This window comes from Bos grunniens, chromosome 3 (assembly GCF_055505025.1).
Source record: "Bos grunniens cultivar Pamir isolate PY7600 chromosome 3, Bosgru_T2T1.0, whole genome shotgun sequence".
Classification (NCBI taxonomy): domain Eukaryota; kingdom Metazoa; phylum Chordata; class Mammalia; order Artiodactyla; family Bovidae; genus Bos; species Bos grunniens.
In genome coordinates, this window is record NC_141167.1 from 56045193 (window position 1) to 56117281 (window position 72089).

Below are 72089 nucleotides of genomic sequence, written 5' to 3' on the forward strand. Positions count from 1 at the left end.
AAATGTGAGAAAATTTAGTGGTTATGTTACAACAGTAATTTTGGGGGAAATGTGTATTTATGAGGAAAGAAAAAGAAAGGTGTAGGTTCTAATCACTATTTGAAGAGAAGTGCTTCTTTTATGTACCTCACACTGAATATTGACTCAGGGTAGTGCTTTTATACCACATCCAGCATCATTTGTCCAACTCTTTGTGAACCCATGGACTGTATAGTCTATGGAATTCTCCAGGCCAGAATACTGGAGTTGGTAGCCTTTCCCTTCTCCAGGGTGTATTCCCAACCCAGGGATCAAACCCAGGTCTCCCACATTGCAGGCGAATTCTTTACCATCTGAGCCACAAGAGAAGCCCAAGAATATTGGAGTGGGTAGCCTATCCATTCTCCAGGGGATCTTCCTGAACTAGGAATTGAACCTGGGTCTCCTGCATTGAAGGCAGATTATTTACCAACTGAGCTATAAGGCTGTATATTGTCACCCTGCTTATTTAACTTATATGCAGAGTACATCATGAGAAACGCTGGGCTGGATGAAGCACAAGCTGGAATCAAGATGGAGGGGGGAAATATCAATAATCTCAGATATGCAGATGACACCACTCTTATGGTCAAAAGCAAAGAAGAACTAAAGAGCCTCTTGATGAAAGTGAAAGAAGAAAGTGAAAATGTTGGCTTAAAATTCAACATTCAGAAAACTAAGATCATGGCATCTGGTCCCATCACATCATGGCAAATAGATGGGGAAACAGTGGAAACAGTGACAGACTTTATTTTTTTTGGTCGGGGGGGTGGAGGGGCTCCAAAATCACTGCGGGTGGTGACTGCAGCCATGAAGTTAAAAGACACTTGCTCCTTGGAAGAAAAGTTATGACAAACCTATGCAGCATATTAAAAAGCAGAGTCATTACTTTGCCAACAAAGGTCCATCTAGTCAAAGCTATGGTTTTTCCAGTAGTCATGTATGGATGCGAGAGTTGGACCATAAAGAAAGCTGAGCAATGAAGAATTGATGTTTTTGAACCATGGTGTTGGAGAAGACTCTTGAGAGTCCCTTGGATTGCAAAGAGATCCAACCAGTCCATCCTAAGGGAAATCAGTCTTGAATATTCACTGGAAGGACTGATGCTGAAGTTGAAATTCCAATTGCTGTGGCCACCTGATGCGAGGAACTGACTCATTTGAAAGGACCTTGGTGCTGGGAAAGATCGAAGGCATGAGGAGAAGGGGATGACAGAGGATGAGATGGTTGGATGGCATCACTGACTCAAGACATGAGCTTGAGTAAACTCCAGGAGCTGGTGATGGACAGGGAGGCCTGGTGTGCTGCAGTCCATGGGGTCACAAAGAGTCAGACACAACTGAGTGACTGAACTGAACTGAACTGCATCATTTGTTTCAGTTCTTTAATCCAGAAAGTTTGCTCCTTGTGGTATCTCTGCTCTTTGTTTCTCTTACATGGGCTGCTCTTTTTCTCAGTGACTCCACAGAAAATGCTTCTTCAGGAATAGAATGATGGGTGTCAAATAGAACAAATGATATGAAGGAAAAGTGAAAGTGTTAGTCACTCAGTTGTGTCCAGCTCTTTGTGACCCCATGGACTACATGTAGCCTGACAGGCTCCTCTGACCATGGAATTCTCCAGGCAAGAGTACTGGAGTGGGTAGGCATTCCCTTCTCCAGGAGATCTTCTCAACCCAGGGATCCAACCCGGGTCCCCTGTATTGCAGGCAGATCCTTTACTGTCTAAGCCACCAGGGAAGCCCTTATATGAAGGAATTTCTAGCAAAATAAAGGGAGCAAGAGTTTCATTACTGGGGAAGCAGATTTTCCTTTAGAACTTACATCGTATGAAATTGGAGAAAGTGTGCTGGCATTGGGGTTTCATGGAGCCTCACCCCCAGATGGCCCTGACTTACCCTGAACAGAAGAGTTGCTGAGAGTGTGCCTGTTCATTTTCCACTTGACTGGAATCTGAAAACACAGAAATCTCACAAGAAACTTGGGTCTCACAAAGTTTCAAACCAAATTTTGCAGATTCAGGAGTGAAGTCAACTGAGCTTGATAAAATGGTATGCTTTGTTTTTTTCCCGCACCTCTAAAATGAACCATCTAAACTCTTCTATCAAGCACAGGGAGAGAATCATGTCTTATTCAACCATTCCCAGGTCCCTAGTTAGCAATAACCGTAAGGAAAACCATTTAATTGCATCCTGTGAGGGTGGGAAGTGACAGTTGCTTCCTTTCCTATTCATTCTTACCTGCCTCTTGACCTCATGGAGACTGATTACTCTTTGATAAGAAAGCCCCTACTCACTGCTCCCCTAGACTATAGTAAACTGACATGGAACTTTGTCAGTATGTTGCCTCAGGAAAAGGTGCCATGTATTGGTTTAAATTGGCCTGTTACATACCATTTGATAGAGTCTGAAGCTTACTCAGAGAACAGTGAGCATTGCACAAAATGTGTGCTAGGGAGAGTTGCTCTGTTCTGTGAGCAGGTCATCTACAATTACTCCTTTGTCTCTTTTTAAGCCCCATTAGATTCCTTTCTCTCAATTTCTTAACTATCTGACTAAATATTTAAAATGTGAATTTATCTTGATATTATTCATGCATTTTGACTCAGCTCAAATACTAGTTATTTGGAGTTTGACACACTAAATAGTGAGACATTTCTTTTCTCCTTTTCCAATTGGAATGTGTTATCATCTATTCCTTGTGTTTTGTCCATAAAAGTGTTTAGTTATATTTAACATATTACAGGTTTTTCCTAATCATCTCTTCATATTTTTCATCATCTATAGTACATATAGCAGCACTATTTGTGCTGTGCTTAGTCTCTTACTCATGTCCAACTCTTTGCAACCCCATGGACTGTAGCCCACTAGGCTCCTCTGTCCATGAAGATTCTCTAGGGAAGAACACTGGAGTGGGTTTCCATGTCCTCCTCTAGGGATAGTTCTCTTTAAGTGCTGCTAAATAAGCACAGTGGTTGCCATGTGACAGCCATTGTTTTAAGACCTTATGAATGAAAGCATCTGAAAGTGTTAGTCGCTCAGTCACGTCTGATTCTTTGAGACTCCAAGGACTGCAGTTTGCCAGGCTTCTCTGCCCATGGAATTCTCCAGGCAAGAATATAGGAGTGGGCTACCATTTCCTTCTCCAGAGGATCTTCCTGACCCAGGGATCGGACCCAGGTCTCTCCTGCATTGCAGGTGGATTCTTTACTGTCTGAATCACCATGGTTAAGACCTTAACATGTTATTAATTCATGTAATCCTAACAATCCAAAAAACTAGTAATATTGTTATCCTCCCTATGTAAGTTAAATAGTTTGACCAAGGACAGAAGCTAGTGAAAAGAATTCCATTCAAGCAGTTCAGCTGTGGAATCTATGCCCTTAACCACTCTACTACGCTGCCTCATCAACCTAATGATTTTCTTCAGGGATAATATATTTTAGGCTGCTATAGAGGGTTCTGGGAGGTTTTATATAAGACTTGTTACAGGAGTATACCATCCTCCCTTGTTCTTTTAAATAGCTGACTGCACTGAAACTACTTCTCTGTCAGTTAAGGAAATGTCTTAAAATCATCAAATGTTAAAGCAAGATCTTGTCACAAACACAACCCATTAAAAAATATATGTACAAACCCCACTTATATGAACAGTGAAATATACCTTATTTTCTTCAGATCATTTTAGAAAAGTCTCAACCAGCAAGACAGGAGCTAAAATGATTGACTCAAAAAAGGTTTGCATTGAAAAGAAAGTGGAAAGCAAATCTGTACTCTATTATTTCAGTTCAGTTCAGTTCAGTTGCTCAGTCATGTCCAACTCTTTGCAACCCCATGAATTGCAGTACACCAGCCCTCCCTGTCCATCACCAACTCCTGGAGTTCATCCAAACTCACGTGCATTGAGTCGGTGATGCCATCGAGCCATCTCTCCTCTGTCATCCCCTTCTCCTCCTGCCCCCAATCCCTGCCAGCAACAGGGTCTTTTCCAGAGTCAACTCTTAGCATGAGGTGGCCAAAGTATTGGAGTTTCAGCCTCACTGTCAGTCCTTCCAATGAACACTCAGGACTGATCTCCTTTAGGACAGACTGGTTGGATCTCCTGGCAGTCCAAGGAACTCGCAAGAGTCTTCTCCAACACCACAGTTCAAAAGCATCAATTCTTCGGCACTCAGTCTTCTTCACAGTTCAACTCTCACATCCATACATGACCACTGGAAAAACCATAGACTTGACTAGACAGACCTTGGTTGGCAAAGTAATATCTCTGCTTTTTAACATGCTTTCTGGGTTGGTCATAACTTTCCTTCCAAGGAATAAACATCTTTCAATTTCATGGCTGCAGTCACCATCTGTAGTGATTTTGGACCCCAGAAAAATAAAGTCTGACACTGTTTCCACTGTTTTCCCATCTATTTGCCATGAAGTGATGGGACCAGATGCCATGATCTTCGTTTTCTGAATGTTGAGCTTTAAGCCAACTTTTTCACTCTCCACTTTCATTTTCATCAAGAGGTCCTTTAGTTCCTCTTCATTTTCTGCCATAAGGGTGGTGTCATCTGCATATCTGAGGTTATTGATATTTCTCCCGGCAATCTTGATTCCAGCTTGTGCTTCTTCCAGCCCAGCGTTTCTCATGATGTACTCTGCATATAAGTTAAATAAGCAGGGTGATAATATACAGCCTTGATGGATTCCTTTTCCTATTTGGAACCAGTCTGTTGTTCCATGTCCAGTTCAGTTCTAACTGGTTCTTCCTGACCTGTGTATAGGTTTCTCAAGAGGCAGGTCAGGTGGTCTGGTATTCCCATCTCTTTCAGAATTTTCCACAGTTTATTGTGATCCACACAGTCAAAGGCTTTGGCATAGTCAATAAAGCAGAAATAGATGTTTTTCTGGAACTCTCTTACTTTTTTGATGAATCAGTGGATGTTGACAATTTGATCTCTGGTTCCTCTGCCTTTCCTAAAACCAGCTTGAACATCTGGAAGTTCACCGTTCATGCATTGCTGAAGCCTGGCTTGGAGAATTTTGAGCATTACTTTACTAATGTGTGAGATGAGTGCAATTGTGCAGTAGTTTGAGCATTCTTTGGCATTGCCTTTCTTTGGGATTGGAATGAAAACTGACCTTTTCCAGTCCTGTGGCCACTGCTGGGTTTTCCAAATTTGCTGGCATATTGAGTGCAGCACTTTTACAGCATCATCTTTCAGGATTTGAAATAGCTCCACTGGAATTCCATCACCTCCACTAACTTTGTTCGTAGTGATGCTTTCTAAGGCCTACTTGACTTCACATTCCAGGATGTTTGGCTCTAGGTCAGTGATCACACCATCGTGATTATCTGGGTCATGAAGATCTTTTTTGTACAATTCTTCTGTATATTCTTGCCACCTCCTCTTAATATCTTCCGCTTCTGTTAGGTCCATACCATCTCTGTCCTTTATCAAGCCCATCTTTGCATGAAATGTTCCTCTGGTATCTCTAATTTTCTTGAAGAGATCTCTAGTCTTTCCCATTCTGTTGTTTTCCTCTATTTCTTTGCATTGATTGCTGAGGAATGCTTCCTTATCTCTTCTTGCTATTCTTTGGAACTCTGCATTCAAATGGGGATATCTTTCGTTTTCTCCTTTGTTTTTGGCTTCTCTTCTTTTCACAGCTATTTGTAAGGTCTCCTCAGACATCCATTTTGCTTTTTTGCATTTCTTTTCCATGGGGAAGGTCTTGATCCCTATCTCTTGTACAATGACATGAACCTCATTCCATAGTTCATCAGGTACTCTGTCTATCAGATCTAGTCCATTAAATCTATTTCTCACTTCCACTCGGATAATTTCTGAGGCCTTTATTGTTGCTATTGAAGCGATGTGGGAGAAGCAAGAATTTCACATTGGGAATATTAAAATCAAGGGTGAGTTCTGATTGCCTTGATAGCTCATCCTATGCTTTATACGAAAGATAAATTACTACTGCATAGGTTGTGACTTCAGGATGGTATTTGTCTTTGATCTGTTGGTTGAGTCCCCCATCTGGTGGCTGAATTTTTCTTGAATGTTGCTATAGAGGAGATTCTAGGTCTCACACAACCCACAGTAATGTTTTCTAGACCTCAAGGGCTTCAGAATAAATTCTCTTTTATTTGAGGTTTCTCTTTAGAAATATTAAATGTTTTTCTTTCATTATGGCCTTAAGGAGTGATTACTTCCTCAAGGATTGAAAGTTTTCACATCTTATATGATCCTGCTGGGCTCTTTCCTTGAATGTTTCTCAAGTTGTGATCTGGGACCCACTCATCAACTGAGTGACTTATAAAATGCAGACTCCTGAACCTCATCCTAGAAGCACTTACTCAAATCCTCTGAGATGAGACTCAAGAACCTGTATTTTAAATGAATATTTCATGTGGGTTTTGCATATTTAACACCAGGGAATCTTGGGAAAGGGCCTTAATGTGGCTGCTTTTTAATATATTACTAATGGGCTTCTCTGGTGGCTCAGAGGTAAAGAATCCATCTGTCAAGCAGGAAATGTGGGTTCAGTCCCTGGGTCAGGAAGATCCCCTGGAGAAGGAAACATCAATCCACTCCAGTACTCTTGTCTGGAAAATCCCATGGACAGAGGAGTCTGGAGGGGTACAGTTCATGGGGTCACAAAAAGAGTTGGACATGACTTAGTGACTAAACAATAATAACAATAGCATTACTTTGAGGTAGGGGGAAAGTTTCAAATGCTAAGTAAAGGGAAATTATTACAGAGGCATCAGTGAAGTAAAGAGGTTATCTCTTCTCCAAAGTGTTCTGCAGATAAGAGTATTTGTACTTGCTTGTAGACATAAAATCTGATATAATTCCTTTGGTAGCCTCTTCAGCATTTGTACTTGCCCATAGACAAGAATCTGATATAATTCCTTTGGTAGCCTCTTCAGCATTTGTGGAAGAAAGGTTTAAAGCACACACAAACATCTCTTTAATTTTTATATTAGTCATATTCCTCCATGCCCTTTTATGAAAAAAAAAAAATCTGCCAGGATATCCGTTTACCTGCAGCTTTGTGAAATAGAAAGTTTTTGTTCAAAGAACACTGTCCTTTTTCTTTCTTTCTTTCTTTCTTTTCTTCTTTTTTAATAAAAACAAATGTCATCAGGTAAGATAGAGGATGAAATGACAGAGGCTGATACTAACTTATTGAGTCCTGCACAAAACTAAGATTGTAAATAAAAACATTTGAGAGACTTCAAAAATATTTTCAGTGTATAAACAGATTGTCTTATTCTCATTGAACAAGGTATCTGAGCTTACTTGTTTCAGCTGAATGCCTTTCCTTGATTTTCTTGTATGATTCAGTTGTAAATAGAAGATACTTTCAGGTGATTAAAACACATTCACAACAATGTGAATATATTTTAAAAATGCTTTTCTATTTCAGTCCACCTGTCATAAAATAATGCAAAAGTAAACACAAAGATGCTTTATCTTTAACAACAATGGGCTTCTCCAGTGGCTCAGATGGTAAAGAATCCCCCTGCAATGCAGCAGAACTGTGTTCCATCCCTGGGTCAGGAAAATCCCCTAATGAAGGGATAGCTACCCACTCCAGTATTCTTGCTTGGCGAATTCCATGGATAGAGGAGCCTGGTGGGTTACAGTCTATGGATTCACAAAGAGTTGGTCATGACTGAGTGACTAACACTAACAACAATAACAAAATAATAGAAAACTATCTTCATAGAGTTATACATGCTGCCATTGCTTTCCAGGATAACAAGCACGTTCCTTTAAGGCTTTGGTGGATAATTTTGTAAGTCAATAATTTTCCTGGACAATGCCTTTTCCCTGGAGGTAGCTGATTCCATTTGGTCCCTGAACCACAGACATAATCACATCACTGTATTTCCCCTGTGATATTTACTTTTTTTTCTCACAGATAGGGTGGGATACAACTGACTTCAGGAACAAGGTATTTGAAATTAAACTTTACAAAAACATAAATATTTAGAGGTTATGTTATAGTCAAGGCACAGGAAATAAATAAACTATAGAACAATATTGTAACTGTTTATTTAAATTAAATTGTAATGTTAGATATTCTAAAAGGAAAAATAATATGCAAACATAAAACTAGGATTAATGAGGATTTTCTAGATTGTGAGTTCTTGAAAAGATGCTATTTATCTTTGTTTATCCAAGTAGCAAGAGCATAAAGTCTAGAACTTACATTATAGAAGCACACAAGATGAGTTTGTAAACTAGTTCTGCTATTCACTACTTACTACATATGTTTGACTAAATTACTTAAGTTTTGTCATGTACATAATGGGAATAATAATGGTACTTATCTCATTATAGTCTGTAAGTATTACATGATATAATGAACATGCAATTCTTGACATTTTTCTTGACATATTCTAAACTTCAATGTTAATTACTGCTATTTATCAGTACAGAATGAAAAAGAGCTTAACAGTTAAATGAAGGCTATTTTAATACTATTATATATACTCTAACCTTCTTGGGTCTAGATTTTCTCCAACTATACATATTATTTTTCTCACCTTAATCTCTCTGACTGAAATTCCCTTTAAAGCAATTTACTATACAGGAAATTCCTTACTTATTGTTGAAACATGGAGGACAAGCATAATAAAATGCTAAAAAAAAAATGTTCTCAGAGATTTTTAACTCTGAAAGCAACAAATACATAACGATAAAGCTATAAATGCTTTCTTAATAGTATAGCCCAATTGCCAAGGGAGCAGTATTTGACCCTAAATTACTGATTCCTCAAAGGGAGCATTTTTGCTACCAAAGAGTTTAGCAATGTCTGGAGACATTTTTGTTTCTTACAACTTGACAGAGAGTTGTTCTAATAGGTAGAAGCCAGACATGTTGATACACATTGTAAGCCACTTGGTAGTCCCCATAGCAAATAAACATCTAGCTTTAAATTTCAATAGTGCACATATTGAAAAACTTGGCTAATCTGATAAAATACAAATATATTTAAAGAAAGAGAAAAAGGCATCATTTAAATTCTTTTAAGTAACTTTTTTTTTAAATTTATACTCACTAAGAAATCTATCAATATGGCTTCTCTGTAGATTTTTTGGAAAAGCTGGCTCAAGATTCTGCCCTACATGAAGTCATTTGATGTAGGTAGACATTCTCAACATTTAGACAAGGATGAGATCTATTTTTAAAGTAAGTCAATCCTGAATATTCTTTAGAAGGACTGATGCTGAAGCTGAAACTCCAATACTTTGGCCACCTGATGGGAAGAACTGACTCACTGGAAAAAACCCTGATGCTGGGAAAGATTGAAGGCAGGAGGAGAAGGGGACGACAGAGGTTAAGTCAGTTGGATAGCATCATTGACTCGATGGACGTGAGTTTAAGCAAGCTCTGGGAGTTGATGATGGACAGGGAGGCCCGGCATGCTGCAGTCCATGGGGTCACAAAGAATCGGACACGACTGAGTGACTGAACTGAACTGAAGATCTATTTTTATTTATTTATAAACCTGAAGTTCAGACTCCTGGACAAAGTAAATATTAAATTTTAAACTGTATGGAAAGATGTTTAACTTCTGATTCAACTTTTATAAGAGCTATAGAGCTATTTAGCCTATCTTTTTCATCTCGAGTGAGTTTTGGTAGTTTGTGTCTTGCTAAGATTCAGTTCAGTTCAGTCACTCAGTCGTGTCCAACTTTTTGTAACCCCAGGTACTGCAGCATGCCAAGCCTCCCTGTCCATCACCAGCTCCCAGAGCTTGCTCAAACTCATGTCCATTGAGTCAGTGATGCCATCCAACCATCTCATCCTCTATTGTCCCTGCCTCCTCCTGCCTTCAATTTTTCCTAGCATCAGGGTCTTTTCCAATGAGTCAGTTCTTGACATCATGTGGCCAAAGTTTCAGCTTTAGCATCAGTCCTTCCAGTGAACATTCAGGACTGATTTCCTTTAGGATGGACTGGTTGGACCTCCTTGCAGTCCAAGGGATTCTCAAGAATCTTCTCCAACACCACAGTTCAAAAGCATCAATTCTTTGGTGCTCAGCCTTCTTTATAGTCCAACTCTCCACATCCATCAGAGAAGGCAACGGCGACCCACTCCAGTATTCTTGCCTGGAAAATAAACGGAGGAGCCTGGTAGGCTGCAGTCCATGCGGTTGCTAGGAGTGGGACACGACTGAATTTCTTCACTTTTCACTTTGATGCATTGGAGAAGGAAATGGCAACCCACTCCAGTGTTCTTGCCTGGAGAATCCCAGGGACAGGGGAGCCTGGTGGGCTGCTGTCTATGGGGTCGCACAGAGTCGGACACGACTGAAGCGATTTAGCAGCAGCAGCTCACATCCATACATGACTACTGGAAAAACCATAGTTTTAACTAGATGGACCTTTGTTGGCAAAATAATGTCTCTGCTTTTTAATGTGCTGTCTAGGTTGGTCATAGTTTTTCTTCCAAGGGAGCAAGTGTCTTTTAATTTCATGGCTGCAGTCACCATCTGCAGTGATTTTAAAGCCCCTCCAAAAATAAAGTTTCTCACTGTTTCCATTATTTCCCCATCTATTAGCCATGAAATGATAGGACTGGATGCCATGGTCTTAGTTTTCTGAATGTTGAGTTTTAAGCCAGTTTTTTCGCTATTCTCTTTCTCCTTCATCAAGAGGCTCTTTAGTTCCTCTTTGCTTTATGCCATAAGGGTGGTGTCATGTGTATATCTGAGGTTATTGATATTTCTCCTGTCAATCTTGATTCCAGCTTGTGCTTCATCCAGCCCGGCATTTCACGTAATGTACTCTGCATATAAGCTAACTAAGCAGGGTGACAATATACAACTTTGAAGTACTCCTTTCCCAATTTGGAACCAGTCTGTTGTTCCATGTCTTGCTAAGATTAGATTGCTTCAATAAGATACAATTAAATTTGTTCAAAATATTTTGTTATTATTCTCATAATATGTGAAGAATCTGAGTATCATTGCTTCTCACATTTCTTATGGTATAACATTTCTTGTTCTTTTTTTTTTTTTTCCTTAACCATGACCAACTTGGCTAGTTTATCAGTCTTATTGACCTTCTCAAAGACTCTGCTTTTGGTTCCAAATATTTTCTTTATTATTTCTCTGTTTTTTAAAAAATAACTATTTCATTATTTTACAATTATTTTGTTACCTTTCTCCTCCTTTGATGCTAATTTGATCTTCTTTTTCTAGTTTCTTAAGGTAAAAGCTAAGATCATTGAGTTTATGCTGTTCTTCTTTTCTAAGAATTTAGAGATATGATATTTCCTTTAAGTACCTCTTTAGTGGCATCCTACAAATTTTGATATTGTCTTTTCATTTTCATTCAGAGAAAAATAATTTTTCATATCCCTTTCATTCTTTCTTTGACCATGATTATTTACAATATGCTATTTATTTTGCAAATATTTTGATATTTATCACAAATCTTTCTATTTTGGATTTCTAAATTATTTATTTGTATACATAGGTATACTTTTAGTTACTTAATACTTTTTAATGTATTAAGGTTTCCTTTATGGCTAAGGATATGGGCTATCCTGGTAATGATTCTGTGTGATCTAGAAAAGTATTTATATTCCCTATTGTTTGTAGGGTTTTCTATAAGAGTTAATTAAGTAAGATAGTGGATAGTTTTGTTCACTTGTTACTGCAAATAGTGAACTTGTCAACATAAATGTTCAACTGTAGACTCCTGCCTAGGAAACTACTTGGGTTCTAAGGCAAGCTCTTCTTTCTCTTTAATGAAATTTTGGGGAATTTTGGCTCAGTTTTCCCTTAGGACTCAATCAAATGTTACCTACTTTAAGAAGCCCTCTTTGATTTATTATTTTAAAAACTTACAATATTGTTTACATTGACAGTATATTTAATTATCTATATTTATTTTCATGCTTTTTTGTACCTTGAGAAAAAAATCTAGTTCATATTTATCTGCATTTACCTAGCAGATGGTGGAGAAGGCAACGGCACCCCACTCCAGTACTCTTGCCTGGAAAATCCCATGGACGGAGGAGCCTGGTGGGCTGCAGTCCATGGGGTCGCTAAGAGTCTGGCATGACTGAGTAATTTCACTTTCACATTCATGCATTGGAGAAGGAAATGGCAACCCACTCCAGTATTCTTGCCTGGAGAATCCCAGGGACAGGGGAGCCTAGTAGGCTGCTATCTATGGTGTTGCACAGAGTCGGACACAACTGAAGTGACTTAGCAGCACATGGTAGAGATCTTACAATATGGCAGGTGTTCAAAAATGTTGTGTCTTTTAAAACCCTTGTGTTTATCATAATGTTGAGTAGCATTTGCGCAAACATTGATATTTGTGAGTAAATAGATTCCTTGTAGTATATTCTAAACCAGTGACCATCCAATATTACTTTGAATACTTCTAAACATATGCAGCTTGCCTTGTGGCTCAGATGGTAAAGAAACTGCCTGTATTGTAGGAGACTCATGTTAGATCCCTGGGTTGCGAAGATCCCCTAGAGAAGACAATGGCAACCCACTCCAGTCTTGCCTGGAGTATCCCATGGACAGAGGAGCCTGGTGGGCCACAGTCCATGGGGTTGCAAAGAGTCAGACATGACTGAGCACCTAACACTTTCACTCCAGAACTAACTTATTGCATGCTTGAATAGTTCTGTTAAATTTTTTTCTTATGTTATATTAAAATATGCCTTGTTGTTATTTGTATCCAGAAAAAAGAGATGCACCTTCTTGTCTTGTTTATTCTGTCTCACTTCTCTTAGCCATTTCTCTGTCATACTAAGAATTTCCAGAGTCTTTATTCTTTTTAATGGCTGAGAAATACTCCATTGTGTATATGTGCCACAGCTTTCTTATCCATTCATCTGCCGATGGACATCTAGGTTGCTTCCCTGTCCTGGCTATTATAAACAGTGCTGCGATGAACATTGGGGTACACGTGTCTCTTTCCCTTCTGGTTTCCTCTGTGTGTATGCCCAGCAGTGGGATTTCTGGGTCATAAGGCAGTTCTATTTCCGGTTTTTTAAGGAATCTCCACACTGTTCTCCATAGTGGCTGTACTAGTTTGCATTCCCACCAACAGTGTAAGAGGGTTCCCTTTTCTCTACACCCTCTCCAGCATTTATTGCTTGTAGACTTTTGGATCGCAGCCATTCTGACTGGTGTGAAATGGTACCTCATAGTGGTTTTGATTTGCATTTCTGTGATAATGAGTGACGTTGAGCATCTTTTCATGTGTTTGTTAACCATCTGTATGTCTTCTTTGGAGAAATGTCTATTTAGTTCTTTGGTCCATTTTTTGATTGGGTCATTTATTTTTCTGGAATTGAGCTGTAGGAGTTGCTTGTATATTTTTGAGTTTAGTTGTTTGTCAGTTGCTTCATTTGCTATTATTTTCTCCCATTCTGAAGGCTGTCTTTTCACCTTGCTTATAGTTTCCTTTGTTGTGCAGAAGCTTTTAAGTTTAATTAGGTCCCATTTGTTTAGTTTTGCTTTTATTTCCAATATTCTGGGAGGTGGGTCATAGAGGATCCTGCTGTTATGTATATTGGAGATTGTTTTGCCTATGTTCTCCTCTAGGAGTTTTATGGTTTCTGGTCTTACGTTTAGATCTTTAATCCATTTTGAGTTTATTTTTGTGTATGGTGTTAGAAAGTGTTCTAGTTTCATTCTTTTACAAGTGGTTGACCGGTTTTCCCAGCACCACTTGTTAAAGAGATTGTCTTTAATCCATTGTATATTCTTGTCTCCTTTGTCAAAGATAAGGTGTCCATAGGTGCGTGGATTTATCTCTGGGGTTTCTATTTTGTTCCATTGATCTATATTTCTGTCTTTGTGCCAGTACCATACTGTCTTGATGACTGTGGCTTTGTAGTAGAGCCTGAAGTCAGGCAGGTTGATTCCTCCAGTTCCATTCTTCTTTCTCAAGACTGCTTTGGCTATTTGAGGTTTTTTTGTATTTCCATACAAATTGTGAAATTATTTGTTCTAGCTCTGTGAAGAATACCGTTGGTAGCTTGATAAGGATTGCACTGAATCTATAAATTTCTTTGGGTAGTATACTCATTTTCACTATATTGATTCTTCCAATCCATGAACATGGTATATTTCTCCATCTATTAGTGTCCTCTTTGATTTCTTTCACCAGTGTTTTATAGTTTTCTATATATAGGTCTTTAGTTTCTTTAGGTAGATATATTCCTAAGTATTTTATTCTTTCCATTGCAATGGTGAATGGAATTGTTTCCTTAATTTTTCTTTCTATTTTCTCATTATTAGTGTATAGGAATGCAAGGGATTTCTGTGTGTTGATTTTATATCCTGCAACTTTACTATATTCATTGATCAGTTCTAGTAATTTTCTGGTGGAGTCTTTAGGGTTTTCTATGTAGAGGATCATGTCATCTGCAAACAGTGAGAGTTTTACTTCTTTTCCAATTTGGATTTCTTTTATTTCTTTTCTGCTCTGATTGCTGTGGCCAAAACTTCCAAAACTATGTTGAATAGTAATAGTGAAAGTGGGCACCCTTGTCTTGTTCCTGACTTTTGGGGGGATGCTTTCAAATTTTCACCATTGAGGATAATGTTTGCTGTGGGTTTGTCATATATAGCTTTTATTATGTTGAGGTATGTTCCTTCTATTCCTGCTTTCTGGAGAGTTTTTATCATGAATGGATGTTGAATTTTGTCAAAGGCTTTCTCTGCATCTATTGAGATAATCATATGGTTTTTATTTTTCAATTTGTTAATGTGGTGTATTACATGGATTGATTTGCAGATATTGAAGAATCCTTGCATCCCTGGGATAAAGCCCACTTGGTCATGGTGTATGATCTTTTTAATGTGTTGTTGGATTCTAATTGCTAGAATTTTGTTAAGGATTTTTGCATCTATGTTCATCAGTGATATTGGCCTGTAGTTTTCTTTTTTTGTGGCATCTTTGTCAGGTTTTGATATTAGGGTGATGGTGGCCTCATAGAATGAGTTTCGAAATTTACCTCCCTCTTCAATTTTCTGGAAGAGTTTGAGTAGGATAGCTGTTAGCTCTTCTCTAAATTTTTGGTAGAATTCAGCTGTGAAGCCGTCTGGACATGGGCTTTTGTTTGCTGGAAGATTTCTGATTACAGTTTCAATTTCCATGCTTGTGATGGGTCTGTTGCTGCCAAATCGCTTCAGTCGTGTCCAACTCTGTGTGACCCCATAGACGGTAGCCCACCAGGCTCCCCCGTCCCTGGGATTCTCCAGGCAAGAACACTGGAGTGGGTTGCCATTTCCTTCTCCAATGCATGAAAGTGAAGTTGCTCAGTCATGTCCGACTCTTCGCAACCCCATGGACTGCAGCCTACCAGGCTCCTCCGCCCATGGGATTCTCCAGGCAAGAGTACTGGAGTGGGGTGCCATTGCCTTCTCCGGATGGGTCTGTTAAGATTTTCTATTTCTTCCTGGTCCAGTTTTGGAAAGTTGTACTTTTCTAAGAATTTGTCCATTTCTTCCACGTTGTCCATTTTATTGGCATATAATTGCTGATAGTAGTCTCTTATGATCCTTTGTATTTCTGTGTTTTCTGTTGTGATCTCTCTATTTTCATTTCTAATTTTATTGATTTGATTTTTCTCCCTTTGTTTCTTGATGAGTCTGGCTAATGGTTTGTTAATTTTGTTTATCCTTTCAAAGAACCAGCTTTTGGCTTTGTTGATTTTTGCTATGGTCTCTTTTGTTTCTTTTGCATTTATTTCTGCCCTAATTTTTAAGATTTCTTTCCTTCTACTAAGCCTGGGGTAATAGCTCAGTAGGTAAAGAATCTGCCTGCAATGCAGGAGATGTGGGTTCAATCCCCAGGTAGGGAAGATGCCCTGGAGAAGGGAAAGGCTACCCACTCCAGTATTCTGGCATGGTCTGGAGAATTTCATGGGCCGTATAGACCATGGGGTCACAAAGAGTCAGACATGACTGGGTGTTCTTTGGAAGGACTGATGCTAAAGCTGAAACCCCAATACTTTGGCCACCTCATGTGAAGAGTTGACTCATTGTAAAAGACCCTGATGCTGGGAGGAACTAAGGGCAGGAGGAGAAGGGGACAACAGAGGATGAGGTGGCTGGATGGCATCACCGACTCGATGGACATGAGTTTGGGTGAACTCCAGGAGTTGGTAATGGACAGGGAGGCCTGGTATGCTGCAATTCATGGGGTCGCAAAGAGTCAGACATGACTGACCGACTGAACTGAACTGAACTGAACTGATAGCCAATCAACAAACAATGTTGTGATAGTTTAAGGTGAACAGCAAAAGGATTCAGCTATACATATACATGTATTCATTCTCCCCCAAACTCCCCTCCCATCCAACCTGGCACATAACATTGAGCATAACATTTCCATGTGCTATACAGAAGGAGAGAAGGGATAATTAGTGAGTTTGGGATGTACATGTACACACTGTTATATTGAAAATGGAGCTATATTGAAAACAAGGACCTACTGTATAGCTCATAGGACTCTCCTCAAAGTTATGTCCATTCCTTTTGTATGGCATTGCTTGGTGACCATCACCATTATATTTATTTTACTCATGTAGAGATGCATGCTCTAAATTCTCAGTGTATGTAAGCAGTTTTCTATGCCTCTTATGATCATATACTATCTTGAACTGAATGCTATGCTTCTATATTCAGTCATAGAAAGAGTGGAAGAGAGGAGAGATGAAAAAAATAGAGGTTGTCTCTTCTCTAACTCATATCCAGGGTCACCATACATCTTTCTGCAGGTTGTTCATTGCACAGTAGTATCCTGCTAAAGCTTGCTAGGTGGCTCAGTGGTAAAGATCCACCTGCCAATGCAGGAGACATAGGTTCAATCTTTGGGTTGGGAATATTCCTGGACATGGAATGGCTACCCATCTCAGTATTCATGCCTGGAGAATCCCAAGGACAGAGGAGTCTGGCTGGCTAGACCATGAACTTGCAAAGAGTCATACATGTATGAGCACACACATGTTCAGCTAAAGGGGAGAGTGAAGTATAAAATTAAATTTTGACTCTGTTGACCATATCTTTTACTTGAATCTAGGGCATGCTTGTCCACCCAGTATAAGGAGTACCTTCTTCAAATTTGAACCAGGTTTGGGTTCTTCGAATTTGGGTCTATCCCAAGAGAGACATCTTTGTCTAATTATCATAATAGTACTGTATATTTTTATCACATCCCTCTTATCATCCATCCCTTACATTAATGGCAAGAAAAAGTGAAAAAAATGAAAGCAGCTCAGTCATGTCTGACTCTTTGTGATCCCATGGCCTATACAGTCCATGGAATTCTCCAGGCCAGAATAACGGAGTGGGTAGTGTTCCCTTCTCCAGGGAATCTTCCCAGCAGAGGGATCAAACCCAGGTCTCCTGCATTGCAGGTGGATACTTTACCAGTTGAACCACCAGGGAAGCCCCAAATGACAAGAAATTATACCTAAAGTGGCAAAGTCACTCACCCCAAGCTGCATAAGCAGTACATATTTCCCATAAAAAGTACTATTGAAATCACATTCTGTGTGAAATCTCTTATTTTGGTTTTTGCCTGTGCTTTCTCCCTTATTTATATTTAACAATATTTGGTCCAGATGCTTATTCAAGCAAGACTTTGTGGGCTTAGATTTTGTTTCTTGTGTCATGGGTTCAAATCTGTAAAATAACTTCCAATCCTAATAATTTGAACATGAAATTGTCAGATGGGAAAATCCAGAACACAGATATTGCAGGAATAAAGGGTACACTTGACGATGTGAGGCAATTTGATTCATTGTTGTGGTTAAATCCATATTTCATTTCTGGACAGCTTCACCATTGCTAGGTTAGTGAAGACAGGCCATATATGTGTAATGATTTTTACCACAAGGTTTATAGAAATATCAGAATAAAAGTGGACATCACATCAGATGCAAAGAAGAAGTTACAAAGTGAAATGTATTAAAAATTAATTTTCTGAAACCCATTGTATTTGCATAATATACTTTATGTATTATTTCATTTTCTTTCTGCTATAAAATTCATTAATTTTAATCCAGGATTAATACAACAACAAGAAGAGAATTGGTTTTCTGTAGCATCTTCCCTACTCAACATATCCTAATGTACTTTATAAATAATGAATGAGATACCGTTAGAGTAGGGACTCTGTAGGCAAACAGAGTAGCCATCATATAAACTGGAAATAATTCTCAAAAAAGATAAATATGAAAATGAAAGCCCTTTATGCCCTTTCTTTTGTTCTTCTAAGTTTTTGGTAAAACTTTTAATAAGTTGTTGTCTGGAAGTAAATGTCATGTCTAAAGAGAGGGATATGGGAAAGGATATGGGAAAATTCATTAATCAGGGTTGTATTTGTAGGTCATGATAATCATTTATTAGTCTAAATAAGACTGCTGGGTTTTTTTCACTTCTAGAACTTATCCTTCTAAAAACAATTTTTGGCTGAGGTCAAAGCCCCTGCCAAACAATCCAAGATAGTTTCCATATAGCTTCCAGAGACTTATGAAATTCAAGCATATTGTCTTTTACTAGAGGCAATCACATATAAAGTAAACTATGGTGAGTCTACCCCAAACAGGTTTTTTAAGCTAAAAACAGAATTCAAATATAACCAAAATGATGACTCTGTGAATAGCAGTTTCCCACTGATTACCTTTAGCATTTCTCTCTCTGATATAAAAGCAAAATGATTTGTGGAAATACAGCCATAGGTTGAACACTGTGATGGGAGAGGGAGCCACGGGTGAACTTGGGAAAAGTTTCTTTTTAGCCCAAATTTCCTGACTACCTCTAAATTTACTCTTATTAGAGTGATTATCCAACTTAAAAATATTTAATTTGTTATTTCTTCTTTAGAAAAATAACTGCTTGAAGCCTGGCCATTGTTTCAAAGAAGAAAAATGTTCTCTGTTGAGGAAAGATTAAGCAAGATGATGTGTTTCTACATTTGTAGAGATTAAAGAAGTGGCAAGAGCACACAGAAGAACTATACAAAAAGGTCTTAATGATCTGGACAATCACGATAGTGTGGACACTCACCTAGTGCCAGACATTTCGGAGTGTGAACTCAAGTGGTCCTTAAGAAGCATTACTACAAATAAAGCTAGTAGAGGTGGTGGAAATCCAGTTAAGCTATTTAAATTCCTAAAAGATGATGCTGTTAAAGTGCTTCACTCAGTATGTCAGCAAATTTGGAAAACTCAGCAATGGCCTGGAAAAAGTCAGTTTTTATTCCAATCTCAAAAAGGCAATTCCAAAGCATGTTCAAACTACTGTATAATTCCATTCACTTCACATGCTAGCAAAGTCATACTCAAAAAGTCCTTCAAGCCAGTTTTCAGCAGTACATGAACTGAGAACTGCCAGATATACAAGCTAGATTTAGTAGACAGTGAAACCAGAGATCAAATTGCCAATATCCACTGGATCATAAAGAAAGCAAGGGAATTCCTGAAAAACATCAACTCTGTTTCATTGACTATGCTAAAGCCTTTGACTGTGTGGATCACAACAGGCTGTGGCAAATTCTTAAAGATTTGGGAATACCAGACCACCTTATTTGTCTTCTGAGAAACCTGAATGCAGGTCAAAAAGAAACAAGTTAATATTGGATTTGGAAAAGCTGAATGGTTCAAAATTGGGAAAGGAGTATGTCAAGGCTGTATATCACCATCCTGTTTGCTTAACTTATATGCAGAGTACATCATGAAAAATGTCAGGCTGGATGAATAATGTGCTGTAATCAAGATTGCCAGGAGAAATATCCACAACTTCAGATACTCAGATGATACCACTCTAATGGCAGAAGGTGAAGATGAACTAAAGGGTGTCTTGATGAAGTTGAAAGAGGAGAGTGAAAAAGCTGTCTTAAAACTCAACATTCATTTCGATATTTGGCAAAACTAATACAATATTGTAAAGTTTAAAAATAAAATAAAATTAAAAAAAAAAGAAAAACACACACACACACACACAAAAACAAAACTCAACATTCAAAAAATGAAGATCATGGCATCCGGTGCCATCACTTCATGGCAAATAGAAGGGGAAAAAATGGAAGCAATGACAGATTTTCTTTACTTGGGCTCCAAAATCACTGTGGACAGTGACTACAGCCATAAAATTAAAAGACACTTACTCATTTTGAGAAAAGCTATGATAAATCTAGTTCAGTTCAGTTCATTTCAGTTCAGTCGCTCAGTTGTGTCCGACTGTTTGCGACCCCATGAATCACAGCATGCCAGGCCTCCCTGTCCATCACCATCTCCCGGAGTTCACTCAAACTCACATCCATCAAGTCGGTGATGCCATCCAGCCATCTCATGCTCTGGCGTCCCCTTCTCCTCCTGCCCCCAATCCCTCTCAGCATCAGAGTCTTTTCCAGTGAGTCAACTCTTCGCATGAGGTGGCCAAAGTACTGGAGTTTCAGCTTTAGCATAATTCCTTCCAAAGAAATCCCAGGGCTGATCTTCAGAATGGACTGGTTGGATCTCCTTGCTCAATGATAAATATAGACAGTGTATTAAAAAGCAGAGACATCACTTTGCTGACAAAGGTCAGTATAGTAAAAGCTATTGTTTTCCCAGTAGTCATATATAGTTGTGAGAATTGGACTATAAAGAAGGCTGAACATGGAAGAACTGATGGTTTTGAATTGTGCTGGAGAAAACTCTCAAGAGTCCCTTGGACTGCATGGAGATCAAACAAGTCAATCTTGATGGAAGTCAATCCTGAATATTCATTGGAAGGATTGATGCTGAAGCTGAAACTCCAATACTTTGGCCACCTGATGTGAAGAGTCCCTGATGTGTAGTCCATTGGAAAAGACCCTGATGCTGGGAAAGATTGAAGGCAAAAGGAGAAGGGGGCAGCAGAGGATGAGATGGTTAGATAGCATCACCAACTTAATGGACATGAACTTGAGCAAACTGGGAGATAGTGAAAGACAAAAGATCCTGGGATGTTGCAGTCCATGGGGACACAAAGAGTCGGACACAACTTAGTGACTGAACAACAACCACAATATATATTAATTTAGAGACCTAATGCATTAGCATTCAATACATCTGTCAGAGGCCATATTTGTCAGATCAGATGAATCCAAAAGAAATAATCTTTGTGGCTCAAAGTTGAAGATGAGAAGCCAGACTGAATAAGACTTGAATCAGTCATTCAAATGGCTGGGAGTTCTTGTGGTCTAATGGGTGTCCATTGCTTTGCAGTTGGGTTGTAAAGGAGTCACGAATTGTCCCCAAAGACAGCTCCCAGAGTCAAACAAGAAGTCTCTCAAGAGAATAAGATGACATAAGAGTTGCAAAGTCAAGCTGATCAGAGCCAGATCTTGAGGCAGACTTGGAGGCACAAAATGAAACTAAAATTAGAGGACTTGGTCTGAGTCATTCAAATGTGGTAGTGGTCTAAGGTAAGCAAACTTTCTGTGAAGAGTTACAAATATTTTTATCTTTTGTTGATTATATGATCTCTGTGGCACCTACTGTATACCATTGTAGTGTGAAGGAGACCATAGACAATGCATGAAAGAATGGATATGGCTGCATTCCAATGACCCTTTACAAGCATAAAAAGATGGTGGTCTATATTTGGCTCTTAGGTCATAATTGCCAATCTCTGGTATAAACAACAATGCTGGTTTAAAGTAATCTATAGTTGAACAGCAGTCATATTGTAAGGGAATGGGACATGAGGCCTATGTGTAGTCCATATAAGCCCCTGTAGACTAGCATTCTTCAGAGAAGGTACTGCTATGGGAAGACTTATACTGGGAATTGGTCTTTAGTAAATACCCTTATTTATTGTGTGTGGATCACAATAAACTGTGGAAAATTCTTCAAGAGATAGGAATACCAGACCACCTGACCTGCCTCTTGACAAATCTGTATGCAGGTCAGGAAGCAACAGTTAGAACTGGACATGGAACAACAGACTGGTTCCAAATAGGAAAAGGAGTACATCAAGGCTGTATACTGTCACCCTGCTTATTTAACTTATATGCAGAGTACATCACGAGAAATGCTGGGCTGGATGAAGCACAAGCTGGAATCAAGATTGCCGGGAGAAATATCAATAACCTCAGATATGCAGATGACACCACCCTTATGGCAGAAAGTGAAGAGGAACTAAAAAGCCTCTTGATGAAAGTGAAAAAGGAGAGTGAAAAAGTTGGCTTAAAGCTCAACATTCAGAAAACAAAGATCATGACATCTGGTCCCATCACTTCATGAGAAATAGATGGGGAAACAGTGGAAACAGTGTCAGACTTTATTTGTTTGGGGCTCCAAAATCACTGCATATGGTGCCTACAGCCATGTTACTCCTTGGAAAAAAAGTTATGACCAACCTAGATAGCATATTAAAAAGCAGAGACATTACTTTGCCAACAAAGGTCCGTCTAGTCAAGGCTATGGTTTTTCCAGTGGTCATGTATGGATGTGAGAGTTGGACTGTGAAGAAGGCTGAGCACCAAAGAATTGATGCTGTAGAACTGTGGTATTGGAGAAGCCTCCTGAGAGTCCCTTGGACTACAAGGAGATCCAACCACTCCATTCTAAAGGAGTGCCCTGGGATTTCTTTGGAAGGAATGATGCTAAAGCTGAAACTCCAGTACTTTGGCCACCTCATGCGAAGAGTTGACTCATTGGAAAAGACTCTGATGCTGGGAGGGATTGGGGGCAGGAGGAGAAGGGGATGACAGAGGATGAGATGGCTGGATGGCATCACCGACTTGATGGATGTGAGTTTGAGTGAACTCCGGGAGATGGTGATGGACAGGGAGGCCTGGCATGCTATGATTCATGGGGTCACTAAGAGTCGGACATGACTGAGTGACTGAACTGAACTGGTCTTATTTAATCCTTGAGAATGTATATATGAGAAATGGCAACCCACTCCAGTATCTTTGCCTGGAGAATCCCATGGACAGAGGAGGCTGGTGGGCTACAGTGTATGGGGTAGCAAAGAGTTGGACATGACTGAATGACTAACATACACACAGAAAGGATATCTGATGAACTTGTGGTGTTGATATATACTAGCAATGATTTAATGTAATATACCTGACTAAAATTATGATTAATGCAGAAGCATATGTATATGTATGTTTATGGGTTATAAAAATATGCAAAAAACTTCACCAGTCAGGGGGAAAAAATCAGTGCCCAGAGAACAAAGAGAAAACAAGGATAATTATGAATAAACTCATCAGTCCATGTTTAAGCCTTAAAACAAACTCCAAATGGAAGAACAGCCAAATATATTTTTGAGGCCTAGAGGCTAAACTTTTTTATGTTGAGATCTTTTTGAAAATATAAACTTTGAGTTATTGCTAAAATATGTTTAATCTTTACAGGTCTTTTAGATATTTGTGTATTTTGTTCATAAAACAGTGTATATATACATATCTTTATTTTGTTTCTTATTCTTCAGCTGCAATAATCCTAAATGACAGAGTCATACTATCTACTTGTACAGAATTATAATATTAAGGAGTTAGAATGAAATGTAGGTCTTTTTAAGGTCTTTCTCAAAAATTATGCTTCTATCTTTCTGAGGAAAGATAATCTTCCTTAGAATGCTAACATTTTAGTCTGTTCCATTTGCTTGAGTTTAGTTTGTATGAATTGACATTGCCATTATAATCATAATCATCACTATCACACCAGACATGGGTAAAATATTGATATATTTTGCCTCTTAGTAGTGATTCTTACAATTAAGGGAATAGATGAGGCTACTAGGTTCAGAGAGATTAAGCATCTTGTCTGTGGTTACCAGTTGGTATGTGACAGAGCTAGGATTTGAAACCAAATCCAACTGATTCCCTTAACCATTATAGATAGTAATATAAAAATATATGTATACACAATTGACTCTTGAACAGCAGGGAGGGTTAGGGGTGTCCATCCTCTATGAAGTTGAAAATCTGTCTGTTCTTTATAGTTGGCCCTCCATATACATGGTTCCTCTCCATACTTGGTTCCTCTCATATCTGTGATTGCACAGACATGGATTCAGCTGGCCTAGGATGTATAGTACTGTAGTGTTTACCATTGAAAGAAGACCTGTTTATAAGTTGACTTGCACTGCTTCAAATCTGTGTTATTCAAAGGCCAACCAACTGTATATACATGATGTATCTAATAGTAAAAATATTTATGATATTACTGCTAAGTGCTAACATCTACTGAGTGCTTATTAATTAAGATAAAATCTTGAGTCTGATGCATTTTCTATCATAATGCAATGACAAAGCATCAGCTCATCATGCCAAGAACTCTGCACTCCAGCTTCTGATTTTCACAGCTGACTTCTGAAATGTCAGTGACCATTTCATTGTGTAGTGCAGTGCCAAAAACCTCTGGCTTAATAACTAGGTCATTCATGTCTCACTTTATTTTGCTTCCCAGGCAGAAGATAAGAATTTGCTTTTCATAAACACAGAATCTTATATTTCTTGTGACATTTATTCTTCATTTACCATTTACATTTTATACAGAAAGATTATGTTGGTGATACCATTCCTCCAACCCATGGAAGGAAGTCAGCCAGCTTTTAAAAATTATGAATCTGTTCTATTTGTGTCCATTCACTCATTCATTTCCTGTGTGTATAATATGCAAGGTGTTATTCTAGAGTCAAATTAAGCAGTGAAGAAATAAGCAAAGTCTTACTCTTATGAAGTTTTCATTTTAGTGCAAAAATAAATGGATAAATTCATATGATTTCAAGTGGTAACAAACACTATGAAGGAAGAAAAAAAGAGCAAAAAATAAAAATTGACACAGCAGAATAGAGATGTGATATTTTAGCCATCTTGCTCCAACCTCTGAATTTACTTATATGGAATCTTGTATACATGGGCTTTAAATGAATTTGAATTGTCTTATTTGTGATTCTCTCAGTTCTGTTCAGTTCAGTTGCTTAGTCATGTCTGACCCTTTGCGACCACATGGACTGTAGCATGCCAGGCCTTCCTGTCCATCACCAACTCCCAGAGCTTGCTCAAACTCATGTCTATTGAGTCGGTGATGCTATCTAACCATCTCATCTCTGTCGGCCCCTTCTCCTCCTGCCTTCAATCTTTCCCAGCATCAGGGTCTTTTCAAATGAGTCAGCTCTTCGTATCAGGTGGCCAAAGTATTGGAGTTTCAGCTTCAACAGCAGTCCTTCCAATGAATATTCGGGACTGAATATTCAGGATTGAATATGTGATTCTCTAGAGGCATTTAAATATGCGTGTTTTTCTTTGTAACTTTAAGAATCCCATATTTCCTCAGCAAATTGACTTTGAAATGTTGTAAGCGATAACATTTAAGGTGGTACTCAGAGTAGGACAGAAAATCTGCAATGTCCTGTGCTGGGCTTAGTCGCCTGACTCTTTGTAACCCCCATGGACTGTAGCCTGTCAGGCTTCTCTCTCCATGGGTATTCTCCAGGCAAGAATACTGGAATGGGTTGCCATGTCCTCCTCCAGGGGATCTTCCCAACCCAGGCATCAAACCCACGTTTCTTGCATTGCAGGTGGATTCTTCACTATCTAAGCTTCCAAGGAAGCCCTATAATACTGGAGTGGGTAGCCTATACCTTCTCTGGGGGATTTTCCTGACCCAGGAACATCCTAGAAATGAACACCAAAGAAACATACTTTTAATGGTTTTTCAATGTTTATAAGAAATAAGCAGTCAGGGTTTCATGTTTCCATGTCTAGAAGTTACATGATTAAAATGCCATGTTACCACACAGGGAGAAACTGTGGTTAGAAATTTTCACATGCGTGTATTAGTGTGTTGCATGTGTGGTATGTATTATGTGGCTGTTTGACTCCAGCTGGAATATAGATTTGGTCCTATGTTCAGAAGGGAGCAATAAGATTTCTTTAAGGTGTATGATTTTAAAGATGGCAAGGGAGAAATTCTGGGCCATTATGTTCTTGAGTCCTAATGTGAAAAGCCTGTCATAAGGAAACTCAATTCAGTAGTATCTGAATATGTTTGGAGATTGATGGAAGAGTTCTATAATTGTGAACAGTGACTCACTGAGGTACCAACTAGAGATGGTGTGTGAGTGGTGTCAATAATGTGGACTAGTCTATGAGAGAAGGACCTAGAGCCAATGTTAACCATAATGAGTCACAGAAGTGAAAATACTCATGCCCAGGTGCAAAATCAACATTCCTCACAAATCTGTTGAGTAACTCCAGATGTTTGTCTTCAGGTTTCCTTATAATTAATGTCAATTTTCCAGGTTTTAAAAGCCTCAGACTTCATCTGGACCTGACTGTTTTAAAGCAACTTAGGTGTTCTTGTTTGTTCTGAAAAACATGGAGTGCCAATATCTATGATAATTCAAATATAACTAATAAGGATAGGCATGATTTATTTAGATTTTTATTAGCTTAAAACTTTTGGGATTTTAAACTAAAACCATGTAGCATAAATTAATCTGCATTTAGAAAAAAAATTTCATTGGATTTCATACTAAAAAAGTTTCATAGGAGAAGGATAGAAGAGAATTTATAAAGATACCAGACCTCTAAGGATGTTAAATTGCCATAACATGAAAAATTAATAGTTAACTAAGAACATTATTTTAAAATACTAAGGATATTAATTTTTTAAAACTCTCATTCCTGAAATATTTGGAGACAAATGTTTAATGCATAAAGTAAGCAGGGGTACATTTGTTTTTATTTTGAATGCTCTCCCATGGAGATTTGGCCTATCTTTTATACATACAAATATAAGCTGCAAGGAATCTTTAGGCATTAAAGAGGATTCAAATAAATTTCAACATGGAGGGTAAGCTTATAAACACAAGACATCAAAAGTCCTGAAAATACATCACTAGAGCCCAGTGCAAAAAAAAAAAAAAAAAAAACGAACACCATATAACTTTAGGATTTTTCATGAAAACATGAACTGCAGAGAATTACTTACAAAGTAATGAGGCATTCAAAAATTGTTTTGAAAACCCTAAAAGAGAGATTAACAATAATTAATACATACACACATATGCACAACACAAAACACACAAAACTCTGAAAAGTTTTTGAATTTTTTTTTTTGAACATGAAAAGTCATGTTCTGAAAAGTGTAGGAAAATGAGTTATCCAGAATATAAAATTTGTGTCCTGTTTTTTGGACTACAGTGTTAGAAATTTGAGTTTCACAAAGAGCTTTGTACTGAAGAAAGTTATATTTGAAAAAACTAAGTCAAATTTGGCATAAAAGACTATGGGGAAATTTCTCTTTGGAACTTTGCTTTAAGCAGCTTGTCATTAATTGACATGATTGGCAAGTGAATTTTTATTCTTCTGATTTTTATCTAAATTCTTGTATTAAATAAGACATTTACTTTTAAAAGATAGTTTTGCTAATTAGCCAAATAGCAAAATATGAAAATATTGAAATTATAAAGGTTGTTTTTCACATTTAGAGTAAAGAGTTTTAAAATGAAGTTTTAAAATGAAAACAAAAGGGAGAGGATAAAGAATGCCTACAATTAATGGAAATTATATAAAAGGTGTTATCATCTCCATTTCTTGATTTGTTGGTGTTGTTTGTTGGTTTAGTCCCTAAGTCATGTTGACTCTCTTTGAGACCCCATGGACTGTAGCCTGCCAATATCCTTTGTCCATGAGATTTCCCAGGCAAGAATACTGAAGTGGGTTGCCATTTTCTTCTCCAGGGGATATTCCTGACTCAGGGATTGAATCCGTGTCTCCCGCATTTGCAGGCAGGTTCTTTATCACTGAGCCACCTGGGAACCCTTTTTCTTGACTCTTTTTAAAAATTTATTTCCAACATTAGTTTTTTTTAACTTCCAAGATGAAAAAATATATACCTCTCTATCCAGTAGATCTACAGTCTTGAGTGAAGAAAGAGTACTAATAAATACTTTTCATTTTGTTGGTAAATACTAAAAGACTAATGATTAAGGTATTACAGGGACATAAAGTTTGGCATACTACCTTCGCCTTGTGGATATCAAGGAAGACTTTATGTGAAAGAGGTACACCGAGTCGAACTTGAAGTTTGGCTAGGGAGCTGGCCAAATGAAAGAATGCCAGACAGGGATTCTAGGCAGATAGAATAGTATCAAATCTAAGAGCAAGAAAATTATTATTCCAATATTCACTGAACATCTAGTATTTACCTAATATTGTTCTGAGTGCTGGGTTTGTAAATCCTGCTTCTATTAACAAGGAGGTTACTTACTGAATGGAAAGAACAGATCATTTCAAGAAAAGAAAAAAAAATAATAAAAGAGATGTACAATTGAACCAAGGTAATGAAGGTTTTGTATTTTATTATAGTGAAGATTTACTGGATTACAGGAATATGCTTCTCTTTATGCTTTGATAGGTATAAGATACTTGTTTCCCAAGTTTGATGTTTTGTTGTATACCCTGCTGATTTAGGATATGAGCAACATGTTCTGTGTTTAGAAAGCTACTTGTAGTCTGGGGCTGGAGGAAGAGTGCTTTTCCATCTCATTTGGTCCCTTTTCTGTTTACTTCCTTGTTTGCTGCTGAATTCTTCACAATACCTTTATCAAATAGTCTTGTTCACATGATGACTCTTGGAGCAGAGATGGACCACAGGATAGTGCCTGAACTCTGAGAGTTACTCTTAGGAAAACAAAAGTTAGCTATAAATGTGATGATTGTACATGAAATAGTTCTGACATGTAGTTTGGAAACAGACTCTATTATATGGTTACTGGCTAAATTCAAATTTTTAAAAAACCTGTTGACTGAATTTATTCTGACTAATAGTGAAAACAATTATTTGGGAGGAACAAATTAGGGGTATAGGATTAGCAGATACAAACTACTATGTCTAATATAGATAAGTAACATGTGCACTCTGTGTAGCACAGGGAATTATAGCCATTATCTTGTAATAACCTATAATGGAGTATAATCTGAACAAACATGAAATCACTATGCTGTACACCTGAAACTAACACAATATTGTGAATCAACTATACTACAAAAAAATTCTCTTTATGCTAAAATTATGTCAAACCTTGACAGTTTCAATCTCTTCAGTGGCCAATGAGTCTATCTTATTATGACAAGTTTCTAGGTGGGTATGGACATAGTAAAAATGATCTAAGACAGTAAAAATTATACTACCTTCCTTAGATAAAAATATCTACTTTGTTAACTGCCATGGCAATATTATTTGAGAGGCCTAGGAAAGTTAACTTCAGAACATGAAAAGGCACTTCACACCTCATTATTTTATAATCCTTTGGGTCCTGACAAGATAGAGTGGTCAATGGCCCTGACTGGTGTGTATCAATGACCCCATTGGAAATTGTTAGCTGATGAACAAATAGGTAAGACTTATATCTTCTTCTGGATGCAATAATTGAGCCGAGGTGAATCCCTTGAGCAAGAAGATTAGCTAGGTTAGAACTAATAGTGAAGAAAACTGTATTTTCAAGTTTATTCCAACTTAACTCTAGGGACATATAACTTCAATTTACGGACTGAGCAAAGGTCATCAGGTGATGTGCAAGCAATGTTACAGCCATATTTCAAGGCATCTGGAGTGGATATCACTTAGAATCCAAAAGCTTAGGGTTAGAGTGGAATAATTTAAAGTATCAGCAGCAAGTTTGTATCTGTGCTCAAAATTCAGCTTAGAAAAAGCTGTTTCTTTGGTAAGAAGTCTGCTAATACGAGATATGCCCTGGAGACTGACAGAGAATCATAACTGTGATAACTAAAAGTGATGTCTTTTCTGTCTGTCTACCTGAAACTACTTGTTATTTTTAAAAACTTGATTGATCACAATCAAAAACTGATCACAATCACTCACATAGACGTCTTTACAAATTTCTCCCACTTGTTCATCATTTATTCATTCTTTCTTTCATTAAATATATGATTATTGAGCTTCAACTATGTAAGCTAGAGCTGGAGATATAGGAACAAAAAATGACTCCATCTCTGTCCTTTTGAAGCTCACATCCAAACTGAGCACATGAACAAAACACTAATTATATAAAGCTACAATTGAGCTAGCAGATAATAGGAAAGGTAAAGTTTGGTGGGACAGTAACTGAAGGAATCTAATAGTCTGGAGGTTAGACAATGTTTCCTTCAAACACTAGATTCAGCTGATCTCTAAAGGATGTATGGGCATGAATAAATGAGAGGGAAGAAGTTAGTGGAAATAGTGCTGTGGGCATAGAAAGCAGCATTTGCAAATATCCTGAAGCAGATGCCGTGAAGAAGGCCTGAGTCTCAAGAGGATAGAGATAATGGAACACAATGTCTGGAGAGCTTCCTGGTAGTATGCAAAGGTTATGGTCTTTTTTTATAAGAACAATAAGAAGACATAAAAGGATTTTAAACAAAGATGAACATAGCCATATTTTCATGTCAGAAAGATTGTTTGGATGTAACGTGAAGGTTGTTCTGGATTGAAAATGAGAAGAGTGAGTAAAGAAGACTAATAGAAAAAGTTGCATTTCTGTAATTCAAAGATTCACCTATAGAACCTTGAGCTAAGTGGTAGTAAAAATGGAGAAAATTACAGAGATGAGAGACATTTAATAGGTAAAGTTGATAGGATTGAGCAATTAATTGAAAATGGAGATGGGATAGATGGTTTGTAGAATGACTTCTGAATTTGGAATCTGTGTAATTAGGCAGAGTGGTGCCATTTATTGACTAAAACAAAACAAAACAAAACTAGAATTGCATCTACCATATGATCCAGCAATTCCATTTCTGAATATATATTTGAAGAACACAAAAACAGTACTTCAAAAAGATATATACACCCCAATATTCATAGCAGCATTGTTTACAATAGTTAAGATATGGAAGCAACCCAGATGTTCATCAGCAGCTATGTGTGTATATAAAAATCTCCATACTTGCATATATTATATATGTATGTATATGTATAATGCATGTATACATTATCATATACTTATGTATAATGGAATATTAATTAATCAGCCATAAAAAATGAAATTTTGCTATTTGAAACAAAGAAGATGGAACTGGAGGAACTGCTTAGTAAAATAAGTCATACAGAGAAATATAAATACTATATATTATCACTCATATGTGGAATCCAAAAAACAAAGTAAGCAAATAAATATAAGAAAACAAAAATGGACACACAGATATAGAGAACAAACTAGTAGTTACCAGGCAGGAGAAAGAAGAGTGAAGGGCAAGATAGAGGTAGGGGATTAAGCGATACAAACTACTAGGTGTAAAATGAATAAGCTACAAGGCTATATTGTAGCATAGCACAGGGAATATAGCCAATTTTTAATGATCATTTTTAATGAAATCTAATCTATAAAAATACTGAATCACCATGTTGTATATAATATTGTATGTCATCTGCACTTCAATTTTAAAAACCATAAATTCAAAACAAAAAACACTGGAGAAGAAACACTTTGGGAGAAAATCGTTGATACACTTGAATAAGTTAATGATCCATAAATGTGTTACATATCAACAAATTAGATGAAACAAAATACCCATGTTTTGATAGAAATTTTCTATCACCTAAGCAATCACCAATGTCCCCCCCGTTTATGGATAAAGTAACTGATTATATCATATTCTTTGAAAAATATTTGTTTTCTTTTTGAAAGAGTTATTCTCTTACTCATCATTCATTCATTTGTTTATTCATTGATTATCTTAATAATTTATAGAAATACATATTGCACAACTTACATATGACTAATGTTTTACTGGATACTGGAGACTTGGGAATGAACAAGGAAAATTCAGATATGGGCCTTTTTGCCTTTCCAAACTTTCCAGCTAAAGGAATTTAAAATATACTAGGAGGGAAATGGAGAAACTCTTTATTAGGCAATTTAATAATATGTCATTTTAGTAAAATGTCATACATATTTTAAAGTGTTAATATTTTGATATAATAATTTACTTTCTAAAAATATACCTTAGAAATATCTGAGGTAGAGGAAAAAAATTTATGCTTAAGAATATTTTTCAGTGCATTTTATAATAGCAAAAATCAGAAACATTTTAGTGACCAATAATTGATATTTTGACAAAATACGATACATTTGTATGGAGTAATATTTTCTAATCACTAAAATCATATTACAAAAGAATATTTACAAATTTCGAAAATATTTCTTCTGTATGCTGCTGCTGCTGCTAAGTTGCGTCAGTCGTGTCCGACTCTGTGCGACCCCATAGACGGCAGCCCACCAGGCTCCCCCGTCCTCGGGATTCTCCAGGCGAGAACACTGGAGTGGGTTGCCATTTCCTTCTCCAATGCATGAAAGTGAAAAGTGAAAGTGAAGTCGTTCAGTCGTGTCCGACTCTTAGCGACCCCATGGACTGCAGCTCACCAGGCTCCTCCGTCCATGGGATTTTCCAGGCAAGAGTACTGGAGTGGGGTGCCATTGATTCCTCCATTCTTCTGTATAGTCTAGTGCAAAAATTAGGCACATATGATTCTCATTTTGTAAAAAAATATATAAATATTGATAAATGTATTAATTTTGGAACTTCTCAGCATTAGTATAAAAGTCTGAAGTTCTAGAATTCTAGGAACCCTAAATGTTTCCTTGTAAAATCCCATTTAGAATTAAGAATCATGACAACCAATCAATGAGGTACAGTAAAAAAGGAATAAATAATCTAATGTGAAAAAAAGCTGGGTTTGGGTGCTACCATTTACTTGCTCTGAGAGCTTGAGAACATTTTTGAGTCTGCTTCTTTGCTTATACATTAATGATATGCTTTTTCATTTAACAATGATTTATTGAGTACCTACTGTGTGTCAGGCATTATGAGGCTAAAGCAGAGCAAAGAATAAATTATGTGTTGTTGGTACAACATTCTGAGCAAACAGAAAAGCACTGTATTAAGTCCCTAAAATGGCTCATAGTGAGGAAGGGAGAAGGATATGCAAGTCCAATCAAGTAAGACAAGAATATGAAATCATACGTTAATTTGGATAACATGGGGCATGTATTTTTTACAGTTACACTAATGTTTAACCATTAATTCATCAGTTCTCATGTTTTGCTAAGTTGCTTCAGTCGTGTTCGACTCTGTGTGACCCCACAGACAGAAGCCCACCAGGTTCCTCTGTCCCCGATATTCTCCAGGCAAGAACACTGGAGTGGGTTGCCATTTCCTTCCCCAGTGCAGGAAAGTGAAAAGTGAAAGTGAAGTTGCTCAGTCGTGACCAACTCTTAGTGACCCCATGGATTGCACCCACCAGGTTCCTCCATCCATGGGGTTCTCCAGACAAGAGTACTGGAGTGGGGTGCCATTGCCTTCTCCTTCTCATATGTTTTATTATAAAACTAATCTGAAGAAATTTTATTGGTTTGTTCATCTGAATGTTTTAAGTGTCCGTAGTCTTGAATGATCTGTAGATTGTTTTTGAGATTAAAAAGAAGTCTCTTCTGTGAAGTCTTCTGTTTTCTTTATTTAAAGAAGAGGCATCAAAGTTGAATCTGAAGTGCGGCAGCAAGGTACTTCTTCTCAGGTACTCATATATAGGTGATAGAATGGCTTCACTTTTCAGATACATCTGGAATGGCAAGCTGAATAACAGAATTCAGATCCAAGCTTCAAAATAGTCTTCAGTAAATAAAAAATTCTATCCAAGAGGACTAATGCAAAAATTGGTAGTAGTATGGGGATTAGCCATACAGGAAGTACCAGATCAGATCACATCAGATCTGTCGCTCAGTCGTGTCCGACTCTTTGCGACCGCATGAATGGCAGCACGCCAGGCCTCCCTGTCCATCACCAACTCCCAGAGTTCACTCAGACTCACGTCCATTGAGTCAGTGATGCCATCCAGCCATACCTGCATATAATTGATATAGAAATGGTTCTGAATCATGTTCAAGAAATACTTGTTTGGAATTGGGCTGAGAACCAGGTGTAGAGTGAAAACCTGAGAGTGAGCTCATGTTAGCAGTATGCAAATTTGTAGGTGGATAGAAAAAGAAACGCTGGCTGTCAAGGTTGAGAAGGAGTAGGTAATCTTTGTCTTTTTTTTTTTGTAATCTTTGAAAACTAATTCACTGATCAGGAAAAACCAAAGAGTGATGAAACCTATGTGCTAAGTTGCTCCAGTAAGGTCCAACTCTATGTGACGCTATGGACTATAGCTTGCCAGGCTCCCCTATCCACGGGATTCTGGAGTGGGTTTCCAGAATCCCATGGATTCCTCCTCCAGGGGATCTTCGTGACCCAGGGATTGAATGCATATCTCTTACAACTCTTGCACTGGCAGGTGGGTTCTTTATCACTAATGCCACCTGAGAAGCCCTGTGGAACCAATAAGTATTTACTTAATTGGAATATTCTCAAAGAGAGAAGCTATTTAAGCATATGATTTACCAGCAAGTAATATCCAGCTCTGTTATGAAATCTTCTACATGTATTGTTCAGTGACATTTTTATCAATATTTTATCAATATTTCTCATAGTTCCTCTCTTTATATACAATGTGTGGCCTTTCCTATCTTCCTAAATATACGTTTATTTTCTATTTCACTTTTCTATGTGACAAGACTTGATTCATTCGTCGTTGTTGTATCTGTGAATCATATAGGCACAAAGTATATAAATTTGGCTTTGTAGTTTAAATTTTTCTAATTTGGGATATGTGAACGTGATTAAAGAGAAATCTACATCTCTTCCACCCAAACATTCATTCTGAAGACCATGTAATAAATGAGAACAAAAAATTCTACTAAGCATCACTACATTTCTGGTCTTGCATTGCTATCTTCTGCTAACCTTTAATCTCCAAGAATGCTAAATGACTTTCAGTTTTAAGAGTGAAGTACTATGGTGTACTGCCAGATACATGACAGTTAAAACTCCCACAGCCTTTTGGCAGGGAATATATTAGTGAATGTTCATATGGGTGAACAGTGTCTTAACAAGGGGACCATATGTGTTCTAATGAACGGGTTCATAAAACCAGCTTGATAAAGGTATTTTCCTTAGCTTTGTACAGAAAAAATCAACAAAAATTATCAAGAAAGTAGTATTTCCCTTCATGCTTTTTACATGTCAGTAACTATTAGTCCATTCTGAAGGAGATCAGCCCTGGGATTTCTTTGGAAGGAATGATGCTAAAGCTGAAACTCCAGTACTTTGGCCACCTCATGCGAAGAGCTGACTCATTGGAAAAGACTCTGATGCTGGGAGGGATTGGGGGCAGAAGGAAAAGGGGATGACAGAGGATGAGGTGGCTGGATGGCATCACTGACTCGATGGACGTGAGTCTGGGTGAACTCCAGGAGTTGGTAATGGACAGGGAGGCCTGTCGTGCTGCGATTCATGGGGTTGCAAAGAGTCAGACACGACTGAGTGACTGAACTCAACTGAACTGAACTGAACAATTAGCCAAGATCATTGAGAAGTTGTTTATAACAGTATCTGTATTCAGCTTAAGACCAATATGTGACAGTCACATTTTCAGGAAAAATCTTCCCATGTCCTCTGCTTGAATAAGTACTGTTTTCTTTTTTTTCTCTTTAAGAACTATATAGGCATATGAAAGGAGAAAAAAGTGTAGGTTATAGTCGATGACAAGACAGGAGAAAGGCAAGATTCTATTTCTGTTTACAAGTTGCTCCATACAAATTTTTATATATAGAATGGATAAACAACAAGGTCCTACTGTATAGCACAGAGAACTGTATTCAATATTCTGTGATAAACTGTACTAGAAAAGAATGCAAAAAATAATGTATATGTATAACTGAATTACTTTGCTAAAAAACAGAATTTTTTTCAATACACCATACTGTAAGTCAACTATGTGAAGTGAAGTCGCTCAGTCGTGTCTGACTCTTTGCGACCCCATGAACACCAGGCTCCTCCGTCCATGCGATTTTCTAGGCAAGAGTACTGGAGTGGGTTGTCATTTCCTTCTCCACGGAATCTTCCCAACCCAGGAATCGAACCCAGGTTTCCCACATTGTAGACAGATGCTTTACTGTCTGAGCTACCAGGGAAGTCAAAATTGCTCTATATGTGGTGATGCTGTATCAAATATATATATATATATATATATATATATATATATATATATATATACACACACACATATATATATGCATATGTATGTAGTTGAACAGTAGATATATATACATGCTCTCACCTAAAGCTTGGATTTTTAGAAAGTAAATGCTACAAAGCTTGTTTGATAAGCAAAAGAGATTTTTCCTTCCACTTTGATGGTTATCTTGGGAATTGCCTTATGTCTGCACAAAACATGCACATGTATAGCAGCCTTTCATAATTGCCAAAAATTGAAAGTAAACAAGATGCCCTTTAATAAGTGAATGGAGGAACAAATTGTGGTATATCCATATAATGAAATATTATTCAATGATAATAAAGAAATGAGCTGTCAGCAAACCACGGAAAGGCATAGTTGTATGTTGCTAAGTGGAAGAAGCTAGTCTGAAAAAGTTTCATACTGCATGATTGCAACTCAATTATGAGACATTTTTGGAAAGCAAAACTATAGGGACAACGAATACATCAGTGGTTGCCAGGGGTTTGTGATGGGGAATTTTAAATAGGTAAAGTACAGAAGATATTTGAGGACAGCAAAGTATTCCATGTGACACCGTAATCATAGACACATGTTGCCATGCATTTGTCAAAATTCATAGAAATTTGGAGCACAGAGGGTAAATCTTTATGCAACAAATTAAAAAAATCATTTAGGAGGTAATGGCATCTGTGGATAGAAAACAGAATATTAAAAAATATAATCATAAATGTAAGAAACAGTCTCACTGAAAAAGGTAGGAGAAAAAGATATCAATATAAATGATTCTGGAAACGTGGTATCTGTGAGATGAAAGACAAACAAATAAACAAAAATTTGTAAATGAAAGCTGCTGCTGCTAAGTCACTTCAGTCATGTCCGACTCTGTGCGACCCCATAGACAGCAGCCCACCAGGCTCCGCTGTCCCTGGGATTCTCCAGGCAAGAACACTGGAGTGGGTTGCCATTTCCTTCTCCAATGCATGAAAGTGAAAAGTGAAAATGAATTTGCTCAGTCGTGTCCAACTCTTCGCGACCCCATGGACTGCAGCCTACCAGGCTCCTCCATCCATGGGATTTTCCAGGCAAGAGTACTGGAGTGGGGTGCCATTGCCTACTCCCCAGAGTTACAAGTTTAAGAATTCTGATACCATGATACATGAAACTGGAATTGAATATCTCATTAATTTGATAGCAGATGTTGGGAAATTAGATAGCAGTAGGGAGAGAGGCTGAGGTCGGGGTGGCAGCTGAGAGGAGCTACCCCACGTCTGAGGACAGGGTTGGCAAACGACAGGAGCAACCGCATGTCCAAGGAGTGGTGGCTGCACTGGGGCAGGAGGGCCGAGAGGAGCTACTCCGAGTTCAAGGTCAGGAGGGGCGACTCGTCCAAGGTAAGGAGCAGCGGCTGCACTTTGCTGGAGCAGCTGTGAAGAGATAGCCCACATCCGAAGTAAGAGAAAACCAAGTAAGATGGTAGGTGTTGAGAGAAGGCATCAGAAGGCAGACACACTGAAACCATAATCACAGAAAACTAGCCACTCTGATTACACGGACCACAGCCTCCTCTAACTCAAAGAAACTAAGCCACATCATGTGGGGCCACCCAGGACAGGTGGGTCATGTTGGAGAGGTCTGACAGAATGTGGTCCACTGGAGAAGGGACTGGCAAACCACTTCAGTATTCTTGCCTTGAGAAGCCCATGAACAGTATGCAAAAGCAAAATGATAGGATACTAAAAGAGGAACTCCCCAGGTCGGTAGGTACCCAATATACTACTGGAGATCAGTGGAGAAATAACTCCAGTAAGAATGAAGGGATGGAGCCGAAGCAAAAACAATACCCAGTTGTGGAGGTAACAGGTGATAGAAGCAAGGTCTGATGCTGTAAAGAGCAGTATTGCGTGGGAACTTGAAATGTTAGGTCCATGAATCAAGGCAAATTGGAAGTGGTCAAACATGAGATGGCAAGATTGAAAGTCGACATTCTAGGTATCAGGGAACTAAAATGGACTGAAATGGATGAATTTAACTCAGATGACCATTATATCTACTACTGTGGGCAGGATTCACTTAGAAGAAATGGACTAGCCATCATGGTCAACAAAAGAGTCCGAAATGCAGTGCTACTGCTGCTAAGGTGCTTCAGTCATGTTTGACTCTGTGTGACCCCATAGACGGCAGCCCACCAGGCTCCACCATCCCTGGGATTCTCCAGGCAAGAACACAGGAGTGGGTTGCCATTTCCTTTTCCAATGCATGAAGGTGAAAAGTGAAAGTGAAGTTGCTAAGTCATGTCCGACTTTTATCGACACCATCGATTGCAGCCTACCAGGCTCCTCTGTCCATGGAATTTTCCAGGAAAGAGTACTGGAGTGGGGTGCCATTGCCTTCTACGCTGAAATGCAGTACTTGTATGCAGTCTCAAAAACGGCAGAATGATCTCTGTTCATTTCCAAGGCAAACCATTCAATATCATGGTAATCCAAGCCTATGCCCCAACCAGTAACGTGGAAGAAGCTGAAGTGGAACGGTTCTATGAAGACCTACAAGACCTTTTGGAACTAACACCCGAAAAAAATGTCCTTTTCATTATAGGGGACTAGAATGCGAAAGTACAAAGTCAAGAAACACCTGGGGTAACAGGCAAATTTGGCCTTGGAATACGGAATGAAGCAGGGCAAAGACTAATAGAGTTTTGCCAAAAGAATGCACTAGTCATAGCAAACATCCTCTTCCAACAACACAAGAGAAGACTCTACACATGGACATCACCAGATGGTCGACACTGAAATCAGATTGATTATATTCTTTGCAACCAAAGGTGGAGAAGCTCTATACAGTCAACAAAAACAAGACGGGAGCTGACTGTGGCTCAGATCATGAACTCCTTATTGCCAAATTCAGACTGAAATTGAAGAAAGTAGGGAAAACCACTAGACCATTCCAGTATGACCTAAATCAAATCCCTTATGATTATACAGTGGAAGTGAGAAATAGATTTAAGGGACTAGATCTGATAGACAGATGCCTGATGAAATATGGATGGAGGTTCATGACATTGTTCAGGAGACAGGGATCAAGACCATCCCCATGGAAAAGAAATGCAAAAAGCAAAATGGCTGTCTGGGGAGGCCTTACAAATAGTTGTGAAAAGAAGAGAAGCAAAAAGCAAAGGAGAAAAGGAAAGATATAAACATCTGAATGCAGAGTTCCAAAGAATAGCAAGGAGAGATAAGGAAGCCTTCCTCAGTGATCAGTGCAAAGAAATAGAGGAAAACAACAGAATGGGAAAGACTAGAGACCTCTTCAAGAAAATCAGAGATATCAAGGGAAAATTTCATGCAAAGATGGGCTCGATAAAGGACAGAAATGGTATGGACCTAACAGAAGCTTCAGGTATTAAGAAGAGGTGGCAAGAATACACAGAAGAACTGCACAAAAAAGACCTTCATGACCAAGATAATCATGATGGTGTGATCACTGACCTAGAGCCAGACATCCTGGAATGTGAAGTCAAGAGGGCATTAGAAAGCATCACTATGAATAAAGCTAGTGAAAGTGATGGAATTCCAGTGGAGCTATTGCAAATCCTGAAAGATGATGCTGTGAAAGTGCTGCACTCAATATGCTGGCAAATTTGGAAGACTCAGCAGTGGCCACAGGACTGGAAAAGGTCAGTTTTCATTCCAATCCCAAAGAAAGGCAATGCCAAAGAATGTTCAAACTACCGCACAATTGCACTCATCTCACATGCTAGAAAAGTAATTCTCAAAAATCTCCAAGCCTGGCTTCAGCAATACATGAACCGTGAAATCCCAGATGTTGAAGCTGGTTTTGGAAAAGGCAGAGGAACCAAAGATCAAATTGCCAATATCTGCTGGATCATGGAAAAAGCAAGAGAGTACCAGAAAAACATCTATTTCTGCTTTATTGACTATGCCAAAGCCTTTGACTGTGTGATCACAATAAACTGTGGAAAATTCTGAAAGAGATGGGAATACCAGACCACCTGACCTGCCTCTTGAGAAACCTGTATGCAGGTCAGGAAGCAATAGTTAGAACTGGACATAGAACAACAGACTGGTAGCAAATAAGAAAGGGAGTACATTAAGGCTGTATATTGTTACCCTGCTTATTTAACTTATATACAGAATACATCATGAGAAACGCTGGACTGGAAGAAACACAAGCTGGAATCAAGATTGCCAGGAGAAATATCAATAACCTAAGATATGCAGATGACACCATCCTTATGGCAGAAATTGAAAAGGAACTAAAAAGCCTCTTGATGAAAGTGAAAGAGGAGAGTGAAAAAGTTGGCTTAAAGCTCAACATTCAGAAAACAAAGATCATGGCATCTGGTCCCATCACTTTATGGCAAATAGATGGGGAAACAGTGTAAACAGTGTCAAACTTTATTTTTCTGGGCTCCAAAATCACTGCAGATGGTGACTGCAGCCATGAAATTAAAAGACACTTACTCCTTGGAAGGAAAGTTATGGCCACATAGATAGGATATTCAAAAGCAGAGATATTACTTTGCCAACAAAGATCTGTCTAGTCAAGGCTATGGTTTTTCCTGTGGTCATGTATGGATGTGAGAGTTGGACTGTGAAGAAAGCTGAGCACTGAAGAATTGATGCTTTTGAACTGTGGTGTTGGAGAAGACTCTTGAGAGTCCTTTGAACTGCAAAGAGATCCAACCAGTCCCTTCTAAAGGACATCAGTTATGGGTGTTCATTGGAAGGGCTGATGTTGAAGCTGAAACTCCAACACTTTGGCCACCTCATGCAAAGAGTTGACCCATTGGAAAAGACCCTGATGCTGGGAGGGATTGGGGCAGGAGGAGAAGGGGATGACAGAGGATGAGATGGCTGGATGAAATCACCGACTTGATGGACATGAGTTTGGGTAAACTCCAGGAGTTGGTGATGGACAGGGAAGCCTGGTGTGCTGTGATCCATGGGGTCTCAAAGTGTTGGATACGACTGAGCGACTGAACTGAACTGAATAGAGGGAAAGGGGACTAAAATGATTTACATAGTAATGGACTGGAGTTGGAGCCATCAGAATCATCTTAACATAGATAATACAGATAGCTACATAAATAAATATTTATAGATATGCACATATGGATCAGTTAGTATGCATACAGCTCCTGGTTCTGTCAACAGAGAAGGCCTAGAAGCAACAATAACCAAGTAATGATGAGCACATCTCTGCCCAGATCTTGATATCTAATACTACTTTACAATCAGAGGAATCAGGGATACTTGGAGAAATTGTTGACTTTAGAAATGGGTGAGGAAATACACAAAATAATCTAAGCCTGGAGCATTTTTGTGGTGACAGAAAGTAGGGAAGTAATAAAATAAAATCCTTAATACTGGGACTATGTCAAAGGGATAATAAAGGAGGCAACTAAAGGATTCCCAATGGCCAAAGTGCAAACAATTTGAGCAAGGAAATAAAGTATGTCTGGATTACAACAAAGTAATTTATACTTTGATTGTATTAAATCAAAGCATAATATAAATAACTCTTATCCCATACTGACATTAACAAAAGGTTGAATGATTATTTGAGTGAAGGATAAGAGACAAATCTCCATGCAAAAAAATTCCAAATAATTTATGTAGGTAATTTGCCCTCTATTTATCTATCATCTACCTACCTATCTAGAGAGAAAAAGAGAGAAAGACAGAAAGTGAGAGAAAATTTGGAAGAACTGATGGCTTGAAGGATAGAAAGGCTATTATACAGAGCATTAAGAATTTTTTGAAGCACCGAGAAAGGATTTTAAGTTTTTAATTTTAGAAATGAATTTCAAGTACAGCATATAATCTGGCCACCATGGGCATTGTTGCTTTTGTAAGATTAGGCAAGAGTGACTACAGAATTCTATTGCCACTGATGTGGTTAGCACTGCTGCCAGAACCAAAGACCTCCATGTCATAAACTTCAAAGGCTAAATTGATAAATCACTCTTGAACCCATGAATGTAATGATTGGCGACTACAAACAATAGCAGTGATTCCCCAGAAAAAGCAAACTCCATGAATAGCACGCCCACCTGGTAGAAGCAGCAAAAGAGCAGGGGTTCTCCCTTTGTCTTGGTTTTGCCTCCCAATTCATAAGAAAAGACATGGATTGCTTAAATCTAAATCTTACCTTCAATCTCAAGTTGCAGGAAATCTGTGAAACTTTCTGTTTTTTTTTTTTTTTTTTTACTTTCATACTCTTTCCATAGAGGAAAGTATATTAGAAGCAGGAAGGACTGATGGTTTTAAGGATAGAAAGTCATCATGTCAAATGTTGCTGAATATTCAGAAAAAAAAGTGATTTCAACTGGATTTGAAAATACAGGTCATTAGTGCCCTTGTCAAATGCAGTTTCCATCAGAATCAAGGGCCAAAACTCATATTCACTTGCAACGGAATATACATGAATTAAACTCTACACTCAAAGAATCACAAAATTTAAATCAATTTTTAGGGTTTGACACCCAACTCACTGCTTCTCATCAGACATTTAATGTGAGGACCAGAGAGGGAAGAGGTCAAAGATCATGAAGTCAAATTGATGGCTTAGCAGTGGCTTGTCCTCAAAGTGTGGATATCAGTGTTTTATTAAGGTAAAAATATCAAGAGATATAGTAAAAACAGAATGCTCTTTATTTCCACAGTTGGCAAGATCGAAAGGTAAAATGTGCACAAGCATCAGATATGGACAATAAAAATAAAGTCTAAAGTAAACAAGCAAATTATATGTTTAAGTCTTTTGGAATCAAATGCAAATGTTTTTGAGCAAATGTGTAGAAAGTTTCTATAAGTAACAGTATGAACTGATGTGTGCATTAGGGCTTTCTTCTTCACTGTAGGGATGGTACATGATGCAGAAGTGAGTGTGACAGTGGTAAAAGAAACCTCAGTTTAGGTGAAGAAACTATAAAGTGATTAGCTGTAGTATTGATGTAAAATCTTGTTTCCATCTGTGTTTTCTTTCTTCTTGGGCTAAATGGATCAACGGAGCACCTTGGTTCAGCTTTGATTAAAGAATTTATTTCATAGGACTCTAGTTCCCAAAATTCATTTTACCCAGTTAGGAAGGAGTATTCCAAGATGCAATATATCATATTCTCTTCTGAGCCCCCTAATTAATATATACACCTATGTTTTGCAAACTCAATTTTTAAATTGATCTCTTTCTCACTACATATCATGAAATTTCTAGTCACTTGCCTAGTTCTACCCTTTAATAAATAATTTGCCCTCTCCCCAAATAATTTTACCAGTGGAATTCCTGTTTGAGAGCCAAAGATGACCTTCATGTAAGAACTTTTCCTGGTTTCCTAAAATTTCTATTACAAATGGCAAAAAGAGCATCATACTTTCTTCCTATTTTTTGTTGTTGTTCAGTCGCTTAGTCATGTCTAACTCTTTGTGACCCCATGGACTGCAGCACAACAGGCTTCCCTGTCCTTCACCAACTCCAGAAGCTCGCTCAAACTCATGTCCATCAGATGTTGATGCCATTCAGCCATCTCATCCTCTGTTGTTCCCTTTGCCTCCTTCCTTCAATCTTTCCCAGCATCAGGGTCTTTTCCAATGAGTCAGTTCTTTGCATCAGGTCACCAAAGTATTGGAGTTTCAGATTCAGCATCAGTCCCTCCAATGAATATTCAGGACTGATTTCCTTTAGGATTGACTGGTTTTATCTCCTTGTAGTCCAAGGGACTCTCAAGAGTCTTCTCCAACACCACAGTTCAAAAGCATCAGTTCTTCAGCATTCGGTGTTCTTTATAGTCCAACTCTCACATCCATATATGACTATTGGAAAAACCATAGCTTTGACTATACAGACCTTTGTAGTCAAAGAATGTTTCTGCTTTTTAATATGCTGTCTAGGTTGGTCATAGCTTTTCTTCCAATGAACAAGCGTCTTTTAATTTCATGACTGCAGTCACCATCTGTAGTGATTTTGGACACCTAGCAGATGACACCTAGCAGATGGCAGAAAGTGAAGAGGAACTAAAAAGCCTCTTGAGGAAAGTGAAAGTGGAGAGTGAAAAAGTTGGCTTAAAGCTCAATATTTAGAAAACTAAGATCATGGCATCTGGTCCCATCACTTCATGGCAAATAGATGGGGAAACAGTGGAAACAGTGTCAGACTTTATTTTTGGGGGTTCCAAAATCACTGCAGATGGTGATTGCAGCCATGAAATTAAAATACACTTACTCCTTGGAAGGAAAGTTATGACCAACCTAGATAGCATATTCAAAAGCAGAGACATTACTTTGCCAACAAAGGTCTGTCTAGTCAAGGCTGTTTTTTCCAGTGGTCATGTATGGATGTGAGAGTTGGACTGTGAAGACAGCTGAGCACTGAAGAATTGATGCTTTTGAACTGTGATGTTGAAGACTCTTGAGAATCCCTTGGACTGCAAGGAGATCCAACCAGTCCATCCTAAAGGAGATCAGTCCTGGGTGTTCATTGGAAGGACTGATGCTGAAGCTGAAACTCCAATTGGCCACCTCATGCGAAGAGTTGACTCATTGGAAAAGACTCTGATGCTGGGAGGGATTGGGGGCAGGAGGAGAAGGGGACGATAGGGATGAGATGGCTGGATGGCATCACCGACTCGATGGACATGAGTTTGAGTGAACTCCGGGAGTTGGTGATGGACAGGCGTGCTCTGATTCATGGGGTCACAAAGAGTTGGACACGACTGAGCGACTGAACTGAACTGAACTGAACTGAGTAGTCAAAGCAAACTTTTTTTTTCCTTTTATTTCCTTCTTTCCTCTTCCCTCCCTTCTTTGTTTGCTTTCCTTCCATTCTTCCACTGTTTCAGATTTCAGGACTGACAGATGTATAACTGTCAACAGGTAGCAAATCAAAATAATGAAATGACTACATTTTGAGTGATGAAATTGTTATGAATACTTGTAGAAACGGTGTGAATAGCAACAGCTCACTTCACTCCTCTTCCCTCATATCTTTCCTCCCACACTTCATGCTTTTTCATTAACTGTAACCAATATCCAGTGTTAGTGGCTCACTGTAGAAGATGCTTGGGGAAACTAGAGCTTTCTCCTTCACCCATCTTGCCCCACCTCCTCTTCCCATCCCACCACACTATCCTCTATTTTTCTTTCTGTTTCAACAAGACTGAACCTCTAGGGGAGCATATTTATACTTTCAGTCATTCTGAGTCATGACTTGTGAAAGTCACTCTCAGTTCCTTGGCAAGTTAGATTTTGAGGAGTCTTGCCCATGTAACTTTTCACCAGATAGAGTGATAGAGAGAATGGCAGTAAAGCAGTGACTGCTTTCCTATGTCAAAAAGTTAGCATAAAAAGTTGAAAGTGGATTGGCAGACCAACCTTCAAATCCTACCAATCAGAGGAAACAACCCTCATATCACTCCTTGAATGGCACATATTTTATTGGTTGTTGCTGATGTTATCATAGATAAATTTATTTTTCATTAGCTCCAGATGCAATTTTGAATTTTCAATTTGGCTGCTAGTTATTTGACATCAACTTTGGTGGGCTTTCCCGGGGGCTCAGTGATAAGGAATCTGCCTGCCAAGCAGGAAACACGGGTTGAATCCTTGGGCTGGGAAGATCCCCTGCAGAAGGAAATGACAACCTACTCCAGTATTCTTGCTGGGACAGAGGAGCCTGGCAGGTGACAGTCCTTGGGGTCACAAGAGTTGGGCGTGACTTAGTGACTAAACAATAACAACAACAAACATTATTCTGCAAGGTAGATTTTAGTGTGTGTGTTTGTATGTATTTCTATGTTTTTGAATTTAGGGTAAGCACTGTAAAGTGGAGAAAGTCTTGAGGATGCAATTGCTATCATTTGCAAACATGCACATATAACTGGTGGATGGAAAATAGCACATCATTACATGGAAAAGAAGCATATAATACTATGTGGAGTCTAATATGTCAAAAATTTTTACAAAATAGACAAAAAGGTAAAGAAAATTCAAACCCTAGATAATTCAGTTCTTGCTCAGTGAGAACTACTTCTGTAGTGAGCCTGGGCACGTAGATCCCAACAGTATTCTGGTGCTGAGCAGAATAATGCTGGGCAAAGAGCCCTGGAGCAGGCATTGGATATTCTGAGTTTAATGAGATATCTAACACATTTGGTCTTGCATGAACTTGGGCAAGCTATTTAACTCTCTCTAGTCTTGATTTTTCTTATTCATGAAAAGGGTCTGTTTATGCAATGTAAGTGAAAACATTTTGTAAGATATAAACCTGTAATATTGTGACATTTATTTTAATAAAAGCAAATAATTGAATACCTGCTGAGTATGACTGCCTCCAATCTCCACACACCTCCTCCTCACTTGAAATAAGAGGGGAAACAAAATTAACTCAATCCCTAAGATTGAGTTAAATAAGATAAATAGTTTAAGTTTCTGGGCTATTTTTCTATAGGGAAGAAAGCTGACCAGTATTTTATTCTAAAGAAATAACTGGCAGGCATTGGGCTTACCTTGCTCTCTGGATGTGCCTTGTTTTGCTTTCATTAAGACCACAGAGTGTTTTGGTGGCCATGTGAGTAGGCAGCTTTCTTCTAGGTCACAGCACAAGCGACTCACACTCATATTCCTTTTATCAGACTTGATGATAGTGATGTTGACCGGACACTCACTGAAGGTGGTTGAGCTCATGACCTTTATTTATCATTTATTTAGGGTCTCTATAAAGAGCCCCAGATATTTTGAGGGACTCAAGAATAAAAGTATCAACCTTGATAAATGTCTCCTTGGATCTGGCTAGTGCACGGATGGGGAAACAAAATTAAGCAGACAGCAAATGGCAGCATACAGCAGTATTCAATACATTCCATATGTGCTGTTAAAAGAATAGGACTGAGGTGATGAGGAACAATTAGATGGAGCAGAGGATATCTTCCACTTTAAGAGTGGGAGAAATTATAGAATGTAGAAAAGGAAGGCTTGGGAATGAGGAAGGGCACTGCAGACAGAGAATGCCAAAGAGACTCTTGCTTGAAGACTCTTCCGAGCAAATTACTTGTTAAATTTCTGGATGCATTTGTGGTACTAACAGTCCACAAAAATGAGACTAATTTTTCTAATTTGGCTTCACAAAGCACAAATAAAACACCCTGAGGGATCAATTGATATTGTGTAATTTCTCTAAATATAATGCAAATTAAAATATTGAGCTTCCATTACTAATATCCATTCAATATAGTATGATTAAATGTATCTTTAATTTGAGAAATATTTATTTATTTGGCTGCATTGGGTCTTAGTTGCAGCATGTGGGATCTTTCCTTATGGTATACAGACTCTCCAGCTGTGGTGCGAATGTTCTGGAGAGCATGGACTCAGTATTTCCTCTGCATGTGGGATCTTAGTTACCTGACCAGAGATCAAATTCATGTTACCTGCAATGAAAGGCACATTCTTAACCATTTTTAATTTTTTAAATAATCATGTTTTAATCAGATTAAGTTAATCACAGTGGCAACACTCACTTAGACTACTATCTATGGTAACAAGGTGGGAGTTATGATAGTAATGGTAGTCAATGACCATGACAAGTCTACTAAAAAGCTTTCAATTAAAATATTGTCTCTGCAACATAAAGAGTCTGGAGCAAGCTGCACTCTTTTCCCCAGCCAAATTATGTCTGAACTGAGGATAACTCCTGGTTTGACTAAGATTTGTAGTAAAGAGTAGTAAAAACAGTTCTGGACAAGAAACTAGAAGATCTGTTTCGTTCTGAACTCTGCTTTTATCTGACTTGGCAGTTTTAATTCATGATTCCTTGAGAATGATCTTAACTCCTTAGTGATTAAGTGGAGAGAATATTAACACCAGCCTTGAATTGCTATTCAAAGAAGGGTGTGGTTATAAATGGAACCAGAATATTTCTGGAAAGTTTAAGATCATCTATAAACTAGAAATCTACTGACTTTTCTCTATGTTATTTACACTAAAATTTCTTTACTCTCTAGTAGCACTGGAGAGTAAAAATTGAGCACTGGATTGGTTTGCTGACCATGTGATAATAGGAAGGCAATAGAAACAGCATAAAGTACCTGGGGAGAGCCATGAACACGTTGTAATCATTGCCGCTAATGTCCCTAATTCTAGAGAAATTGAAGCTGAAAGTAGTGTAAAGAATTGCAGGAATGTGATACATCTATTTGACAACTGTACAGAGGAAGATTTGCTACATGCATGAATGGTCCCTCTTCTCTGTGAGAGGCCCAACCTTGCTACACTGTAGTCACACTGACAAGATAGCCCTATACTGCTCCATGGAATCTTAAATGATACTTTGTGACAGCCAGGGGTCTTTACTAGTGCATTGCAGCTAGTTTAAGTAGGAATAGATTTACCAAGGCATAGTTAAGTTCATGGAACATTGGGAAAATCAGAGAACAAGATTTGTGTGTTCTCTGAAACACAACCGGGAAAATGCCTGAAAAAGGGAAAATGCATGAAACAGGGGAAAATGCCTCACCACACCAGGCACACTTCTAGGGGAAACAGTCGTGAAGTTTTACCCATTCTTAGGAAACTATGGTTGGCCTGAATGCCAATATTCCACTACACTGTCCAGATCATCTGATTTTCTTTTGACTGGCTACCACATTATACAGGTGGATTGATCGGAAGAAACCAATCACAGGCCTGCAGATTCATGGGATAGAGATCAAGAAAATTTGATTTTAGCTTTCCAGCCTAAATATGGTAAAGAAAAGGAAAAGAAGATTGGAACATATGCTAAGTGAGTCAAGTATCAGCATCTGCTGTGCTGCTGCTGCTGCTAATTCGCTTCAGTTGTGTCCAACTCTGTGCGACCCCACAGACGGCAGCCCACCAGGCTCCCCTGTCCCTGGGATTCTCCAGGCAAGAACACTGGAGTTGGTTGCCATTTCCTTCTCCAATGCATGAAAGTGAAAAGGGAAAGTGAAGCCGCTCAGTCGTGTCCGGCTCTTAGCAACCCTAAGGACTGCAGCCTACCAAGCTCCTCCGTCCACGGGATTTTCCAGGCAAGAGTACTGGAGTGGGGTGCCATTGACTTCTCCTATAGATAATATCAAATAATAGTAACAGTAATAACAACACCACGGGTTTTCATATATATAGCACTCTTTGTGTGTAAAGCCTTGCTCTAAGCCCTTCTAGCTGTTTTAGGCATACAATCCTTAAAAGCACCTTGCAGATAAAAGTATTCATCTACGTTTTACAGAAACATGAAATGTAAGAGTTACAGTTAGTTATCTCAAATCACATAGCTGCTGAATAGCAAGACCAAACAATGGATCCTGCAGTCCAGCCCGAGAGGTCATGGCCTTCACCACTATTCCACACTGTGTCTCATGCACAGAGGGAGGGGTCTCTGACAATGAGGGGGAAAGGGAGTGTGACAAAATTTCACTCATAAATAATCAAAATCACTTAGGCTAACTTTGTTGCCTTTGGTAAACAGATGGGCTCTGATCTAGAATTTGGCCCCAAGCTGGAATTTTACTCTGGGAATCAGAGCAAAGCCCACCAAGCAAAGGAGTTTTCTCTTTCAGAGCACAATAAAGCTTGTGCAGTTTGGCAGTGCTGTGCACTAGGGGGAGAAGCATTCTGATGATTTCTATTCCTTCCAGCTCTGCCTTTTGCTTTACTGACTTAAGAAACCTGGACAGGTTGGCATAGCAGAGTAATGTGTTTAGGAAAGGTCAGGGGAGATTGTGTTCTGGTACTTGACATCATCAAGAAAATCTTTGGCCTCATTGTAATTACAGATCTTTATCAATAGCCAGGAGAAGAGACGGTGAGAATGCAGTTTGAGTTCCAAATCTAAGGCTGATCATGTAACATAAAAATTGAGAAAAGTCGTCTCTGACTTGTAAACAGAAAATTTGAAATGAAAATCATAGGCAGAAACAATACAAAACAAATATTGTCACAGTACAACCGTTTCTAACTATACTTTAAAAATGCAACAGGCCAGATTTGCTAGAACAACAAAAGTTACCCTTTCCTATTTGATGTTTTATTGTCTGATTTTGATGTGGAATTTTTGTCCTTTGATGTCTAGATCATCAGGACACATATGCCTGTTAATTACTTTGTTTAAAAATACCATTGTTCAGATGTTAACATGGCTCACGTTTGGACTTCCCGGGGACAATAAGGCTCTCCAGGGGGTACTTTGCCTGATGAAAATGTTATTCCTGTATGATCATGCCTTTCTTGCATAAGTGTGCTAATAAATACCACTAATGAGCTTATTAAATATGCTTCTTCCTTCATTATGTGCTAGGTCACCTCTGAACATACCACAGACGCATTTCACTTACAAAATGGAGTCATTAATTTACTTTTTAAGCCAGAGATTTTCTGTTTAAAAGCCATTTCATTATTCTTATTTTTTCCTATGCAGTGATCAAGACATTAGAAAGATCAAAATGTGAAGAGGAAAGAAATTTAAAATACAGCATAGGAAAATATATGAACATTTCAGAGATATTACAGATTTTTTTTCTCTATTCAATAGGTAGGGAAGAAGAGTTTATTACTACTTATACCCTTTAACATTTTTATAATCATAATGCATTTCCTTCAGTAAATACATTTGAGCCAACTTTCTGCATTTATTCAAAAAATAAATTAATTTCTTATGGCTTGTTTTTCCTAGAATCCCATGGATTTCCTACATCAATTAGGATTATTTAGGAACACATTATATTTCACTGTGAGGGAGTATATACAACTTAAATGGCTTTTTGTTGGATGGGATGAGATACTTCTTATGCTTCTCAAACTGCTCCAAGGGAATATAATTTGAGAAACACTTTTTGTTAGGAAATCCATCCAGCATACCACAGTTACAGCAAATGTTGTTTTCATGCTGATAGATGTTAAAAGACGAATCAATGCATATTAAAAATACTGAGTTTGTTTGAACAAAAAGAGGTTTCAATTGGCCAGTGCCAAACCAAAGGGGCTAGGGAGATCCACCAATAGGAGTGAGGGGAAGGACTCTTATAGAGGAAAGGCAGAGCAAAGCAAAAAAATTATTTGGCTATAGCTTAAGTGGTTGCCTTATTTGACTGTTTATGACTGGTCATCCTTAGGCTTTGATTTTTTAACCTTGAGGTGTAAAGACAGGTTTTAAGATTGCTTACATAGTCTGCTAAGGCATTAGAACCACCTCAGCCAAATGGCCTCCTTGTTTAATTAGAACAGCTGCCCTGTGGAACACTGAAGAAGAAAGAATTGTCTTAACCTTGTGTAAGTCTGTAAGAATACCCAACAGACAGGTCAGTTGTTTGGAAGGAGAAACATTCCCACTTCCCTATACAATCTCATTTCCTATACTATTAAAATTGGATGGTAGTCTCTGTGCATCAACTTTAGAAAAAAAAAAAAAAAGTTGATGTAGTCTTTCTGGTTGTTTTGATTTCTATTACATCATGTGACACCAATACAAATACAACTGAGAGTAATGAAGTTGCTTTGATGAAATCTTTTTGTTACATATAGGTCTTTTACTACAAAGCAGAACATAATCTCATCCTGTGTGGGCTCTGTATCTCACAATTAAATAAGTTGTTTAAAAAGACTTTCACAATCTATTATGTATTTTCACCCTATAGATTGTTCACATCAAAGAGACATTGAGAGATTTGGTAAGGTTATATTATTAAGAGAATTTAAGTCGCATAGCAAGTTTAGACATGTGAATTATGAGAAATGAGGAACACTCTTTCTGTTTTAATAAGCAACTATCCAGAAATACTGAATGCTCTTGATTAGAAACTCATGGGAAATATAAGAGGACAGGGGGAATAATTTCCTTGGAGTGTTTCATCACTTAACTGACAGTCCCTTGAATGGTAGCCAATAAAAGCAGGCTATCACTATCAGTACCACTCATTACATAGCTAGAAAATATTGATTACTTGGTTTTCAAGAAAATTACATAATAAATTCAGACTTGATTCACCATTTCCTTTCTCTATATTTGTTCTGATTTGCTGTTGAATTCATTTTTTACATATTCAAATCTGACTCATTTCCCCGTAGAAGAATGTTTGTTACACAAAATGAACAGGATCGAATTTGTGTTCAGATTATTAATGGATTGGTAACAACTGTTACTGTGCCATGCTTCTCTCAACAGCTGTTTATATTTTATTTAAAATCTGTAAAAACATTTCCATGTAGTCTCTTGATCTGTATAATAATTTCCTTTTGTTCCAAGCCGTTGAAGGTGTCTTTGAACCCACAAGGCACTATTCATCTATTCCTTCAAGACAGGTCCACTTTCATTATAAAAAATGAACATCGTGAAAAATGAACTCTGGAATCAAAGTGAGAAAACAAAGGTGGGTGAACTCTACAAGGCAATGGAATAAAAGTCCAGGCAGCTGCTGAAACTGATCAGTCACCATTGTTCTGAATTCTCTTGATTTGCACTGAGAAGCTATCTTAGGGCACTACACCGAATCTTTTCCAGAGTTATCTTTTGTGTTCATTCTCTGCTTACAGCGTCTCTCAAAATTCTGCTCACTGTTTGTCACAGTCAGGAATAAGTCTGTTAAGCTCCCCCTTGTTGATAAGTAGGCGTTGTTACTTATGGATATCCTGTTGTGCTCGCCTCCCGTAGTCTTGAATTTTCTTATTGTTCAAGCCAGAGTGATCTCAGAAGAGTATTCTTTGTAAAATACAATGTCTACTTAAAATTTTGTCAATGTGCTTCCAAAAATAACCTGGAGAGGAGTCCAAATGACTGTCCTCTCTGCATGCTTCATTGTGATTAAAGTAAAACCAGGAAAAATAATCTTCAAAATGGGAGAGGGAGGCAGAGCAGCATCTTACAAATTGCTATATCACCTGTGAAATGCCATGAAAGGGCTTTCCTTTTTGAAGCAAACGATGAATAAGGAAATGTAAGTCCATAATATGTAACTGAAGAAAAAAATAATAAAAGGCTAAAAGCCGTTACTGCTTTGTCAGTGAAAGGAACAGATAAATTGGGTTGGATGCAGTGGAGGTGGGGTGTAAGAAAGCAGAGAAAGATGCTAAGACTAATAACTATCAGACTTCTGAGTGAGCAAGGTAGTTTTAAGTTTGAAAGTTTAGTTAATTACTTTTATCTAGAAAAATCTGAAGGCGTTCATTTTTAATTATTTTATACAGGAGTCTCTGTTTTACTGGGAACTCTAGAATGAAAAGGAAAAATTTGTTAAGTCATATTTTATATTGCCTCCCTATAATGTTTTGAGCTTCCCTTGTAGCTCAGTCAGCAAAGAATCTTCCTGCAATGCCGGAGACCCATGTTTGCTTCCTGGGTTGGGAAGATCTCCTGAAGAAAGGAAATGGCAACCCACTCCAGTATTCTTGCCTGGAGAATCCCATGGACAGAGGAGCCTACAGTTCATGGGGTTGCAAGAGTTGGATACGACTTAGTGACTAAGCCACCACAATGTTTTAGATGCAAATATTCTGGATATTTATTAGAAATAGGAGCATGGGTTTGCATAACTTTTAACATCTTAATACACAAAGCACTTCTTTGTACACAAAACAGTTCTTCCTTGCAGTAGGAAAATTCCATCAGGGAAGGGAAGTGAGCAATACTGGGTAGCTGAGAAAAGAAAGGCTTCAGGCTACAAAAGGAGATATGTGACTCTACTAACTAAACAAAATACAGAAAAAAAAAAACAGCAAAATATTTTAGAACAGGAATATGTTTAATTGTGGCCCCAGGAGAGGCAATTTATGTGCCAACAAGTCATGTGGGTTTTATGTGCCTATTAGTTTGCTATTCAATTAAAAAATGTGTACTTTCCGTGGTAACACCCATCTCTCCTGATACACAGGCTAATTTTGAGTCATGAAGAGAACCTTCTCAAAACAACACACAAACAAGCCCTCAGATTCGAATAGTTGCAAATTTCTTTAATGCGTATCATTGAAACAGACGTGCTCCAAATGCTGTTTTATTTTTTAGAAATGCTTTTTGTGTTTCATGGTAATGATAATTCTTAGTTACAAAAGGGCTCTTTAAAAAGCAAGTTGCAAAATAGTAAGCACCAGAAACTAGCAAGTCATCTTTAAAAGAAGATCCATTCATTAAAGAGTCAATTTCCTAAATTAATTATTTTACTGATTATTAAATTATCTTCTATTTTCTCAAAATATTTACTTTGATTTTTATTTGCATAACTATAATCTGAATATATTAATGAAAAGAGATGGTAAAATAAGATTTCCCTCCTTTTTCATCTGTTTTTATTTTGAAGAACCAAAACATAGTTAGTATGTTGGTTATTGGTCTTCCTTGGTAGCTCAACTAGTAAAGAATCTGCCTGCAATGCAGGAGACCCTGGTTTGATTCCTGAGTTGGGAAGATCCCCTGCAGAAGGGATAGGATACCCACTCCAGTATTCTTGGGTTTCCCTGGTGGTTCAAATGGTAAAGAATCCACCTGCAGTGCAAAAGACCTGGATTTGAGCCCTGGTTTGGGAAGACCCCCTAGAGGAGGGCATGGCAACCCACTCCAGTATTCTTGCCTGGAGAATCCCCATGGACAGAGGACCCTGGGGATCTACAGTCCATGGGGTTGCAAAGAGTAGGATACAACTGAGCAACTAAGCACACAGCACAGCATGTTGGTTATTAAATTGGTTATTATATTGATATATTGGATGCAACCTACCTAAAGACCTTTAGGTGTCTTTAGGTGAATTTAATTCATTTCCTATTTAAAATTTTCAGACTGCATATGAATTTTTGTGTATTGCAAATGCTCCCAGTTACCATTCATATATTAAGAATAACCTATTGCTGAAATCAGTCCTGGGTGTTCATTGGAAGGACTGATGCTGAAGCTGAAACTCCAATACTTTGGCCACCTCATGTGAAGAGTTCATTGGAAAAGACCCTGATGCTGGGAGGGATTGGGGGCAGGAGAAGAAGGGGATGACAGAGGATGAGATGGCTGGATGGCATCACTGACTCAATGGACATGAGTCTGAGTGAATTCCGGGAGTTGGTGATGGACAGGGAGGCCTGGCATGCCTCGCAAAGAGGGGTCGCAAAGAGTCAGACACGACTGAGAGACTGAACTGAACTGATTCCTGAAATAATTAGGTAGCTTATTGGGTAAAACCAGGGGTTCTACATCTAAACATTTTATGTTTGATTATAAATTCTACAGTTTAAAACTGGAAGACTTGAAGCAAATTCGTTAAACTCTCTTTAAACCTCCCTTTACTTGGTTGTAAAAGTTGGGTAACTAATTTCAAAAGGCCGTTGTGGAGATGACATAAATAAGTTACATAATACATTTGTGATAAATGTCAGATCTTCTCTGCAGTAAAGGCTGTGATCACAGTCAGATAATTTTAGCAGTTTGCAAAAATCTTACTTAAACAACTAGATTATAAACTCTGTTTACATACAACACAAGCAATATACGTAAAAATCTTAGCTATAAAATAGCTTTGACAACAAAGATGAGCTCATTTTCTACTTCTGAAAAAGCATATGGCATGCATTCAATGAATAAAGATTTTCTCAACTCCTGTGGCACAGTTTAGCAATATCAGGTAACTTTTTAAAGACAATATATCTAAATATATTGATATGTTTTTAAAGTATTGGATAGTTTTTAAAAAGAAAATTAAATCTAAAATAAACATAAAAAAGGTACAAAATTAGAGCAGAATCAGTTAAATTGAAAACAGGATGTCAATAGAGAAAAGTGAAATCAATAGCTGATTTTTTAGAAAGATCAATAACATTGATAAGCTACTGACCAGGCTAGTTAATTCAAAATGACAGAAGATACAGATTAATAATGCCAAAAATGAAAAAAGGGACATCACTACAGATACTATAGACTTTAAAAGGAGTACTAGGAAAGGATCTTTGCCCAAAATTTGCTAATCTAGAAGAAATAAACCAATACATTTAAAGACACAATCTGCTAAAATTAATACTAGAAAAAAATAGATAATTTGAATAGATTAAATGTATTAAAACATTGAGTCAACAATTAATAACCTTGCAAAAAGGAGCACCAGTCCCAGATAGATTCACTGGTAAATTCTATCAAACATTTAAGGAAGAAGTTATGTCAATTCTCTACAATCTCAGAAAATATAAGCAGGAAAAGTATTTTCCAGCTTATTCTATGAGGCTTGCACTAGCTTGATACTGAAACCACAAAAACTCTTTGAAAGAAAACTACAGACCAATTTCTCTAATAAATATGGATGTAAAAACTCTCAATAAAACACTAGCAAATCAAATCTATCAGTAAGTAAAAATAATAATATACCACAACCAAGAAGGATGTATTGCATGTATGTGCACCTGATTCAACATTTAGAAATTAATGTAGCACACTACATGACAGACTAGTGAAAAAAAAAATCACATGGTCATACAAATCAATACAGAAGGAACAATCAGCACCCATTCTCTATGCAAAGAGTCTTAAAAAACTGTCAAAGAAAATCTCCTAGAACTAAAAATTATAGCAAGATTGCAGGATGTAAGATTAACATACAAAAGTCAATCTCTTCCCTATATCTCAGCAATGAACAACTGGAACTTGAAATTAAAACCACAATACCACTTATATTAAAATCTCCCCAAAATGAAATACTTAGGTATAAATCTAACAAAATATGCCCAAGAACTATATGTTAAAAATTACAAGACCCAGTGGAAAACAACTAAATAAATAGAAATTTCATGTTTATGGATAAGAAGATTCAGTATCGTCAAAATGTCACTTCTAACTTAATCTGTAGATCAAATGTAATTCTGATCAAAATCCAAATAAGTTATTTTGTGGATATCAGCAAATTGATTCTAAAATTTATATAAACATTTGAATTTTAATTGTTCCAGATATTAAATATATTTTTAAATATTAATATTGTGCTACTATGCCTATAGAAATGAAGTTTTCATATTAAATAAGCATACACAAAAGCAAGTAAGAGAGAAGTGTTCCTATACATGACAATAGAAACAGAAAAACAATTCATGCAAGCTCTTTTCAGACATTTTGTTTATTTTTTGGAACCAAGTGAAATAGGAAGTAATCAAAGAATTTTAATCAAGAGAATCACAAGATTAGACTTGTAATTAGATTTCTAAAAGGTTACTCTGCGTGCTGCATGAAAAATACTCCATACAATGCATAAAGGCATGGTGTCTGATATGGGAGAGAAAGAAGAATTCAGCTTATGTTGAGATTTAAAGGAAATTAGTATGAGAGGAAAGCAAGAGATGCAGAAAAAAGAGTAAAAAAACACATGTGTGTGATGGAAAAATAATCAGAGACATTTTTCAAAATTTGGTAATAGGGCCATAATTAGGGACATGTTCAGTAACATGAAATGCTCCGTGACAATACAGTTCATTTTTTAAAATGGTCATAAGTGAATTTGATTAAGGAAAAGATGAAAGCTATGGATGATAAAGGCATAAAATTTAACTTATATATAAGTCTATCTTAGAAGAAATAAGACAACTGAAAATGAAGTGATAAATGAGAATATAAACCATGAATAATTTCCTTAGAAAGAAGTGGAAGTATAAATATACAGAGTAAAATGCTATCTGAACTGCAAAATTAATTAATAGAGCAGCAGCATATAGATACAATCTTAAAATATTTTACTTTCCATGATAAAGGGAACAACTCATATAGGTGCCCCATATAGATTATTCACAAAAGCTAAAGAATTCCAACTCTAGTAGATGATAGAAAAATACCCATAGAGGTGTGATATAAAGATATAGTGACTGAAGTATTTTACATATAACTGAAATATATGACAATAATAGAACAAATTTAACTTATTAAAAATATAGAAAATAAACTACACACACCAAATTTTATTAAAAATCTTTAAGAACAACTCTTGCTGACCAAGAGATGCTAAATAAATGCATATATTTAAAATATAGAAAAAAGGAAACAACAGAAAATTAGAACTGGATATTTCTCTTTGTAAAGAGGAAAATTAAATTTGCAAAGAGCCAGATGCAACTGAGTGACTGAACAACATTTTCCTTTGCATATGAAAGTTGTTTAGTCATGTTTGACTCTTTGTGACCCCATGGACTATACAGTCCATGGAAGTCTCCAGGACAGAATGATACAGTGGGTAGCCTTTCCCTTCTCCAGGAGATCTTCCCAACCTAGGGATGGAACCCAGGTTTCCCGCATTGCAGGCAGATTCTTTACCAGCTGAGCCACCAGGGAAGCCCCAATTCCTTTGCATACTTCAAATTAAATAATTTAATATGTTAGCTAGATTGTGAGTAAATCATTATCCTCTTGGAATTTCTTTCTCATGTATTTCCTGAGTTTTAACAAATTTGCTTATAAATTTCCAGTGTGGTCCCATGGTTTAGATAAACTCTACTGTGAATATTTATATTCACTAAGACAGTAACAATGTCCTAATTCAGTAACCTGGTAGCTCAGCTGATAAAGAATCTACCTGCAATGCCGGAGACCCCGGCCCAATTTCTGGCTAAGGAAGATCCCCTGGAAAAGGGATAGGCTACCCACTCTGGTATTCATGGGCTTCCCTGGTGGCTCAGATGGTAAAGAATTCACCTGCAATGCAGGAAACCTGGGTCCCATCCCTGGGTTGGGAAGATCCCCTGGAGGAGGGCATGGCAATCCACTCCAGTATTCTTGCCTGGAGAATCCGCATGGACAGAGGAGTGTGGAGGACTACAGTCCATGGGGTTGGACATGACTGAGTGACCAAGCACAGCACAATCCAGTAATCATTTCAATGAATAAACAATTTGCTTGATTATAGCACTATGGGAGAAGAATTAACCACAAATTTTTTTTTCTCATTTAATCAAATTCTAGAAAAAAAAAAAGTAGATTTGAGACTATAATTTTCATTTTCAAGGAACATGAAAGATGACTTTTGCATCACTAAAACTCTTAAAAATTGAGCCACACATTTTTTAATTTTGAAAAGCCCATGAACCATTCAGTTGAGTATATTTTCTACCATGAGTGCAGTTTCATTTCTTCTGTGATATGTGAAGTTTTGTTTTAGAATGTTTAAAAATCACTATGTCATCTTCTCATGAAACTATAAAAACTGCATTTAAAATCTGTCAATGGATATGGCAAATCTCAGCAGTGATATGAATGAATATTTTAAAATATGTGTATTCTTTATTTCTCAATTTTTATAGTTAAATTATTACATGTTTATATAATCACAAATTTGATATTTGAAAAGGCAGGCAGCATAATTTCACTATATCATTTAGTCTCAATTCTAAAGATAAACAGAAATTAAAGAATAAAAATAACACTGCTAAGTAGTAAAATATGGTTTTCTTATAACACAGACATCGATGACTGTTATGACACTCTGATGATTATAACAAATTGGTACTCCTATAAGAATAGACAAAAAGAACAATTAGATGAGACAGAAATTCCATGCATGTGTAGTCACTTCATTTATAATAAAAACAATACTAATGTGTAGTAAAAAGAACAGTGATTCTTGCAATGGTTTTGGATCAACTCCATATCTATAACTGATTAAAAAATTCTTGATCCTTACCTCAGACTATACCAAATTATCCATTCTAGATTAATGATTATCATAAATATGAATAATAAAACATACATTTAAAGAGAAAATACATAGTCTTTTGTAACCTTGGAAGAGGCAAAGATTTTTCTTAAGCAGGACACAAAAAATGCAAATTATTTTTGAAAATTAATATGCTGGACTATAATGCAATCAAGAAATGCTATTTAATAAAAGATATTATTAAGAAAGCCTTCTCTGGTGACTCAGATGGTAAAGAATCTGCCTGCAATGCAGGAGACCCCTGTTGGATCCCTGAGTCAAGAAGATCCCCTGGAAAAGGGAATGGCTACCCACTCCAGTATTCTTGGCTGGAGAATCCTATGGACAGAGGAGCCTGGCAGGCTACATATCACAGGTCCCAAAGAGTTGTACACAAATGAGTGACTAACACTTTAGCTAGAATTGCTTAGGATCAGAAAAATTTTCTCCTGTGTTTTCTTCTGGGCTTCCCACATGGCTTAGTGATAAAGAGTCCACCTGCTGTTGCAGGAGACATGGGTTCAGTCCCTGGGTTGGGATAATCCTCTGGAGGAGGAAATAGCAACCCAACTTCTGTATCTGCCTAAAGAAACTCAAAAACAGCAAAATATATGAATCAATGATTTTTAAGACATGAAATATCAGACAACAAAGAACAGTGTACCTGAGATCCATACAAATGGCATGAACTTTATAGTATTCCCAGGAGGAACGAGTGCTCTAGGGAGAGCTTAGTAGACTTCCTGAGTAGGAGTGCCTTTGCTAAGAAACAGAAAGACCATGGTGCCTGGAATTCTCAGAACAGATTATTGGAGAAAATATAGCTATGCAACAGGGGAACTCCAAAGATCTGCTGAGGAAGACCCTTGAGAGTTCGGTAGAGTACTGATTATCATATGTATATGTGGAAACTACCCAAGATGAGGGAAAGAACTGACAAAAAAGTATTAGCAAGAAGAGAATCTAGCATTCACATAAATCTGGAAAGTGTCTTTTCTCATCAGCAATGCTGGAGAAATGTATAATTTACTAGGTATTGCGCAGGTACCCCAAAGATTTTGCCTCAGCATTAGGGAATAATCATGCCTAAGCTGAATGTCACTGATACTACATAGAAAACTTTAAAAAAACAAGAGCCGGAGAGATCAAACTATTCACAAGTAACTTAATATCCGAGAACAAAGAATATAGAAGTTTAAAGATACCTAATTCACTACAGGGCTCATCTGTCCTATATAACTCAGTTGTGTACGACTCTTTGTGACCCCATGGACTGTAGCCTGCCAGGCTTCCCTGTCCACGGGGATTCTCCAGGCAAGAATACTGGAGTGGGTTGCCATTGCTTCTCCAGAGGATCTTCCCAACTCAGAGATAAAACCCTACAAGATAACTGTGTCTGGCATTCAGTTAGAAATTAATAAGCATTCAAAGAAACAGAAAAATACAATTAATAAGAATTATCAACCAATTGAAACTGACTGAGAATAGATTCTGATATTACAATTTACTAATGAACCCCCTGCAGGACAGCAAAGGAGATGCAGATATGAAGAACAGAACTGTGGACACAGTGGGGCAGAAGAGGGTGAAACAAATTGAGAGAGTAGCATTGAAACATATACATTGCCATATATAAAGCAGCTAGCTAGTGGGAAGCTGATGTATAACACAGAGAGCTAAACCAGGTGTTCCGTGACAATATAGAGTGGTGGGATGCCATGGAGGTTATAGTGGGAGGTTCACAAGGGTGGGGACATATGTATACTTATGACTGATTCATGTTGATGTATAGCAAAAAGCAACACAATACTGTAAAGTAATTATCCTTCAATTAAAAATAAATTTAAAAAGAAACAAAGCCATCAGACAATTATTATAGCAATATTCAGTTCAGTTCAGTTTAGTCTCTCAGTCGTGTCTGACTCTTTGCGACCCCATGAATTGCAGCACGCCAGGCCTCCCTGTCCATCACCAACTCCCGGAGTTCACTCAGACTCATGTCCATCGAGTCCATGATGCCATCCAGCCATCTCATCCTCTGTTGTACCCTTCTCCTCCTGCCTCCAATCCCTCTCAGCATCAGGGTCTTTCCAATGAGTCAACTCTTCGCAGGAGGTGGCCAAAGTATTGGACTTTCAGCTTTAGCATCAGTCCCTCCAATGAACATCCAGGACTGATCTCCTTTAGAATGGACTGGTTGGATCTCCTTGCAGTCCAAGGGACTCTCAAGAGTCTTCTCCAAACCACAGTTCAAAAGCATCAATTCTTTGGCGCTCAGCTTTTTTCACAGTCCAACTCTCACATTATAGATGATCAAAAAGCAAATAAAGAAGGTATAAAAGAGACCCAAAACTAACTTGTAGAAATAAAAATACAATGGTTAACACAAAAATAATACTGGGTGGAATTAATAGCAGTTTAGATGTTGTAGAAGAAAAGATTAGAGTGCTTGCAGGTGAGACATAAAAACAGTCCAAATTGGTACAGAAAGTAAAATGACTAAAAAAGTGCACTGATTAGGGGCACTGGTAGGCTTTGCCAGTGAAAGGATCTCCTTAAAGGAGTTTCACATTTTGTATATAGGTATTTTGCGGTGATTATCACCCAAAAAAGAGATGCAAAAAGGCAAAATGGTTATCTGACAAAGCTTTACAAATAGCTGAGAAAAGAAGAGAAGTGAAAGGCAAAGGAGAAAAGGAAAGATATACTCATCTGAATGAAGAATTCCAAAGAATAGTAAAGAGAGATAAGAAAGCCTTCCTAAGTCAACAATGGAAAGAAACAGAGGAAAACAATAGAATGGGAAAGACTAGAGATCTTTTCAAGATCATTAGAGGTATCAATGGAAGATTTAATGCAAGTTCAGTTCAGCTCAGTTGTATCTGATTCTTTGTGACCCCGTGGACCTCAGCATGCCAGGCTTCCCATCACCAACTCCTTCCCATCCAACCATCTCATCCTCTGTCATCCTGTTCTCCTCCTGTCTTCAATCTTTCCCAGAATCAAGGGTTTTTTTTTTTTTCTATTGAGTCAATTCTTGACATCAGGTGGCCAAAGTGTTGGAACTTCAGCATTAGTCCTTCCAATGAATATATAGGACTGATTTCCTTTAGGATTGACTGGTTTGATATCCTTGTAGTCCATGCAAAGATGGGTACAATAAAGGACAGAAATGGTATGCACATAACAGAAGCAGAAGATATTAAGAAGAGGTGGTAAGAATGCACAGAAGAACTATACAAAAAAGATCTTAATGAGCCAGATAACCACAATGTGATTATTTTATCTACAGCCAGACATACTGGAGTGTGAAGTCAAGTGGGCCTTCAGAAGCATCACTACGACCAAAGCTAGTGGACTGATGGAATTCCAGCTGAGCTATTTAAAATCCTAAAACATGATTTTCAGATATTGACATTGAGTGCAGCTATTAAAGTGCTGCACTCAATATGCTAGCATATTTGGAAAACTCAGCAGTGGCCACAGGACTAGAAAAGGTCAATTCTCATTCCAATCCCAAATAAAGGCAATGCCAAAGAATGTTCAAACTACCACACAATTGCTCTCATTTCACATGCTAGGAAAGTAATGGACAAAAGTCTCCAAACTAGGCTTCAGCAATAATTGAAAAGAGAATTTCCAGATGTTCAAGCTGAATTAAGAAAAGGAACAAGAAATCAAATTGCCAACATCGGCTGATCATAGGAAAAGCAAGAGAATTCCAGAAAAACATCTACTTCTGCTTCATGGACTACTCTAAAGACTTTGACTATGTAGATCACAGCAAACTGTGGAAAATTCAAGAGTTGGAAATACCAGACCACCTGACCTACCTCCTGAGAAATCTGTATGCAGGTGAAGAAGCAACATTTAGAACCAGAAATGGAAAATAAGACTGGTTCAAAATTGGGAAAGGAGTACATCAAGGCTGCATATTGTCACTCTGCCTTTTTAACTTATATGCAGAGTACATCATGAGAAATACCAGGCTGGATGAATCACAAGCTGGAATCAAGATTTCCAGGAGAAATATCAATAACCTCAGGTATGCAGGTTATCACCCTTATGGCAGAAAGTGAAGAGGAACTAAAGAGCCTCTTGATGAAGGTGAAAGAGGAGAGTGAAAAAACTAGTTTAAAACTCAGTATTCAAAAAACAAAGATAATGGCATCTTGTTCCATCACTTTATAGCAAATAGATGGGGAAACAATGAAAACAGTGTTAGATTTTTTTTTTTTTTTGGCGGGGGGTGCTCCAAAATCACTGTAAATGGTGACTGCAGCTATGAAATTAAAAGATGCTTGCTCCTTGGAATAAAAGCTGTGACAAACCTACACAGCCTATTAAGAAGCAGACATTACTTTGCCAACGAAGGTCCATCTAACTATGGTCCATCAAAGCTATGTTTTTTCCAGTAGTCATATACAGATGTGAACTTTCTTTATGGTCCAACCCTCATGTCTGCTTGTTTTGCTGTTATGCTATCCTGGATTGCTTAACACTGGAAAAAAATCCCCTGCCTGGATCAAGTTAATTTGTTTGTAAGAGAAGGAATGAGACTTCAACATATATTTATTCCTGCATCTGAAGTACCAAAACAGCAGAAAGACTCCCTCACAGTATTCATCTCAACACCAAGACCCAACTTCACCCAGTTGCCTGCAGGCTCTATTGCTGGAGACCTCATACCAAACAACCAGCGAGGCAGGAACAGAGTCCTAATTATCAGCAAATTGGCTGCCTAAAGTCATACTAAGCTCACAGACACCCCAAAACACACCCCCTCATGCAGCCCTTCCCATCAGATGGAAAAGATTCAGCTCCACCCACCAGAGCTTAGACACCAGTCTCCATCACCAGGAAGCCTACACAAACTGCTGGACCAACTTCACCCACCATGGTAGAGACAACAGAAGCAAGAGGAATGTCAAGCCTGCAGCTTGTGGAAAAGAGACCATAAACACAGTAAGTTAGACAAAATGAGACCACAGAGAAAAATGCTGCAAAGAAGCAAGCTTAAAACCCATAGGACTAAATAAATGTAGACAAAATAGGCACTGTACCTGAAAAAGAATTCAGAGTAATGATAGCAATTATGATCTAAAATCTTGGAAACAGAATAGAGCACAGATCGAGAAGATACAGGAAATGTTTCACAAGGGCCTAGAAGAACTAAATTACAATCAGTGGTGAGCAACACAATAACTGAAATGAAAAAATAAACTAAGGAATCAATAGTGGAATAACTGAAACAGAACAGATAAATGAGCTGGAAGATAAAATGGTGTAAATAACTGCTATGGAGCAGAATAAAGAATGAAAAGAATTAAGGACTATCTTACAGACCTCTGGAACAACATTATACACACCAACATTCAAATTATAGGACTCCAGAAGAAAAAAAAGAAAGAGTCTGAGAAAATATTTGAAGATGTTATAGTCAAAAATTTCCCTAAATGGGAAAGGAAAATCAACCAAGTCCAGGAAGCACAGAGAGTCGATAAAGGACAAACAAAAGGAGAAATATGCCAAGACACGTATTAATCAAACCAACAAAAGTAACATACAAAGAAAAAATACTAAAGGCAAAGGAAAATTGACAAATAACATACAACTTTCCAAGACTGAACCAGGAAGAAATATAAAATATGAACTTGACTAATTACAAGTAATGAAAATAAAGGTGTAATTAGAAATCTTCTAACAAACAAAAGTCCAAGACCAGATGGCTTCACAGGAGAATTTTGTCAAACATCTAGAGAAGTGCTAGCAGCTATCCTTCTCAAACTCTTCCAAAATATTGCAGATATAGGAGCACTGCTGAACTTATGCTACGATGCCACCATTACCCTGATACCAAAGTTACAGACCAATATAATCAATGAACATGGAAGCAAAAATCCTTAACAAAATACCAGCAAACCAAATCCAACAAAGTGAATCCAACAACACATTAAATGAATCATACAGAATTATGTTAAATAATAGTGGTGAAAGTGGACACCATGTCTTGTTCCTGATCTTCATGGGAAAGCTTTCAGTTTTTCAACATTGAGAATGTTTGCTGTACACTTATCATATGAAGGTCAGTTTTCATTCCAATCCTAAAGAAAGGCAATGTCAAAGAATGCTCAAACTACCACACAATTGCACTCATCTCACAGGCTAGTAAAGTAATGCTCAAACTTCTCCAAGCCAGGCTTCAGCAATACGTGAACTGTGAACTTCCAGATGTTCAAGCTGGTTTTAGAAAAGGCAGAGGAACCACAGATCAAATTGCCAACCTCCGCTGGATCATGGAAAAAGCAAGAGAGTTCCAGAGAAACATCTATTTCTGCTTTATTGACTATGCCAAAGCCTTTGACTGTGTGGATCCCAATAAACTGTGGAAAATTCTGAAAGAGATGGGAATACCAGACCACCTGACCTGCGTCTCGAGAAACCTATATGCAGGTCAGGAGGCAAAAGTTAGAACTGAACATGGAACAACAGACTGGTTCCAAATACGAAAAAGAGTACTTCAAGGCTGTATACTGTCACCCTGCTTATTTAACTTCTATGCAGAGTACATCATGAGAAACGCTGGGCTGGAAGAAGCACAAGCTGGAATCAAGATTGCTAGGAGAAATATCAATAACCTCAGATATGCAGATGTCACCACACTTATGGCAGAAAGTGAAGAGGAACTAAAAAGCCTCTTGATGAAAGTGAAAGAGGAGAGTAAAAAAGTTGGCTTAAAGCTCAACATTCAGAAAATGACGATCATGGCATCCGGTCCCATCACTTCATGGGAAATAGATGGGGAAACAGTGGAAAGTTTCAGACTGTATTTTTTGGGGCTCCAAAATCACTGCAGATGGTGACTGCAGCCATGAAATTAAGTCACTTACTCCTTGTAAGGAAAGTTACGACCAACCTAGATAGCATATTGAAAAGCAGAGATATTAGTTTGCCAGCAAAGGTCCGTCTAGTCAAGGCTATGGTTTTTCCAGTGGTCATGTATGGATGTGAGTTGGACTGTGAAGAAAGCTGAGCACCGAGGAATTGATGCTTTTGAACTGTGGTGTTGGAGAAGACTCTTGAGAGTCCCTTGGACTGCAAGGAGATCCAACCAGTCCATTCTGAAGGAGATCAGCCCTGGGATTTCTTTGGAAGGAATGATGCTAAAGCTGAAACTCCAGTACTTTGGTCACTTCATGTGAAGAGTTGACTCATTGGAAAAGATTCTAATGCTGGGAGGGATTGGGGCCAGGAGGAAAAGGGGACAACAGAGGATGAGATGGCTGGATGGCATCACGGACTCGATGGACATGAGTTTGAGTGAACTCTGGGAGTTGGTGATGGACAGGGAGGCCTGGCGTGCTGCGATTCATGGGGCCACAGAGAGTCGGACATGACTGAGCTACTGAACTATCATATATGGCCTTTACTATGTTGAGGTATGGAGAAGGCAATGGCACCCCACTCTAGTACTCTTGCCTGGAAAATCCCAGGGATGGAGGAGCCTGGTGGGCTGCCGTCCGTGGGGTCGCTAGAGTCAGACACGACTGAGCGATTTCACTTTCACTTCTCACTTTCATGCATTGGAGAAGGAAATGGCAACCCACTCCAGTGTTCTTGCCTGGAGAATCCCAGGGACGGGGGAGCCTGGTGGGCTACCGTCTATGGGGTCGCACAGAGTCGGACACGACTGAAGCGACTTAGCAGCAGCATGTTGAGGTACGTTTCTTCTATGCGCATTGTTCTGAAGAGTTTTAATCATAAACTGGTGCTGAATTTTGTCAAAGGCTTTTTCTGCATCTATTGAGATTATCATCTGGCTTTTGACTTTCAGTTTGTTAATTGGTGTATCACATTGGTTGATTTGCATACATTGAAGAATCCTTACATCCTTGGAACAAAACTAACTTGATTATGGTGTATAGGCTTTTTGATGTGTTGCTGAATTCTGTTTGCTAAAATTTTGTTAAAGATTTTTGCATCTATGTTCGTCAGTGACATTGGCCTGTAGTTTCTTTTTGTGTGTGTGTGTGTGTGTTTTTTTTGTCTGGTTTTGGTATCAGGGTAATTATTCAGCATAGTTCTGGAAGTCTTAGCTACAGCAATCATAGAAGAAAAAGAAACAGGAATCCAGATCGGAAAAGAAGTAAAGCTCTCACTGTTTGCAGATGACATGATATTGTACATAGAAAACCCTAAAGATAGTATCAGAAAATTATTAGAGCTAATCAATGAATTTAGCAAAATTGCAGGATAGAAAATCAATACACAAAAATCACTTGCAATTCTATACCCTAACAATGAAAAATCAGAAAGAGAAATTAAGGAATCAACCCCATTCACCATTGAAACAAAAAGAATTAAATCTCTAGGAATAAACTTACTTAAGGAGATAAAAGAACTGTACACAGAAAATTATAAGACACACTAATGAAAGAAATCAAAGATGACATAAACAGATGGAGAGATATTCCCTGTTCCTGGATAGGAAGATTCAATATTGTGAAAATGATTATACACCAATCTACAGATTCAATTGGATCCCTATCAAATTACCAATGACATTCTTCACAGAACTAGAACAAAATAATTCACAATTCACATGGAAATACAAAAGACCATGAATAGCCAAAACAGTCTTGAGGAAGAAGAATGGAGCCGGAGGAATCGACCTTTCTGAGTATTGATTATACTACAAAGCTACAGTCATCAAGACAGTATGGTACTGGCACAAAAACAGAAATATAGGCTAATGGAACAAGATAGAAAGCCCAGAAATAAACCCATGCTCCTATGGGTACTTTTTTTTTTGATAAAGGTGGCAAGAATATACAATGGAGCAAAGACAACCTGTTCAATAAATGGTGCTGGGAAAACTTGACAGCTACATGTAAAAGAATTAAATTAGAATGCTTCCTAACACCATACACAAAGATAAACTCAGAGTGGATTAAAGACCTAAATGTAAGCCAGAAACTATAAAACTCTTAGAAGAAAATGTAGGCAGAACACTCGCCATAAATCAAAGCAAGATCCTCTATGACCCACCTCGTAGAGTAAAGGAAATAAAAACAAAAGTAAACAAGTGGGACCCGATTAAACTTAAAAGCTTTTGCAAAACAAAGGAAACTATAAGCAAGGTGAAAAGACAACCCTCAGAATGGGAGAAAATAATAGCAAATGAAACAACTGACAAAGGATTAATTTCCAAAGCATTAATCATACAGCAGCTCATACAACTCAATACCAGAAAAACAAACAGCCCAATCAAAAAATGGGAAAAAGACCTAAACAGACATTTCTCCAAAGAAAACATACAGATAGCTAACAAACACATGAGAAGATGCTCAACATTGCTCATTATTAGAGAAATGAAAATCAAAACTACAACGAGATATCACCTCACACCAGTCAGAATGGCCATCATCAAGAAGTCTACAAACAGTAAATTCTGGAGAGGGTGTGGAGAAAAGGGAATGCTCTTGCACTGTTGATGGGAACATAAATTGATACAACCACTATGAAAGGTAGTATGGAAATTCCTTAAAATCTAGGACTAAAACCACCATATGACCCAGCAATCACACTCCTAGGCATACACCCCAAGGAAACCAATATTGAAAAGGATGCATGTATACCATTGTTCATTGCAGCACTATTTACAATAGCTAGAACATGGAAGCAACTTAGATGGCCGTAGACAGATCAATGGCTAAAGAAGTTTTAGTACATATACAAAATGGGATATTACTCTGCTATAAAATGGAATACATTTGAGTCAGTTCTTATGAGATGGATGAACATAGAACCTATTATACAGAGTGAAGTAAGTCAGAAAAAGGAAGATAAATATATTCTAAAACATATATGGAATCTAGAAAAATGGTACTGAAGAATTCATTTACAGGGCAGCAATGGATAAACAGACATAAAGAATAGACTTATGGACATGGGGAGAGGGGAAGAGAGGCTGAGATGTATGAAAAGGGTAACATGGAAACTTACATTACCATATGTAAAATAGATAGCCAGCAGGAATTTGCTGTGTGACTCAGAAAACTCAAACAGGGGTTCTGTATCAACCTAGAGGGATGGGATTGGGAAGGAGATGGGAGTGAGTTTCAAAAGGGAGGTGATATATGTATATCTATCTGAAGGAGATCAGCCCTGGGATTTCTTTGGAAGGAATGATGCTAAAGCTGAAACTCCAGTACTTTGGCCACCTCATGCGAAGAGTTGACTCATTGGAAAAGACTCTGATGCTGGGAGGGATTGGGGGCAGGAGGAGAAGGGGATAACAGAGGATGAGATGGCTCGATGGCATCACTGACTCGAAGGACATGAGTCTGAGTGAACTCCGGGAGTTGGTGATGGGCAGGGAGGTCTGGTGTGCTGCGATTCATGGGGTCGCAAAGAGTCGGACATGACTGAGCGACTGAACTGAACTGAACTGAACCGATGGCTAAGTCATGCTGAGATTTGACAAAAAACAACAAAATTCTGTAAAACAATTATCCTTCAATTAAAAAATAAATAAATTTTAAAAAACTAAAAAAAAAAAAAGAATTATACACTGTGACGAAGTGGGGTTTATCCCACAGATGTAAAGATTCTTCAATACATGCAAATCAGTCAATGTGATGCACTACATTAACAAATCGATGTATATAATCAAATAGGATAAATGTGAATGGTGGGTGTATCTTTACAGATAACAAAACTACAGAAAATAATTTTAACAGTCATGTTTATTTTTATTTATATTTTTAACTTAGACTGATGTGAATATTGATGTTTCATTCTTATAGACCGTCTTTCTGATCTTCCCTTTTGTTTCTCACTTGGTAAAAACTTTTCATTTTTTAAAGACTTTAGTGTCAACCATAACGTGTTTGCTGTGCTTAGTCACTCAGTCGTGTCTGACTCTTTGTGACCCTGTGGACTGCAGCCCACCAGACTCGTCTGTCCATGGGGATTCTCCAGGCAAGAATACTGGAGTGGGTTGCCATGCCTTCCTCGAGGGGATCTTCCCAACCCAGGGATTGAAGCCCGGTCTCCTGCATCACAGGTGGATTCTTTACCATCTGAGCCACCAGGGAAGCCAGTAAAGTGTTTACCATTCCAAATCATGTACGATTAACCCCTCACTGTTGTGTCCCTATTAATTTTGGTATAAGAATATCTATGACAGCTTTTTACCCATTATTAAGATAATGTCTATTTGTTCTTTGAGTTTTTTTTAAAGTAATGGCTGTGTCTTCTATGGGCTTCCCTGGGGGCTCAGCTGGTAGAGAATCCACCTGCAATGCAGGAGACCTGTCTCCTGTATATAGCATATGATATATTCTTGGTAAATAAGTAGGGCTACCAAATTTTCATGTGTGCATAAGCAGGGTCTAAACATACAATTACATCATTTAGTGATTCATTCATTTTTCATCGATTCAGAATGGCCATACACAGTGAATGAAAGCTCTGAAGTCACTACTATGGCTAAACTTCCTGCCTTTGTAAGTTGTTCACTGAGTGATCTTGGGCAATTTATTTAAATTTCCTGAGTCTCAGTTTTCTCATCTGAAAATAGGGATACTAATAGTACCTAATGCATAGAGACAAACTGAGTAGTAAGTACATGAGTAATGTGTATAAGTTGTCTGACCGACTGACACTGACATAGGAAACACTCAAACATGTTAGCTATGTTAACTTTTATTCAAAAAACCTGAGGTGGGTTTTTACTCTGTGCCAGACACTGAAATATCATATGGTGCATTTTAAGTTTTCAAGGAGCTCATAAGCTAATGCAGGAGATGGACAAACATGATAAATATTGAATAGTATGGATAAAATCTTATGGGAGCGCAGAGGGAGACCAGACAATATCCTGGCTATTTAGAAAAGGCATTGTTTGAGAAGACAATTGACAGAAATATGAGTGTATGTCAGTCTGAGAATGAGGGTGTGACAGGGCAGTACAAATGGAGAGAGCTGAATGCCCAAAGATGTGATAATGTGAGAAGGAAGATATGGGATATTGGAGAAGGTTGAGAAATGGAGAGGCAGAAAAATGTAAATGAATACAATCACAAGACAAAAGAGTTGTCACATGCCTCCGGATAGAAATAGTTGCTGATATGAAGTTATGTAAGCCATTTGTGAGTGGCAGCCTTGTATGTAACTGAACAAAACACTCAAAAGCACAGATTTCTTTATTATAAACTCATGTAACATTTCCTAGAACATGCCCAAGCATAGGCAGCTAGAAGGTACCATGGGATCAAATAAACTCTTGACATAGCTGAATAAA